The sequence below is a fragment of the Saccopteryx bilineata genome, chromosome 1 (genome assembly GCF_036850765.1).
Source record: "Saccopteryx bilineata isolate mSacBil1 chromosome 1, mSacBil1_pri_phased_curated, whole genome shotgun sequence".
NCBI classification, from domain to species: Eukaryota; Metazoa; Chordata; class Mammalia; order Chiroptera; family Emballonuridae; genus Saccopteryx; species Saccopteryx bilineata.
The window spans coordinates 310,771,810-310,843,898 of NC_089490.1; positions in this window are offsets into that span (position 1 = coordinate 310,771,810).

The window sequence follows — 72,089 nt, forward strand, 5'->3', positions numbered from 1 at the left end:
CATTCCTGCTTTTTTGCACTTGTTTTTGCACTCATTGCTGTAGATGTTTTTACTTATAAGGCATGATGAAATTGTGATGATGATCACCAAGAGATGGTAGTTCATTAAGACCATCACAGTGTTTGATCTAACCACACTGTCAGCATAAACAAGGATAACTGTTGTTCTGTCTCTTCCTCCTAGACTCTCTACTTTGTCTCATGATGCTCAGCAGGAGGTAGTCACCCTGATCAATGAAGACAGTGGTAGAAATTTTAAGGGAACATTGATGCGCTAAAACATGCTCTGCACGTTCTTTCAGAGCTTACAGACTCTCAAGCTGTGAGTATTGAATGGCTCTTTGCAGCAAGAGGAGATGACTTTCCAGAGTGTCCACTGAGGGGGAAGACTTTCCTCATGAAGCCATCCTTGAAAGGTTCTTCTCTGCCTCACACTCTGAACCCTGTGGGTCTGTGTCTTCACAGAAGGGGCTAAATGATTGTCATGGATTGACTAGGCATAACTTATAGAAGGGGATAGGGGTGGAGGTACTGTATCTGCTATTGACTTGCACTCATGTATTCATGGTTTGCACTGGAAAGGCTGGTAAACATTTCTCTTAAGAAATCTTGGCCATTATTGGTCATTAGTAACTTTTAGCTAATTGCTACAGGCAGGTTTGGCTATCATAAACAACTTACATTCTCTTCTCTCTCTCTCTCTCTCTCTTTCACACACACACACACACACACACACACACCAGATACAGACCACACATGTCCAATAGTCACAACTTCCTTGAGCACAAGTGATAGTAAAGTCCTGTACAAAAACCCACCCTAAAAGAACCCTTTGAAGGAGCCATGTGACAGGAATTTAGGCTTATAAAGTACTAAAGCATCAACACTCAACCATCAGCAACTCTCCCAAGAGCGCTAGATTCCTTCATTGTTTGACCCTATTCTTCCTAAGAATAAGAAGAAAGACAATGTCTGACCTGAAAGAGATATCAATCTGGGGATAGGAGATGTGAGGCTCTCATAGAAGTTAGCCAACAATTGCAGAGCTTAGTGCTTTGAAAATAATAGCATAAACTTACACATTTACTGTTACAATTATGTGCCAAACTGTATTAAGTTCTCTGTATATGTTATCTTACTGAATCTTTTGAAAATTACTAATCTGTTTTACAGAAGCGTACACTGAGGCACAGAGAGGTCAAGTAATTTGTCCATAGTTTCACAGCCTGTTCCTAATGGCATATAGGTTTGAAGCTAAGTGATGTGGCGCTATAGCCTGAGCTTCTTACATGTCAGCAGTAATACAGAACAACTACAGGCTGAGAAAGAAGCACATGTATAAGTATACACAGATTAGGAACTCAAAAAAAGTTTCCCCAAGCAATTGTAAAAGATAAGAAAGAATTAGTCATTCAGAAAGGGGAGAAAAGGAATTCAAGAGAGAAACATGCGTGGGCAAGACCTAGAGATATGAGCCAGTGTGGAGCATCTAGGAACTTACTGTTGGAACCATTTTCAAATATGCATGGATCTACACACAAAAGGATGCTCCTGTCCTTGGAAATTTAAGTAGGTAGAATCAAAAACAAAATTTAGGATCAAGCAGTCAACATATGTGTTAGAATTTTCAGGCAAGAGAGAGTCCAAACAAGAGATTCTAACAAAGAGAGGCCTCAGGTACAAATCTAAGAAGTCTCTTTGTGTGTGTAATGCTTTGTATGTGTCTTTATATGAAGTACTACTGGGCATGAATTTACTTCTTCATCCAGAATAGCATCCACTGGTTGCCTTTATTTCCTGGAGCATCAGCCTCCAAAACAAAGCAAACATGTACAGTGACATAATAGACATGTGACTGTGTAAAAATAAAACGGCAAGGGAGTGAACACTAAGCTGAAAGAGGCTTTTAACACCCTGAATTAAGCCACAATCAAAGTATCCCAGGTGCTAGAAAGATCAGTCAAGAACAAACTGCCTGTAACCTCACGGATGAGCACAATTCGAATGCAGATCAAAGGCCATGAAAAGACAGGCTCAGCCCGGGGCTGAGAAAGCTGCTTGGCTGCATTCCTTTCAGTATTCACTTGAAACCATGTCTGACTGTGCTCATTTTCATCCTAATCCCTTTTATAAATTACACTTTGGAGATAAATTTTATGTAGTACAAAAATGACCTCAATCATATTAATATTAACCAAAGAGCTGTGCAGCCTAGTGTTCACTTAAGGACCCAAAATATGAAAGAAACTTTTAAGATCCCCATACATTTTGCCTAAAAGAGTACTAAAGGAATGAGCTGATAACCAGACTCAGCCCTTCAGAGTGCCCCAGGATGTCACTTACACTTTTAAATGATAGTGTTTACACCAAATACCTATAGAAATCCTCCTACTCCATTTTTCTAAAAACCTTCTGCTATAAAACAAACAAAAATGTTAAGTGAATCATTAAAAACATATTGTAATAGGAAATATATATATATTTCCAAATCACCTTAAAAGTGTTGAAGTGAAGACTTCCAGACCCTGTTGGGGAGAAAGCTAGAACCCTGGGGTGACAAGTGAATAACTATGGAGCATTAAAATTCTTTAACCCTGAGGACATGTGCCAATATCAGGAAACTGGTCTTCAAACGGGACTTAACTAGACAAAGATTACAGAAGTAAAGGGCAGGCCCAAATAAAGGTGAGAAATATTATAAGAGTCTGTTCCATTTTAAGTTGGACCCCCTTCCCAGGTGGCCATAATTTCTGGATCATTATGAACTAGAACTAAATCCATAGTACCTTCCTCCAAATCTCACCCCAAAGAACTGTAGGGAAGGCTGCATGAGAGCCAGTCAGAGCTCAGAAAGAAAGAAGAGAGAAAGAGAGGAGAGGAGAAAGGGAAAAAAGGAATGAAGGAGGAGGGAAAGGGGAGGAAAAGGAAAGAGAATGGAAGAAAGACAATGAAGGAAAGGAAGAAAATTGAGGGGAAAATATGCACATAGCTTGACAAAATTTTAAATAAAATATCAGCAAACCAAAGACCTCAAAATATATGAATGATGATACATTATGATCAATTCAGGTTTAAACTAGAAATTTTAGTTCAATGTCAGTATAACATTAGAAAATTAATCAACATAAAACACCATGTTAACAGAGAAAGGGAGATAAATCATGATGCTCTCAATAAAAAAAAAAAAGTCCTAAAAGTTTGATATCCAACTATTCCATGTGAAAGTTATTAGCAAATAAGAAAAAAGAAATTTCACCAATCTAAAAATATTTATAAGCAACAAATGTGAAACAAGTACCTAAATTAGCAAGTAGATATAAAACCTCCATAATATGCCTTTGAGAACAGAAAGTAAACAAGAATGACCACTATCCCCAATTTTATTCAATACTGTAGCTGGGAATTCTCAGCCACATGGTAATACAAGAAAAATAAATAAAATATATAAGACTTATAAAGGATATAAGATCATATTTTCAGAGGATACAATCATGTATCTAGGAAATCTAAATTATAGATATGTTCTTCAAAATTAATGAGAGCTGAGCAAGTTTGGTTAATGCAAAGTCAACATGTAAAAATCAATTATATTTCTATTTTCTAACAACATAAAATTTAAATACACTATTTATAATCCAATAAAAATATGTGGTACATATAATACACTTTTTAAAGAATGTGAAATATCTCTACAGGGAAAATTCTGAAACCTAATATTGACATATATGTCAAATATGTCAATTTTCTCTAAATGAATTAATAAATTTCCTCTAATTACAATTAGAAATCCCACCTTACAATAATATTCCGTTAACAACACCACTTTTCTCTCTCTCTCTCCTGCTTTTGTTTCTTGCTCACTCTCTCACTCACACACACATAGTATACATGCATACACACATAAAATAAGAGTTTAAATTATCTATTTAGTCTCCTTTTACTAAGCATTTTGGATAGGCAAGGCACCTCAAAAGAGTCTGTAATATTACGGACAAAGGCTAATGAAAACATACAAAAATACTATAATTTGAAGAAAGGAGGTGATGCTGCAAGAATTTTTTTTGTAAAAAAGCATTGATCAGAGCTATTTTCATTTTTTAAATTTAAGTAAAACTGACACACACAATATTATTTAGTTTCATATGTACAACATAGTGATTTGACATTTGTATACACTGCAAAATGCAAACCATAGTAAATCTAGTAATCATCTGTCACCACTCAAAATTAATACAATATTATTGACTGCATTCTCCACATTGTACACTACATCCCCATGACTTACTTACTTTATAGTTGGAAGTCTGTACCTCTTTCATTCAATTTGCCTCCTTTGCCCCCCTTCCCTCTGGCCACTATCAATCTGTTCTCTATTATCTATGAGTCTGGGCTTTGTTTTAGTTTTTTTAGATTCCACATATACGTGGAATAATGCATTGTTTTTCTTTCTCTGTCTGACGTATTCCACTTAGCATAATGCCTTCAATGGCCACCAAAGTTGTAAGAAGAATTTTTAAAATAATAATACTATCATTAAATCTGCACAGCAATGAGAAAATGCATCCTCCATGAAGCAAGAACAGGGTATTATAGAAGGGAAAACATTTAAAGACAGGAAACAACATATAGCTGTCAAAAATATATTAGTGTAAATAAAAACAAACAAAAATAATGTTGGAGGATAATCTAATTTTTAAAAAAAGATTAAAAATAGGAGAAGCAAGATGCAAAAATTAGAAAAGTTTAGGTCTCATATCTGATTAATAGTTTCTTCAGAAAGAGTCATCACAGAATAATACAAAAAATTTTCAGGAAAAAAATTATATTTACATGGATCTATCCAACAAGATTTAGCTTTGGATTCAAAGGTTCACAGTTTCTGAAACTGAATGAGGCTCAGTTTGTACATGTATATGGTGAGGGCTGACAGCAACGATTGTTTAAAGATGAAATGAGATTATGAGTGATAAGTAACCAACATACTTCAGACACCAAAAAAAGGTCGGTTACATTCCCTCTCCAGACAGAGTCTTTGCCACCATTTTCTATTAAGCTCCCCAGTTCTGTGATTCTTCCAGGTAACAGTTTTTGTAGTAGAATTTTGAGTTTGGACATTATGTTATTTACTTAAAGGCTATTTTTTACAAATATTATTGCATTTGTCCTTCAAATTTATACTTCAGAAGAAAATAGCAATGCCAATTTGAAAATTGATGTTCAGAGATATGAATTTCATGAACTGATTTTCATGAAAGACAACAACGATTCTGCAAAAGCACTCATTGTAACTATTACATTTTTTATTACCAAAAATACTTTTAAGCCCAGAGAAAATCTCTAATATTATAACATCTAAATGACATCTTATTTGCAATTTGGAATTATAATGTCATTAGACTGATAAAGTCCTAACATCATATAAACAAGCAAAAAAGAACCCCAAGATATACCCAAATTAAAAAGAAAAATATATATATTTGAACATGTTTCAGATATATTCAAACTTTAAGAGGAACAAGAATTCTTTATCTGAAATAATGTAATTTCATCTCCAAGGCCTATTTTATACATATTGCTGGAGATGAGCTGCCATATAATTATTATCAGTCTTATAAATAAAAAAAGAATGTTCTGGACATGCATTATCCCCAGAACTCCAGGCCCCCTAAAGCTTGGAAGGAAACACTGACTTGTGACAAGGAACATTCTTCCTCTCTGACGGCTCTGCCTGATCCTGAACCTAATTAGTTTTGTTCAACTCTTATTTCATGACTTTATCTACATTGAGAATAAGTCATCAACAACCTTAAAGGCTGATTATACAACCACAGGACATCCAGGAACAGTAAAGTGTGCCCAGGAGGCTTTATCTTCTTTACCTTTCATATTGAACATTGTTTTTGAGAGCAAATCCTATAAAAAGCTATGTGTCCCCACTGGCATCATCGTGAACAGCTCCACTCTTGCAAGATTCAAAGGATTCTTTCAGAGAGTTTTATAGAGCCAGGATGACCCATCAGGGAAAGTCCCTTTCCTAACCGGCAGTAAAAAGTGAGGACAATCAAAGCTTACACTGAGGCCATAATGGTGATGACGAGGACTGTGTGACTAGCCATGAAACCTGAGGTATAGTGGTGACCTGGAGTGGCTTTTATTGGCCACTCGCAACCTATCCACATCCACTAACGTATCTCATTTATTCAGGCTACTGTAAGGGATGAGGAAAAGAAAGCTGCCTGTTATCCCTATTATTCTCATTTCTATTTTTATCCCTCGTTGAGGCCTTGGTTGCTCCAAGAAAACCTTTTTCCTGGCTGCCAGACAAGATGTTCTGAGTTTTCATCAGCATAAAAAGCCTCTTAAAAATGTCAGGACTTTCTATCAACTTATAAATGAGGATAAACCAACTTTTGTTGAACCTTGAGTAACCATATACTAAACAAGGCACTTTAACTGTTGTTTCATTAAATCTTCCCAATAACCAATGAGAAATGGACCAAAATTATACACAACTCCTCATATTTACAGAAAAAAACAAATATCATTCTTTGTGTTATTTAAATGTTCTCCCCTTGCTCTTAAGCTTCCCAGCTCCAATGATGGTAAAAAAAAAAAATGCAGGGGAGAAAAAAGCTTTATCTTGACAATTCAATGTAGCTCTGTTTTGAGTAATTACTCAGTTGTTCTGCATTTTACCCCATTCTCAAGTGTTTCCCACTTCTCTTCTTCAAAATGGTAGAATGCTTCCGAGAAAAGCCTGCCCATTCTATTGGCCTTCAGAAGAGGGTCCGCTCTTTCTGAAGTTGGTGGTGGCTAACATAGGCTTCTTTCTATGTACACAGGTAAGGGGCAAGGTGAGAGGAGAACTGCTGGTACAGTGTAAGGGATCCCCAACTATTGGAACCAACAGGTGTTGCTCTGGAAGGCTCCAAGGAGAAATTATAGCATTTCTGAGCTAAATGGAATGTTAACAGTAAATCATAAATGTAGGTTTTCCGGCGGGGGGAAGGGTGAATGGTTTAGCAATAAAGACAAGGAAGCGAATTTCAGGTTAAGAGAAGGGCAATATACAGGGGTTAAAGGTAAGAGAGGAGCAGGCACAAGATAGAGCAAATATGTCTGTTTGACTGTGACAAAGGACTGGGCTCCATGGCATGAGGACAAAGAGAACTGCAGGTTAAGAGGTAGCCCTGATTATGAGTATCTTAAAGTCCATACTGAGTTAAGCCAAAGAGTTAACATTAATACAAGATGGTAAAAAGGTAAAAAATGTAATTAAAGTGGAATATAAGGTAAATGTCTATAGATATGACCAAGCACTGTGTCCTAATAACTGTTCTTGTCAACATAAGGAGAGAGCTCAGAGCCTTCAAACTCAAAGTTTAGAAAGAAAAAGTTTGCTGGAAGTAGATAGAAATTATCAGAGGAAGAACATAAATGGTATGAGTGAGCGTGCATGGAGTAACCAAGGAAACCAACTCTGACTGGAGAAGCCCTGAGCAAGTCAGGCTGAAACCATGGTACCATGATTTCTTTGGTGAAATTTGGTTCAGTTTGTGAGAGGACTGACAGTTGGAACTTTTTCTGTAACAGACAATCACTCACTGTTAGAAATAAGCTTTGGGGTTACTTACCAAAGACTCAAGGAAAAATCCCATGCTTCTCTTCTGATGGGGCTAGTTCATTCAGGGCTTGCCATATCTGGGAGGACAAAAACAAGCAACTTTTAAGATTTCTGCCGTTGGAAAGAGTAAGACCCAGTTTAAAACTAAACGAGAAAACTTGAGCAAATAATTAATGACAGATATGCCTTACATTTAAAAAAAGGGCTTGCTTGAGCTTCGGTGTACATTTCTTTTAACTGGTACTTTTAAGTTAACTATAGCTATTATTGACAGAAATGTGTCTTTGTGATTATCTGTGTTTAAAGATACACATAGAACTAAAGTTTGGTAAGCTTATCTTGTATTTGTAAAGAATTTAATTTTGTACAAAAAAAATAAGGCTTGTGGTCAACGGTTTGGTCTCTGTAGTTTACATAATCTTAGCTCTGAATTTAGTGCCTGTGTAGGTCACAGACACTATCGACACTTCAATTTCTATCATCTACAAAATAGAATCATTTCCACATTATTCTATTAACTGTAATGCTAATGAATTGTTTGTCGTGTCTGCTGACTTTGTCACAACTGTTTTCATACGTGCTTTGCCATTTTTAGCTTAGATCATCTTTAGCAAGTTCTTTCCTGTGGGAATTCCATGCAATCTAAGCTGTGGAGGAAACCCCATGGGGCAGTTTTACATTTGTCTCTTTTCACTAAACCAGTTTTTCCTGGAAAATCATTATCAGGATTAAATAAACTAATATTTGTGAAGAACTTAGTAAGTACATGGCTACTCTTAATAAGATAAATACTCAACAAATGAGTATTTGTAGAAAAAATTTATCTTTCTTCAACTCCCACATCTCCAGAAGAAGCTTGGGATTTCATTTCCTCACAGGTCACTTTTTCTACTCGTTACTCAAGGTACCATTGTGTCTGCTTTGTCCCTGGGCCAATGGACAGAATTGTTCAAGGCCCTAAGTCTGTCCCAGCTTTGAGCATAGGCAGGGGACTCACTTCTGAAACACAAGATCTTTGGCCTTGACATCCACCCACTTTCTCTCCCTCCTTTGTAAACCTCTAGCCCCTGAGGCTTGCATCAAAGCTTTTGGGTTCCACCTGCTCTCATGCTCTGGCTTTGTTTCTTCTTAGTTTCTTGTTTATCAGAATTTATCTCTTGTGTTTTTTGGCAGGACTTTCTAACTTGATTACATTGTAACAACTCCATTAGTTGGGAATGTACTGTACACACTTGCCACAAAGGTTCGGTCTACAATGTTGTTAGACTGAACCAGTGGTAAAACTGGCAGAAATCATCAGCAACAATGGTAAAAATACAGTAGCATACATAATATAAAAACATTCATAAGTCAGGGAATACTCAAAACCCTTTGATGAGCAATAGTGTTTAACACCTACACTCAAATGGTAGTCTAATGCTTACCAGTATCGTCATTTCATGCAAGATATCTGATCATGTTTGTATGATTATCTAAAAAACAAATTTACTCATCTTTGTAACATATTCCCATTGTTATTTTAAAATTTGGGGTTTAACTGTATTCTTAGAATAAAATTACATTTATTTGTAGAAATTTCTGGATTTCCATAATTATCTTCATATAGTTTTGAAAATTAGACTATTGGCTTTCTCACTCATGCTATTATAAGTGAACACCTAATACACATGTTACAAATAATATGTGCAAGAGCTTATTCACCCAATCCATTTTTGAAGTAGCCAGAGATTATATTTCAAACTGGTTCAATCATCCCAATGAGCATGCTATCAATTTTTAAAGTTTTAAATAAACTTAGCAGGTTGAATTTTTAATGTAGTTATTTCACATATTCTGGAAAATTGAGTTAATTTTAAGTATAACAAGAATCAGCCCAAACTTTGCCCAAATCCACAGTACTACTGCAACAGAAAGAGAAATATTAAGGAAATAAATTATTCACCTAGTAATTTACTTCTACTCCTGGAAATAACTATATAGATAGCAGGACTCCAGGACTCATAACTAGAGAATCTAGACAATTGTTCCTTCTAGTAAGAGACCAACAGCATGAATTTAACAAGTATAACATACAAATAGAAAAAAAGGTTTGTTTAGGCTCCATAGCTCAAAAATGGTCATTTAATTATTGTACAATCACATGGCAAAAGACATTATCTTATAAAAATAGAATTATAGGCTATTCAACAGTATGGAAGTATTTTAGAAAATAAAATCTAGTAGAATATGACCCTATTTTTCATAAAATGAAATTTACTCGTAAACAATTAATCTGGAGATAGGGCTGAATTCTGGTTTTGTACAACATAAAGTTTATAAAATATGGGGAAAGACCATTTTAGTAAAAGAATACAAAATGATGACTACAAAATTACTTGGGCCTCTGCAGGACAGGGAAGGGACCTGAGCAAGCTTCATTAGCTCCACAGAATTCTGCCCTTGTGTGAAAGTGCCTACCACAGAATGGTAGCAAGTGAACATCGAGGTCAGCAATTTTCAACCTTTTTCACCTCATGGCACAGAGAAACTAATTACTGACTAAAATTCTCCAGCACACCAAAAAATATATTTTTTGCCACTCTGACAAAAAAAATAGGTATAATTTTGATTTATTCACATAGGACAGCTATTGTTGTATTGGCTGTTGTCATTTTTTTTTAATTTGACAGTCTCAGTGAAAAGAGGTCAAAGCCCCTGACTCAATGTCAATGGTCAGGTATTGCATGTTTTAAACATTATTCCAGTACACCAGTTGAAAATTGCTGATCTAGGTAGTAGAAATACCAATAATCTATTTTATGTCTTCTCTACCATTATTTTCTTAACTTTCTACAATAAAACAATAATTATTCATTGAATAGGAAAGGATACCTTTAAGAAAAACTTCAATAAAGTAATCTTCAGAGAAAGATTTACACAGTCTGAGCAAAAGAATGTAAATTTTATATGTCAGGGCTCACCTAGGTCAAATATATATGTATAACAATATTTGGAAGAATCGATTGACTCAATATTCTTTTAAGGCAAAAAACAGTTAAGAATGACTAAATCTATACTCTGTGATGAGAACTACATAAATTTTACTTTATAGTAACTGTAGGAAATGTGAAAATAATCAATAGATACAATGTTTTTCTGATATAAACTGTTCAGTTATTCTTTATTTCACTTTTTCATCACATCCAACACAAAATCGCTAAGTCCTATTTAGTTCTATCTCTATTTTTAAAAAGACCACACTGTTTTTCCCTCTCCCACTACTCTAGTTGGGCCATCATCAGGTTCTACTGTGTTAGCTTGTTGACGAGTCTCTGCTTCCACTTGGACCCACACTCCACCTCAGTCCAGAAAAATAAACCAGATCATATTGCTCCTGCTTTAAAAAGCTTTCACCGTCTCCCTAATGTACTAGGAATTAAATGCAAATGTGGTCCATGTGGCCTCCAGGGCTCCGCACATTTGGTTTTCTGCCTCCTGCACCAACATCGCTTGCAATCCTCCCCTTGCTCACACATTCCCACCACACTTATTTCCTTCTTGCTCCTTAAGCAACAAGTTTCTTGCTCCACTGCTTTTGCATTTACTTTCTCGATCTGGGAAGTTTAATCGCAGTTTCTCAGTTGCCTGACCACTCCTTATGCTAAGGTTTCTGCTAATGTATCATTGCCTCTAAAAGGTCTTCCCCAAACACTCTCCTAAAGCTGCAACTTTGCCACCCCAAACCTCCTTACTTTCTAATGCTGTTCCCAAAATATCAATTGGAGTTCTCTCTCAGAGGAAGAATTACAGTTTTTTTGTACTCTATACACTTTTTATTTACTGCATTTTTCAATTTACTTTTTATTGATTTGAGAGAGAGAGAGAAGAAGAAGAAGAAGAGAGAGAGGACATTATTCTGTTTTCCACTTATTTCTGCATTTCTTTGATTCTTGTATGTGCCCTGACTGGGAATCAAAGCAGCAACGTTGGTGTATTGGAACAATGGTCTAACCAACAGAGCTACTCAGACAGAGCCAATTTTCTAAAATGAACAAGTATTTCTTTTATAAGAGGACTTGGCAATTTAAAAAAAGAAAATCTCTGGACTAGTAAAGAGAATTAACTTCTTCACCACTGTATAAATTCTCCTGTGTTTACCGAAAACAATCCTCTCAAGAGTCCAGAACTTATAGACCTTCTATGCCCTGAGTATGTGTCAATTCACTCATGGCCCTGTTCAAATGTCACTCCATCATGAAGCCTAACCTTGCTCACTCAGGAAGAGATATATGCCCTTCTTCTATGTTCCCATGTCATCCCATAAGTACTGCTAAAGCTCCCATCACACTGTATTATAATTATCTGTTTCCTCCAGCACTCAAAGCTATATGTCATCCATCATTGTATCCCAGTACCGGACACAGTACAGTACTGAGGACATTTAAAGTCTGACTTATGTTTGAATAAATACATATGGAAAAAAAATCCCTTTCATTTTCACAAGAAAGAGTCTTGGTATTATCGGATATTAAAATAAAATAAAATAAAACCTTAGAAACTAGTTCTATTAAGCAGTGTCAGCCTAAGCATTTGCAGGGACAGGAAACTCACCCTTAGGAAGTCAATACATACTTCCTGGGGACAGCTCTGGTCAAGAAAACGTTGTGCCCTTTTCTGATTTCCCAAAGGCTTTTTGTACCTTCATCTCTTTCTTTAATACATGATATCTATCATCTGAAAGACAGTTATCATGACCCCACCCCATGTGAAATATTTCTAGTTACTTATGTAGGCCATGACTGATTGGTTTCCAGATCCTTCAAAATTCTGGTCCTTCTCTATTTAACATAGTTAAGCCTAAGGAGAAGAGAATTATCACCCTCTTGTTTCTGGAGTCTGTTATTATCAATATATTCATAATCTAAGATCAAGATTGCGTCATCATTTTAATAAGCACATCATTTTTTTCATATTTAACCATCAACCAAAACTCTTAAGTTTTTACTAATCTTCATGCTTCCCATCCTATGCTTGGACAGCTGGTTTTAAGCCCTCTGTGTATAAAGCACATCTTTCTTTCATTTTGTCTTGTTAAATTTGGTTCATTTTTCTTGCCTCTAAGACTTTCTGGAATACAAGGCATTGGCTCTACTCCCAGCTTTATGACATCCACAAATGTAATAAACATGCTTTCTACACACTTCCCCAGAAGAAAATATCCACTGCTAGTTGGAGCTAAGGCTAACAGTATGCAAATATCCAAAATATTATGCCATTATATGTTAAGTAAGGGAGCATCAAAGCAACCTGAAGGAAGATGAAAAAAACACACTAAGTTGAGGAAGTGAAGAAAGAGACCACAAGTAGGATGAAGAGGGAAACAGATTAGGAAACAAAGAAGGTATAATATCTGAATGAGTATTGAAGCATAGAAAGTATTACCATAAGCAGACTTGTACAAATAAGACAGTCCAGGCATGAGAAGTGCATTTACAAAGTTCCGTGGAAGCAAATCACATAGTATATGCATTCATTTAAAATTTACCTGCTGTGTTATGTGCTAGGTGCTATATTAGATAAGAGGATACAACGAATGAAAACAGACACAATGTCTGCCCCTAGAATTTATGGATTTATGAGTAAAACAGACAAGCCAACACTCAAACAAATTAAAAATCGCTCAGTTGATACAGAAATATATTTGGATACAAGATTGTTTTCCAGATAAACAAATACCTTGAAGAATTTCAGGTAGTACCAGGGAATAAGTCTGGTAGGTGTAATGAATAAGAAATGTTTTTTTGTGAATATTTGGCTAACAAGCAAATATACATTCTTGAATAAAGTGGTGGCCTAATTAAAGATATGCTTTAAGACAAATAATTTGGCAGCAAATTGCAGAATGGGCAGGTAGTTGGAAAGTCTGGTTGTTAAACTAGGAACAATGTTGAATGAGAGATAATGAGGATCTACATAATGATGGTCATATAACTGGCAATAAAGTGTAAGAATTATTATAGAAGTAAAAGCAGTAATGTATGAACAGTAGTTTTGGGGAGAAGGTAGTAGTCACAAATAAGAGCTAGGTATAAGTCAACTAACTGAGAAAATGGTGGCCATTCCTTTAACACTAAAGATGCCAGAGAACGGACCTAGATTTTAAGGAAAGATGCATGTAGGGTATCTAGGAGACTGTAGTCAGCAGGAAGCTGGAAATGACAGCATAGGGCTGAGGAAAGAGGTGAAGGTGTAAGGCTGCAGGGGGATGGGAGTCGAAGCTTTCAGAGTATATTCTATTAGTGAGAAAACATCACAGAGAAATAACAGAAATAACAGTCAGCATCCTGACTGAGGTCTTGGACAAAGCCTCTAAAAAAGAACCAGAGGTGAAAGCAGCAGCAAAGGTGGTTGAAGACAAAACTCTGAAAAGGCACCCTCACCCTCTACCAACAAGGAAGGGCAGTCTATCAATGAGAAAGAAAAGCAAGCTCAACATTGGGTTCTTGTATTCATTATCCCCCTCTCCATACAATATTTGAGGAACCTGTCATTATAACACAGCCTTATATGACATCTGGTCTCCATCATCTTGGCAGCAGAAATGGCCGTCATCCTGTAGTCAGTCAACAGAGGGCTGTGCGCAGCATCCCAGTCAGTGCACAGAGGCACAATGGGTTTAATCTGAAGCATTCTGGAAATTGTTTATACCACATTGTATTAGGTATTACTTCAACAAACTCATAGGCGTTACTTTTCATTGTTTTTGTATTTTCCACTGAGACCCAGTTTCAGCCTGAAATATAGACTCCTACTCATTCAAAGAAACATCTAATTTAGTCATGCTGGAACACTATATGTATGGTTTCCATCTTAGTATTTTATGAGGTGGAAGTGAAAGAAAGCAGAGCCCTTTCACTCGTTTTTGTTCACGCGTTCGTTCCACTAGATCAAGAAGAGATAAAAAGAACCATAATGTTAACTACACCAAAAAATGTGTTTCTTTGTGTAACTTCAGTCATATGAATTATGAGCGGAAATAGATTGTCCGACATATATACATCTTCTGTTCATGTGTATACACACACACACAGACACACACACACACACACACACACACACACGTGTTAACAGAAAGAGATCATAAGGGATTGCAGTATCGACAAAGAGCCTTACCAAGAAACTCACAGACCAGCAGACCTTTGTGAAGCAGCAGAGTTACCCTAGATTTGGTTTCCATGGCAATAAGTACTGAATGGAGGTCTGCTACCACCTTCCCTGAAGAGAGGGGTAAGAAATCAGTAAAATATTTCAGTTAGTGATTATAAATAGTTATCAAAAGCAGTTACAAGGACTCCCATCAGTGTAAAAAAAATCACTGTTTTATGAAATTGTGGCTTTCTGCACTGATTAAAAAAAGACAAAAGGGGAATTTAGAAAGTCACCAAATAGTATGGTGATTTTGTGCTGGATCCCAACATATCTGCATAAATAACAAATGATCTAGAGCTGACCTCAAGCCAGTGTGCCGAATTTGGACACTTAAACAGTGCTTAGCATGAAGTCATCTATGGATGTGGTCTTTAGAATGTCAACATTCCCTATAAGGAATGACCCAAAGGCTGTAGGGTTTCTATCAATAAATTCTTTAAATGGGAGGCATTTCTGATTTCTTATTATCTAGACCCAAAATTAAACTATTGTGAAGAGCAAACAACAAAAACATCAAGCACTCATAGCTGGTAGACATTTTCCCCAATAACCTGTCAGCCAGCTTTAACTGCTTATCCTTTTCTATTAAGGATATAGTGAAAAAGACTATAAACATAGCTCTAGAACATCTCAGAAATTTATCCTCCCTACTCTACAAAAAACATTTAACTCTAACATAACCACATGGGCAAAGTCAGCCTGCAGTTTTTCAGAGGCTGGAAGCAAGAAAAGTGGTGTTAATTATTTATTATTAACTGTATCATTCATTCAGCCTTGAATGATTCACTGCACACTGGGTCTGCATCAGACATGCTGCTGGGCAGACAATATACAAATATGAAAAAAGACACAGCCTTTTCCTCAGGAGTGCAGAGTCTATCAGGGAGGAAACACTTATAAATCAATGTATAATACAACAAGACAAGTGCCATAGGGTGGTATTAATACTTTATTGGCTTATTTTTGCCTTAGAATAAAGTCAGAACTTAGTCACGTGTCTGTTCTTCAAGGCCCTCTAACAGAACCTTTAGAATCAAGTCTCTCTGCCTGCTCCTGAGACTCATCTCCTCTAGATCCCCTGACTGCCTATGTTCCAGCTATTAATATTATTGCTCTTGCTTTTAGTTTCCCACTTTTTGTTACCTCTGCCTAGAACAACCTTTTCCTGTCCCTTCATCTGATTGCTCCTGGTGATCCTTCAGGTCTCAACTTCTCAGCATCCCTTCTCAGAATTTTTAGGTCCTCCTATCATATGTTCTTATGGCTCAAAATTTTTCCTCTATCATAATTTCAATGGTCTATCATGCTCCGTGAGGGGTGTGATTAATTCTTACAAGTTGCTTCATCTCTCGAGTTATAAGCACTGAGTATGGTACATAATAAGTCTCAAGTATTTATTGAATGAGTGAAATTTCTGGGAGATAGGTGAGCACTGAAGAGCTATTTCTCATAACATGACCTGATCTTCAGCCTGGAGAAAATGCAATTGCTCATACCAAGTTTATTGTGCTGTAGCTATGTAACTAAATAGATTACAGATTAATCTGAAAGCCTTTGTAGAATGCAGAAATTTCTATAGTTAGTTCTGCATGTGGTTCACTCATTTCCCACCCAGTGAAAGGATGCTTAAAACTTCTGATGGCTTAATAAAGACCCACAGTAAATCACACAAAAGTACACTTCAGACATTTGAAATCCAGGGTAATGCACACAGTGGGCTGAAATTTCCATAATTTTTCTAATTATAAGATTTACAAAGCAGATGGGCGTGGTGGATATAACATGAGGTGAGAGACTTTAGCAGAATGTACTTTGTGTATAGAGGTATAGTAGACAGAACACCCAGCTAAGAGTCAGATGAGCAGGTTCTTTTTACCAACTCTGTCACTAATGACTTCTCATTGACTTCTCTGGGTCCCAAATTCCTTTCCTGTAAGATGAGCAGGTCTGACTGAATGACCTCATAGTTATAGTCAGTCCAATCCTTTGATGAGTCTATGCAAAACACACCCAGTTGTATACAAGTGATTAATAGGTCAATTATTTTAGCAAATCAAATCTTCAAGGTCTTTTAATACAATAAATGTGTTCTGAGATTATAGTTAAAATACTATTTTTAGAAAGTCAAAATTTTAATATCTAAATATTCTCTGATATTTACTAGATCTCCCTAAACTAGATCAGATCAGGAAGTTTTGCTGAATTTCATAACTGGAATAGATCCAGGCATCCTACAGAAGTGGGACATGAGGCAAGAGAGTCATGCTCACAAATATGTATCATCTTACTTCTGCAGGTTTAGGGGACAAGAAGAAGAAATGGACAGGACAGGATCGGTTCAAGCAACAACATCAAATGTGAAGGCTTCTACTATTCACCTCCTAACAATAAATATGTTGACCAGCACAAAACCTTACAGTAAAACAGTCAATAACTTTTATTTATTTTTAAGTGACAGCAGGGAAGATAGAAAGAAAGACTTCCACATGCATCCCAACCAGGATCCACCCAGCAACCCCCATCTGGGGCTGATGCTCAAATCAGTTGAGCTATCTTCAGTGCCCAGGGCCCATGCTCAAATCAATCAAGTCACTGGCTGTGAGAGGGGAAGAAGGAGAGAAGGGGGAAAGGGAGGGGGAGAGAGGCAGATGGTTGCTTCTCATGAGTGCCCTGACTGGAGATCAAATTCAGGATTTCCGCATGCAAGGCCAATGCTCTATCCACTGAGTCAACTGGCCAGGGCCCAGTCAATAACTTTTAAAATCATTTACTATTCAAGAAATAAATTTAATAAAAAGAAAGATAATCTTCACCAAAACAAATGATAAAAATATTAACTATATTATCTCCAAAAATAAATACCAATACTGCTAACATATAATAATTCCATAAAAATATCAAAAGTTCTAAATAAAAAGAATAAATCAACTAGTCAGGTAACTGAGACCATTAAATGTTCACTGATAGCATGACCTGTGGTAGCGCAGTGGTTAAAGCGTTGACCTGGAAATGCTGAGGTCGCCGGTTCAAAACCCTGGGCTTGCCTGGTCAAGGCACATATATGGGAGTTGATGCTTCCTGCTCCTCCCCCTTCTCTCTCTGTCTCTCTCTCCTTTCTAAAATGAATAAATAAAATAAAATAAAATGTTCACTGATGAAGTCACTAACTTTTTGTCTCTATTTTTTTTCTATATCACTAGTATAGAACACACAATTGCACTGATTTTTCCCTCCTAGTCTAATTACTCTCCAACATTTAGCTCCAATCAACATAGAAATTGAAAAGTATAAAATAGAAACAGTATTCTAGAGAGATTATTTCCTTCCTTTCTTCCTTTATTTATTCATTCATAAGAACAGCATTATTTGTACATATTGCATAACTAAAATAGTTTTCATTTCCAAGAGAGATCTTATTCTGGTCTTAAAACACAATCTATTGAAGAGATAAAATGATAAAACAAATACAAGAAACAACTAGAAATCACTTCTAAGGATAAGTAAGAATAGGAAAATTCAATATAATCTGTACATTAATGTGCTGAAAAGTAAAACCATCTTTGGGGCAGAGTTAGTCTTGGAGGTTGCCCTGGAAAAAAATGACATTTGAACTAGATCTTAAGTAAGTTGGGTTTGTTTCACCAAAAAGTAAAGAAGTACTCATAAAAGAGGGTTGAGGGGAGGTAAAAGAGGGTAAAGGGGGAGAAATGGGTTGGAAGGAGACTTAACTTGGAGTGGTGAACACACGGTGCGGTATATAAACGATTTATTATGGAAGGGTGCACCTGAAAACCTATGTAATATTATTATTAACCAATGTCAACCCAATAAATTAAATTTTAAAAATAAACAAACCAGGGGGAGGGATGTGTGGTTATCACAAGGAAATACTAGGATACTGTAGTCACCTTGAAGGGACTTCCATTGGACATACCTGGAATAATTTTAGCCCCAAAAAGTAAGTTCACTAATACATTAAAAACAATTTTTAAAAATAAGAATTCATGAGTCTATACAGATAACAATTAGATAAGTAAATAAATAACAAACACTATTTAGATATTATATAATAACTGCTTATAGCTTAATGGTAAGGAATGCTGGTGCTGGAGCTGAAAAATTATAAATTTACAGTCATTGTGGCAAAGACTAGATCAGGCAAGAATCATCAATGGATACTAAGTCAAGGGGAAACTTCCTAAGAAAACAGCTACTTGCCTGTCTCTACACAAAGTGCTCATTAGTTGCAAAGAGGGGCAGGGAATGAACAAAAATATACAGTGTAAAAATCAAGCAATGCTTGACTGGATGATCAAAATTAACATGACCAATGAGGAACAGATGGATATCGTATGTCTCCAGATGTGATACCCTGAGGACACAAATGACCTGTGCAGTATTCCAACCAAGAAACATAACCTTAAACTAACCATGATTAAAGGAAACACCAGACAAACACAATGGGAGTAATGTTCTTTTTTTCTTTTTTTTCTTTTTTTTGTATTTTTCTGAAGCTGGAAATGGGGAGAGACAGTCAGACAGACTCCCGCATGCGCCCAACCGGGATCCACCCACCAGGGGCGATGCTCTGCCCACCAGGGGGCGATGCTCTGCCCCTCCGGGGCGTCGCTCTGCTGCGACCAGAGCCACTCTAGCGCCTGGGGCAGAGGTCAAGGAGCCATCCCCAGCGCCCGGGCCATCTTTGCTCCAATGGAGCCTTGGCTGCGGGAGGGGAAGAGAGAGACAGAGAGGAAGGAGGGGGTGGGGGTGGAGAAGCAAATGGGCGCTTCTCCTGTGTGCCCTGGCCGGGAATCGAACCCGGGTTCCCCGCACGCCAGGCCGACGCTCTACCGCTGAGCCAACCGGCCAGGGCCAGTGATGTTCTTTTTTAAAGAGAGGGGAAGGACTATATATACTGCTCACAAAAATTAGGGGATGTTTCAAAACAAATATGAAGTGATAAAATATCCCCTAATTTTTGTGAGCAGAATATATCAATGTCACAACAGACAAAGAAAAGCTATGGAGTTGTTTCAGATTAAAAGAGGCCTCTAAAGAAACATGACCACTAAATGTAACCTCTGACCCTAGATTGAATCCTTTACTGGAGGGAAAAATTGCTTTGAAGGACATTATTAGATCAGCTGGTAAAACTGAAATAAGAATGGTAAATTAAAATATTCTATCAGAGCAAATATACAGACTTATATATACATGAATATGTAGACAGTAATAAAGGAGGGGCACATGGAGCAGGGTGGAGGGGACTTCTGCAATCTGGTAATGCTCTATTTCTTGACCTTGCTGGTGGTCGCACATATATATATACTGTATACATTTTTCTCATATCTCATGATTTTAAAAATGAGATGAAAATGTATGCATCACACATACACAAAATGGCAGTGATTTATCTATACAAATACTGAGATTTATCTATGTGTGGGCACTACGTGAAGGATAGAAATGGAAAGCAGGTGGGCTTCTGCTGGGAATTCTGAATGAAGAAAAATTGAAAAATTTCCCCATCTCTATAGTATTCACCTTTGGACACAACAGTGCCCACAACAGGCCTCATTAGCCCCACACAATGGTAGCAATGGTAGAAAGACACCAGGAATGTCAAGCTGCTGTTTCCTACCTTGACCCCTACCCCATGAGCACTAACATTTCCCCCCCTACCTTATTTAGAAAATTGCAGTTTAATAAAAAAAATTTAATGCACACTGAATTTTAATCTTGATCTGATCAATAAAATTATGATATAGCTTAGCCAATACTATTATCTCTTCTGTAGATATGTAGGAACAGGTCAGAGTGCTTTGTTGAGGCTCACAGGATAATAAATGGAGGAGGCAGAATTGAAATCCAGATAATATGATTCTAAGTTCTCTTTTCACCATGTTATGCTCCTTACTCCCTGTCAAAAAGGAGATAGAGTTAGAAAAAGTTTTTATCCAAGGATTTTTCAAGATGCTCAAATTTGCTTTTCTTAAAATAATTATCTGCTATTTTGTACTGTATGCCTTACTAAGGATCAGGAAATATGTTAAGCATTGTAGGTTCATTACATTTTTTTCCCATTAATCCAGAGGGTAGGAATTGTCTTCATTTTACAGGTGAGGACACTGCCACTTCCGGAGGCACAAAAACTTTCCCAAGATCACAAAATTAATACATGGGAAGTTGTGGGCTCCATTTCCCCAGACTTCCTAAACAGAAAAAACACATTGATCTATGTCCTAGAATTATGTTAGAATATGTGACTCTTACTATATTCTGAAGAGTTTGAATTCTCATATTCGATTTTCAAATATTTGAAGGACTGTCAAGAAAAAGAGAAATCAGGCTGAGTATTCATTTTCCGGAAGAGAGAAATAAGACTAGCATGAGGACATTCCAAACAGTCAGATTGTGCTTCAGCATAAGAAATAATCTAATAATCACATCTGTTTGAAAAATGAGGACATAATGTTCTATATTTTGTTTGGCGTGGTGATTACAGAGGCACACACTCTTATAAAAATTCATCAAATTGTAACTTCAGATCTAGTTATTTCTGTACATAAAAATTTAACATAAATATTTTCAAATGAAGAAGCTGCTTTGTGAGATAATAAGCTTCCATCAGAGGCTTAATAATAACCTGCTAGAAATAAAGAACTTTCTTGAATTAAGTGAAAAGTGATACTAGATAGTATCTTACTATTTTTACAAATCTAAAACTTTATATTATTTTCATTGGCATGTATAAAAGTGAATAAGAGGTCATTTCCAGATCTCAACTTCTTAGTTTTTTAAATCAGTTATTTTGTATATTCATATTGTCTCTTCAAATATATAATGAGTTTCCAGGTAAGTCACCTTGTGAGTATGTTTCAAGTAGAAAGAGAAAAGCCAGTGATGAGCTTAGAGTGTCACTTGTCAAACGAGAATGTCACCTCACTAGAGGCTTCCAAGAGTAGACTTACCAAATGACTTGCATTGGCCAACAACCTAGTCTTTAATCTCATACACCCATAAATTTAATTTTGCCTATATATCAAGAGCATAGCTTTTCATCACTTTAAATATTTTTTTAATTTAGAAATTTAATGGGGTGACATTGCTCAATAAGAGTACATAGGTCTCAAGTAAACATTTCTATAGCATTAGAATTACTGATTGTATTGTATGCCCATCACCCAAAGCAAAATTATCTTCTGTCACCATATATTTGACCCTCTTTACTCCCCTTACCCCACCCCTACTTTAAATATTTCATGTCAGTCCCTTCTGACCTGAAATGTTTCTGTTGAAAAATCAGCTGACAGTCTTAGGGGAGCTACCTTTAGATAACTAACTGCTTTTCTCCTGCTACTTTTAAGATTCTGTATTTGTCTTTAACCTTTTCCATTTTAATAATGATGTGTCTTGGTATGGACCTCTTTCAGTCCATCTTGTTTGGGACTCTCTGTGCTTCCTGGACTTCTGTGTCTTTTTCCTTCACTAGATTAGGGAAGTTTTCAGTCATTATTCCTTCAAATAGTTTCTCAATCCCTTGCTCTCTCCTCCATCTGGCACTCCTATGATGTGAATGTTGTTACATTTCATGTTGTCTCAAATGTCCATAAACTATCCTCATTCTTTTAAATTCTTTTTCCTTTTTGCTGCCCTGATTGGGTGTTTACTTCTATTTTGTTTTCCAAATTGCTAATTTGATCCTCTGTTTCATCCCATTTACTTTTTATTCTTTCCAGTGTATTTTTTTTATACAGAGACAGAGAGAGAGAGTCAGAGAGAGGGATAGACAGGGACAGACAGACAGGAACGAAGAGAGATGAGAAGCATCAATCATTAGTTTTTCATTGTGACACTTTAGTTGTTCATTGACTGCTTTCTCATATGTGCCTTGACCATGGGGCTACAGCAGACCGAGTAACCCCTTGCTTAAGCCAGTGACCTTGGGTCCAAGCTGGTGAGCTTTTTGCTCAAACCAGATGAGCCCATGCTCAAGCTGGTGACCTCGGGGTATCGAACCTGGGTCCTTCGCATCCCAGTCTGACACCATTTACTGAGCCACTGCCTGGTCAGGCTCCAGTGTATTTTTGATGTCAGATATTGTATTCTTCATTTCTGTGTGGTCCTTTGTTATGCTTTCTATGTCCTTTTTTATGTTGTTGTAGTTCTCATTAAGAATAAACTCATAATAGATTAGAGACTTAAATGTTAGGCTTGAAATCATAAAAATCCTAGAAGAAATACAGTGGTCCTTCATCTATCACGGGGAGGGGGAGGGTTAGGTTCTAGAACCCGCTGCAATAGGCGAAAATCTGCGAAATAGTGACCTTATATTTATTTTATTATTTATATATGTTTTAAGGCTGTATAAACCCTCCCCACATTTATAAACCTTTCCCACACTGTTATGCACCTTTCCCACACTTATTTTGCTTATTTTACTGAAAAATAATTAAAATAATAAATATATTAAAAATACCTGTATACTGCAAAATCCTGCAATATATCAATAGCAAAAAATCAGCAATACAAAATTAGACATATATACAGTTGAAAAATCCATGATACAGTGAAACTGTGAAAAGTGAACCATGATATGGCAAGGGACAACTATACAGGCAATAAAATCTCAGATATCTCTCATAGCAATATATTTCTGATATATCATCTCAGGCAAGGGAAACAAAATCAAAAAAATAAACAAATGGGACTACATCAAACTAAAATATTGTTGCATACCAAAGGAAACCATCAATAAAATTAAAAGACAGCCCAATGAATCAGAAAACATATTCACCAATACATCAGATAAGGGACTAATATCCAAAATTTATAAGGAATTTATAAAACTCACACCAAAAAAAAACAAAAAAAATCTAATTAAGAAATGGGCAAAGGCCCTAAATAGAAACACTTCCACAGAGGACATATAGATGACCAATATGCATATGAAAAGATCCTCAGCGGCCCTGGCCAGTTGCTCAGTGGATAGAGTGTTGGCCCAGTGTATGGACAACCTGAGTTCAATTCCTGGTAAGGACACACATAAGCAGAGACCATCTGCATCTATCCCTCTCCCTCTCCCCCTTCTCTCTTCCCCTTTTGCAAGCAGTGGTTTGATTGGTTCAAGACCCTGGGCACTAAGAATAGTTCAGTTGGTCTAAGTACCAGCCTCAGGCACTGAGGATAGTTTGGTTGGTTTGAGCATTGGACCCAGATAGGGGTTGCTGGGTGGTGGATCCTGGTGGGTGCATGCAGGAGTCTGTCCCTCTATCTCCCCTCCTTTCACTTAAAAAATTAAAAAAAAAATGTTCAACATCACTAATCATCAGAGAAATGCAAATTAAAGCTGTAGAATGGCGATCATCAATAAAGCCACAAACAAGTGTTGGTAAGGATATGAAGGAAAGGGAACTCTCATGCACTATTGGTGAAAATGCAGGTTGGTACAGCCACTGTGGAAAGCATTATGGAGTTACCTCAAAACATTAAAAAATATAACTGCTGTATGACCCAGTGATTCCACTGCTGGGAATATATTTAAAGAAACTCAAAACACTAATTTGAAAGACTTTGTGCACCCTTATGTTCACTGCAGTGTTATTTACAATAGCCAAGATATGGAAGCAGCCCAAGTGCCCATCAGTAGATGAGTGAATTTAAAAAATAAGTAAATAAAAGCTGTGGTATATTTACACAGTGGAATACTACTAAGCCATAAAAAGAAGGAAACTTACCTTTTGTGAAAGCATAAATATACTTGGAAGGTATGATGCTAAGTGAAATAAGCCAGTCAGAGAAAGTCAAGTACCATATAATTTCAGATATACGTGGAATCTAATGAACAAAATGAACTAGCAAAAAAACAAAAAATAAATAAAACAAAAACAAATTTATAAAAACAGAGAGAAGACTGAGCTGTCAGAGGGGAAGGGGGTTGGGTGCTGGGTGAAAAAGGTAAAGGAATTAAGCACAGGGAAAAAACCTCATAGACACAGGCAGTGTGGTAATTACAGGAGAGAATGGGAGGCGAGGGAAGTAGAAGAGGATCAAGGGAGGATAAGTGGTGTGGAAGGAGACTTTACTTGGGTGGTGAACAGCACAATGCAGTACACAGATAATGTATTATGAAATGGCACACCTGAAACCTATGAAACTTTATTAACCTATGTCACCTTAATAAATTAAATTTATTTTTAAAAAGCATAGTACAATAACAAAGTATACAAGGCTAAGAACAACCTTCATAATTTTTAAATAACAAATAACATTTCTAAGGATATTAGACCCTTTGGAACTTTCAGACAGAGCTTTGTTTTTATAGTATGCCACAGAGAGAAATAAACTATAGTAAAGGCATTGATTCATAATAACATAGTCAAAATAAAATATGCTATATGACTCAAATATTTAATGACATCTTTGAGCAGCTTAGCCTTCAATCAGGTTATGATTCCTAGGAGCAATCTTGACTTTAATAAAGAATTACATATATATGTCCTGATTCATTATAGATCAATATTGTAGTTTACCTGCCAGAGCATTTTTCTTTCCTTCATTTCCAAGCTTCTGAAATGTGGAAGTCCTAATGCACTAAAAAAGATAAACACAAGTGGAAATGGTACTTATAAAATATTCAATGGAAACTTTGTATGTTCTAGAAAATGTGAATCTGTAGATATAATACAGACCTTGTTTTAAGGGTACTTGAAATTTGATAGTGAAAACTGAATGAATAACATGTAAATACACTGTCATAGTTACGCATAGTTATGGGATCATATCCTACTTGTAATTTAAAAATGAAAAATGGAAATAAAGGATAATGTATTGTAACTACTTTTGAGTTACATCTTTTCTTTTATATGGATATGTGCTCACATTTCGTTTGCTCATTTTTCTTCCTTGTATACTCATTATCATCAGAAGTTTTTGAATATCCATTAACTGTTGTCTATGCCAGATCCTCTGTGTCCCACAATATGTTTGCTTGGGAGCAAGTCAAACTATAACATGGACACAAGGGGTAAACATTTTTGGAAATGGAGAACGTTCTTCATTTTCACATGTCAAAAATAGGGGGAAAATAAAATAAATTAATTTTTACTGAGTCCTTAGTTTATGACAAGCTCCATTTTATACAGTTTAATTTCATTCAATCCTTGTGTAATGTAACATTTCAAATAATTATCCCCACTTTATAGAGACAGGAATTGAGCTAAAAGAGATTACCCAACTACTGGTTGTATAACTATTGAGTAGCAGGGCTGATATTTGAACCCAATCTGTCTGATTTGAATGTCTAATTTCTATCTGTATGCTGATCTTTCCTGCCATCCTGACACTCTTATTATCTTATAAGAGTTGTCATTTGTGACAAGGGAAAACCCCGTGGCTCCTTTCTCTAGCACACTGAAGTTATACATACACAAAACCCGACTAGAATCATCCACAACCATTCATCCCCCAACCACCCAAATTGCTAGATAATGAGATGGAAAAACCCTAAATTGCAATTACACAATATTGAACAAAATTCTAAAATATAATTAGACCACATTGGGTAAAATTCTGTGAACATTCTCAACTGTACCAGAAAACTTTATGAAGTAGAAGAAGAAATAGATCTGAAGGACAGTCTGCTGTCTTTTGAAGAAGCTGCCTGCATGGCCCCTTCTTCATAGAGCTTTGTAAGCAAGGACACCAACCTCATAGGGGGCACATCAAAGCTGGGTCAGTTCAAGAAACAACACATCTGAGAAGCCTCCCAGTGTCTGGAAACATGTCATCCAAGAAATGTGTCTATTCATTCTCCAGATATTACTATACATCTACCCAAAGCTAGCATTCGTTCTGGGTCCTAACCCAAGACAAGGAGAGAAATCCCCTCAAGCATAGATGCAGTAAGCTTTAATTCTCTTTTACTATAGGCAAGCATATTGAACCTAGCAGACTGTCTGCTAGACGATATGGACTGCATGAAATGGACACAAATTCCTGATCTTGTGAAGCTGACATTTTAGAAGGGCAGAAGAGCAGGTGAATAAATAAAAAAGCAAGATGTGTTTTATGTCACATGGAGATTAGGGATTTCACATCTCACTTTCAGCAAATGATAGAACTACTAGATAGAAAATGAGCAAGGCTATAAAATTGAATAGCACAATTAATCAACAGGCTCTAAGGACATATATAGAACACTTCACTCAATACATATTTTTTTCCAAGTACTTATGGAACATTCACCAAGACAGACCATGTCCTCATCCATAAAACAAACCTCAATGAATTTAAAAATATTGAATTCATATAAGGTCTCTGACCTAATAGAATCAAACTAGAAATCAATAGTAGAAAGACATTAGAAAAATCTCTAAATGCTTGCAAATTAAACAACCTATAAGAAATCTCAGAGAAAAAAATTTTAAATGTATAAAACTGAAGAAAAATAAAAATATGTAAGATGCAGCTGAAATACTACTGAATGAGAAACTTATAACACTAAATACTTACATTATTAGAAATGAAGAAAGTTCACAAATCAATAACATAAATTCCTAAGTCAAGAAACTAGGAAAAGAAGAGCAAAGTAAACCCAAACCAAGCAGAAGAAAGAAAGAAAGAAAGAGAGAGAGAGAGAGAGAGAGAGAGAAGGAGGGAGGGAGAGAGGGAGGGAGGGAGGGAGGGAGGGAGGGAGGGAGGGAGGGAGAGAGAGAGGAAGGAAGGAAGGAAGGAAGGAAGGAAGGAAGGAAGGAAGGAAGGAAGGAAGGAAGGAAGGAAGGAAGGAAAGAAGGAAGGAAGGAAGAGGCAGGTATCAGTGAAACCAAAAACGGAAAAAGTATAGAAAATCAGTTATATAAAAAGCAAGTAGATACACATCACCAATTATCCCTATCTGAATGGTTAAAATAGAAAATAGAAACAACACCAAAACTGACAAAATGCAGAAAAACTGGATCACTCACATATTACTGGTGGAAATGACAAATGGTACAACCACTCTGGCAAATACTTTGGCAATTTCTTATAAAGCTAAACGTTCAATTACCACACAACTCAACAATTGCACTCTTGGGATTTATCACTGGGAAAATTATGTTTACATAAAACCTGCACACAAATGCTCACAGTAGTTTTTTTTTGTAATAGTCCAAAATTGGAAACAACTTTGGTCTTTTTTAATAAATGAATGGGTGAACAATCTGTGGTACATTCTACAATGAACAGCATTCAACAATAGAAAGGAATGAACTATGGGATGAGCAATATGGATGAGCCTCCAGGGAACTGGGATGAGTAAAATAAAGCCAGTTACATATTACTATATGATTTTATTTATATAAAATTTTGGAATTCACAAAATGTTCAAAATGATAGTAGATTACTGGTTACTAGGTATTAGAGATTGAGGGCATGGGATACAAAAGAGAAAGATGTCACTATAAGAGGACACAGAAAGGATCTCTGTGGTGACAGAAGTGGTTTGCATCTCAACTGGGGTGCCAGGTTAGGAACCAGCACATGAGATAAAACTGTAGAACTGAAAACATACTCACACACACCACAAATGAATACATGTAAAACCAGGAAAATCTGAGTAAGATTTGTGGATTAAATCAATGTCAATACCCTGGTTGTGATATTGTACTATAATTTATCATTTTTGGGGTGATGTTATCGTTGAAGGGAAATAGATTAAATGTTGTCAGAATCTTTCTGCATTACTTCTGACAACTGCATGTAAGTCAGTAATGATCTAAAAATAAAAAGTTTTTAAGGTAATGTACCTACAAAAAAATGGAGAAATGACATTGAAAATGGAAGAAAAAAAAAGGTAAGTTTGCTTGAATGCTACTGTCTAGTATAAAAACAGCTCCATAGACATCTTTAGCCATGTAGTGTCGTTTATATATCTTGATATTCTTTTTTCTGGTATATGCTCACTTCCCTACACATTAGCCTAAGAATGCTGGGAGTTTCAAAGAAAATAAAAGAGTAGACAGATGGTGTTATTTAAAAAAAAATCATAGACTTAAATATGAAAAACCTGGCAAGAAAAAAATGTCACCAACCAAAATCAGAATTGTGTTTTAGTAAAATTGAAGATTTATTTTGCCTAGCACACAAGAAGGATTACCTAGGAATTATGAAACTGTGCTATGAAAAGTAAACATTTAGTTTGAGGAATCTTACACTTGGCAAAATAATTAAATTAAGAAATGTTATTCTAGTACATAATTCAATAAATCTCTAAACTCAAGACCTGTAGGAGATAAATGTATAAAATTCTAAATGAAATTACAAGTATTTTAATAAATTCATGTAGTTCCAAAATAGATAAAACACATACAATTATGTTTAAAAACAAACACTAATAGAAAACAACATTCCACATATTTTTTAACATGAGATTTATTAAAAACAAAACAAAAATGTCTTATTGCTATCTAAGTGTCATGAACATGAGAATGTTTATCTGCTATAATTTTAGCACTATAAATTGCTTTTAATATTTCAGTTACCATATTTTGAGTTAATGTGAAGCAAATGTGAATGTTTAAGGATAAAAAAGGGTCAGAAATAGAAAGTGTATGAGAAGAAATTTATTCTTCCTTATCCTTGTATGTATGCTTTTTGAGTCTAATGATAAGCAAATAGATTTAAAAATCTCAAACTATTTATCTATGAGTCAAATTCAGAGACCCTTTACATGCAAGTTTCCCTATAGCTAAAAAACTTGCTTCTAAAAAACTTTATACTAAATTATTATTCAGACATATGTCCTAATTTCCTTTGACAGGTACCTTCCTGAAATGTCAATTACTGTTATGCTGAGCTGATAGAGGTATGATTCATAACTACTAATTTTCTATAAGAATGATAACAGCTGTAGTACAAAGTGTGAAAAGACATTAATAGAAAAGAGAAAACATTTTACATGAGCAAGGCTGACACCTGTTTTAAATTCTAAAGAAAGCTGTGAATATACTATCCACTTAGAAATCATGCTTATTCAATTCTCCTTGAAAGGGAACAGCACCAATCTTTGTGAACAGAAGCATGAAGCTCATGAAAGTAAGATATTACTATAACTTAAAAACATGTATTTAAATAAATAAACAAGTTGAACCTATTATTTTTATCTCAATTTTGTGTAAAGGGCAAGAGAAAAGACACAAAAAAATAGAAATTGACTATTTATGGAAAAAAAAAAAAGCCCAATACTAACTAACTAGAGATGTCATCGGGCACTTTCCCTTAAATTTTAGATATACAACCAATCTAACTGATGGATACTGACAAAGTTAAAATGTTTTCAATCCCGTAGATTAGAATGTGGACAAAACCTGCTGCTATTTCCTGTGCAAGTGGATAGCATCCCTGTCCATCCAAACTAAGAACCTGACACTCTCTTCCAACCCCTTCTTTCTTTTATGCTTCACATCTGACCTAGTAACAAAGGTTTAATGACCTACCTCGTTAATAGTCTTTCCTCTCAACCCCACCCTTTTACTCTCAGCCTCTCTTTCCAGGACACTCACTAACAGGTCATCCAGTTTCCTGTCCAGCATCAGTCTGGTCTATTCTCTGGATCTCTATTAGAGTAACTTGATTAACACCACACACCTGAAAATATAACATTGTTGTTACACTCAACCCCCTAGCCTGGCCTTGCACCATTTGGTTTTTTGCCCATGTCACCAGCTTCATTTCTCAACACACCAGCCCATCACTATCTCACACCATTTACATTCTGATCACACCAATCTACATGCTCTCTCTCAAATGTCGCCTCCAGTTTACACTCCTGGGCTTTAATCATGCTATTTTTTTTCTGCCTAGATTTTCCCTCTCTTCACATCATGGTTCTTCAATCCCAATATAAGCTTCAAGAGAGCTGGGAGCTGGTCTTTAAGGGCTGCCTATCCCAAGTCCCCAGGACAGTGCCTGGTTCACAGAAAGCGAGTGGAGAGTTTTCAAAAGGTAGGTCTAATATTGGTGCAAATGAGTTCCATTTATATTCCTTTGTCTAGAACTAAGCCAGCTTCATGGTCACACTGAACTTCCAGGCAGGCTGGGAAATGCAGGAGAGTGTGCACCCAAGAAGGAACAGTCTTAGATAAGCAGCCAGCAGTCTGTCATATAATATCAACAACATCCCCCCCAAAAAAATCCAAATGAGCACAAGTCAAAGAATAAAAGCTACTTATTCTTGAAATGAAAACCTATTAATGTAAGAAGCTGAATGTAAGCCAACTAGGAGATAAATGCAAAAATAAATTGATAATGAACATTAAATTAGAGAGCCATTAGGTGCCTAGATTTTTCAGGAGTGATTGTATCAATCTTTTATAGATGTAATTACAATACTCTTTAAACCATTTCAGAACATTCTTTTTAAGAAGCTACTACAATATTAATACCAAAAGATAGCACACACGAAAATCTATAGGTTGATGTTACTTATGAAACATCATGCAATAATCCTAAATAAAATATCAATAAATAGAATACACAAAACATTTAAAGAATTCGTCACCATTTCTAAGTGGCATTAGCTCAAAGAATGTAAGAATGTTTAAAATTAGAAATTTCTTGATATAAACCACCATAATAAGTCAAAAAAGAAAAATCACATTATTGTCTGCATTGATAAAAAAAAAAACATTGCATACAATCCCAAATCCATTCTTGATAAAAAAATAAAGTAAAAATCTCTTTATACACAAATACTTCCTGCTCTGCTAATCCTTCCATGTGATTATATGATTATATAACCTTAAAAGTTAGGAAACTCTATTGAAAATTTATAATAAATAATAGCATAATTTAGCTAACTTAATATAAAGTTAATATATAAAAATTGTCGCCTGACCTGTGGTGGCACAGTGGATAAAGTGTCGACCTGGAAATGCTGAGGTCTCTGGTTCGAAACCCTGGGCTTCCCTGGTCAAGGCACATATGGGAGTTGATGCTTCCTGCGCCTCCCCCTCCTCTCTCTCTGTCTCTATCTCTCTCTCTCTCTCTTTGTCTCTCCCTCTCCTCTCTAAAATGAATTAAAAAATAATAATAAAATAAATAAATAATTTTTTTAAAAAATTGTCATTCTGTATTCAAAAAAAAGATTCTAAACAGCAGTTAAGAGAAATAAAAATCTAATAAACTTAACAAAAAATGTGCAAGATTATATTATTTGAAGTTGTTATATTATGTAAGGTACCAGAAAGATGTGAATGAATTAAAGATAATAACATTATTATTCTGAAAGGCTCAATATCAAAATAAAATTAATTCACTGGCAAATAATTATAGATCTCATAAAATTTTTAAAAAATCAGTAGATCTTAAAAAATGACGAAACAAGGTGTTTCTATAGTTCATCTGGAACAATAAATATGTAAAAACAAAAGAAGTATTGAATGAGGAATAGCTCTACCTGATAGTAAAGCATATGATCAAGTTACAGTAACTAGAAGAGTATGGCATTAGTGCATAACTAAGCAGACAGATAATAAGTAGGATAGTGAATACAGAAGCAGACACAAATACACACAAAATTTAGTGCGACCATATCTGGTGGTACAACCACTCAATTGGCAGTTCAGTTTATAAAGAATTTCATTTAATATTTCTGCTTTGGCTTAAAAGACTTTACTTGTATTTAAGAAGATCAATCAAGATTCCCTTTGAGCAGCAGAGTGCTATGAAATTGGAACAGCAGGAAGATTCTTCAGAGTTTATAGTTGGTGCATGTTCTGTTGGGTTTCCTCTAAAATGCTCTACTACAGAGTCTAGTGATAAAGTCTTCATTTATATTGACTTCATTGACTTTTTTTACCCTAAAAATTCTGTTACTTAAATATTGAGAATCATATGAATGCTTTATGAAGATTATTTTAAGGTTGTAAAAATATCTAACGGCTATGAAAGAGATAACTGAATACAGGTATATAGCCATATTGTAGAGAAATTGATAAAACTTGCACTTACTTTGTCATAATAGCTAAATAGTAATTATTTAGGTTATTATATAGAAAATGATAAAATTATCTCTTTATTTCATTCCTTACTAACCAAAATTAATTCCAGATGAATTAATGATTTAAATGTAAAAATGCAATGAGAGAACACCAGAGAGAAAATTTTGTTATAATCTCAGAGAATAGATGCTGTCTATCTTCTTCACAGTCACTATCCTAGCAATCCAGCCTTTTAACAAGTATCTGTCAAATTAGAATAAATTGAATTGACTACCAGATCTTAAAGGAGGAAGAGCCACATTCTGTCAAGTGTTCATGAAAGGTATAAATAAAAACCTTCCACCAAAGAAACTGTGGAGAAACATGGCAGTGCATCTAGTAGTAACTGCTTAAATAAATCTGGGAAAGAGACACACTGAGAGTCCCACCTGAGAGAAGTCAAGGGTTTCCCAACAGTGGAATGAGCCCTCAGTCAAAATCCACAGGATAGTGCCTGCCAGCTCCTTCAACAGGGAGCTCCCCGACTCAGCCCATCTGTCATCCTCAGCACCTGCCCAGCTGAGTTATAGCCAAGGTACTTCTCATTCTGGCTCCCTGGCAGGCCTCCAAAAGGGTTGCTTTTGGTGACCCCAATCTGCCAGTAAGTGTAGAGTATGTCACACAGGCAGGCTTGCCCATGACTGTGCAAGGGAGAGCTGGCAATTGTTTTAAGGATGACCTGGAACGAAGCTTCAAATGATGTGGCAAAGCTGTGCACTGCTGAGAAACAGCGGCAGCAGTCAGACCAGCTCAGCAGGAAGACATTAGGGTTGAGGTAGCTTGTTTTGAGCAAAGGAGTCTGTCCAACTGAGGCCAAGGCAGCTTTAATGACAGTGGCTGGCTTTGTCTCAGAGACGCTACATCCAATAAGCAAAGATAAGCTTCAAGTGATTTTAAGAGAGAAAGATCACAGGTTCCAAACTGATCTTTTCCAACCATCCCCCCCAGGCAAAATATTAGCATCAATCAACCTGAAAATAATAAACTGTTCAGAGCAACTGTGGCAGATTTCATATTCACAGCAAAGGTCTTATGCTTGTTTTGAAACTTGAATCTTCTCTAAGAGGAAATTGTTGGAATTGTTGGGAATTTCCCCACAACACCAACAGCCTTTGCTCAATGTTCACCTTTTCTAACACTGGCACCATAGAAAAATCAACCTGCAAGAATTTTATAGGGACCCACTATGAGCCCAATAAAGTATGAGTTCCTGAAGAGGATCTAACAATTTTAAAAGCACAACCTCAATCTTCTGTGAGCTTAGAAAATGTCATCATAAAAATAACTTTATCCTAAGAATACCAAATCACTAATTCAAAAGAAGATATGTACCCCATGTTTATTGCAGCATTGTTTACAATAGCCAAGATCTGGAAACAGCCCAAGTGTCTGTCAGTGGACGAGTGGATTAAAAAGCTTTGGTACATATACACAATGGAATACTACACAGCCATGAAAAAGAAGGAAATCTTACCTTTTGCAATGGCATGAGTGGACCTGGAGTTTATTATGCTAAGTGGAGTAAGCCAGGCAGAGAAAGAAAAATATCATATGATATTTTTCTCACTTATATTTGGAATCTAATGAACAAAGTGAACTAAGGAATGGAATAGAGGCAGAGGTGGGGTCAGAGGGACCAGAGGGAAAGCTGTCAGAGGGAAGGGAGAAGAGGGGATGGGATCAGAGAAGGTGAAGAGATTAGTGAAATTATATATACATAACACAGAGATACAGATAACAGGACAGCAAATCCCAGAGAGAAAGGGGGAGGGAGTTAAGGGGAGAGGGCAAAGGGGTTGTAATGGGGGTCATGGGGGTGGGGGTGAGGGAGTTATAGTGAATGGGACACTTGAATCCATGTTAACACAATAAATTAAAATTAATAAAAAAAATTTTTAAGTAACTTTAAGTCACATTAAATGTTTGGGGAACAATTAAACATGAAAGTGTAGTAATGACCGTAATTCTAGTGAACAGAAGCAGAGAAAGGAGGAACACAAATAGGGAAGTAGGATGTATGTGATCTGGGCCTTGGAGGGAAGGAGGGTGGGAAGAGTAGGCAGAGGGAAAAAGAAGAGCATTGTGATTGGGAGGAACAGAATGAGAGCGGGCTCAATAGTGGAGGAGTGCTGGCATGAAGCAGAAGTCATAGCATCTGGTAGAAACTCATGAAGCTAGGTTTAAAGGATGCTAGTGATTTTATCTCAGATTTTTTTTTAAGTTGTCAGTTCATTGCACCAGGTTAACTCCAAACTATTGCATGTTATTTGAAATAGTTTCTTGAAAATAACAAGCTGGACTATTACTATGAATCAAAGATCAGAACAATGAGGAATCACAGTACTTAGCTAGGCTATCACTTTATTTCACAGATTCAGGAATTTTGTCCTACAAGGTTATAACTAGTTAGTGAGAGCTACCAGGTCTCGAAATAATCTATTTATGGACCTTTTTCTCTAAGCTGCATTTCTTCACATTTTAAGCCTGGGAGTTTTTCCTTCTGGTATTACTAGTTCACAAATGTTGGGCTTCTTAAGAGCAAGAACATCCATCAACTTTATCTAGCACAAAATAATTCTGTGGGTTTTTTTCTGTTTTTTTCTTCTTTTTTTCTTTTCGTTTTTTTTTCTAAAGCTGGAAACGGGGAGAGACAGTCAGACAGACTCCCGCATGCGCCCAACCGGGATCCACCCGGCACGCCCACCAGGGGTGACGCTCTGCCCACCAGGGGCGACGCTCTGCCCACCAGGGGGTGATGCTCTGCCCCTCCGGGGCATCGCTCTGCCACAACCAGAGCCACTCTAGCGCCTGGGGCAGAGGCCAAGGAGCCATCCCCAGCGCCCGGGCCATCTTTGCTCCAATGGAGCCTTGGCTGCGGGAGGGGAAGAGAGAGACAGAGAGGAGGGGGGGGGTGGAGAAGCAAATGGGTGCTTCTCCTGTGTGCCCTGGCCGGAATCGAACCCGGGTCCCCCGCACACCAGGCCGACGCTCTACCACTGAGCCAACCGGCCAGGGCCTAGCACAAAATAATTCTTAAGCACAAACTCTATGCAAGGCATTTGGGCTAATATAATAAATGATATAAAAATGGGAAGGGGGGTAATAACAACCATGTTCTTGCTTGCATCCATAGCACTAAATCCAACTGGGTAGTTTTATTTTATAGCATACATATTTTAAGTGACTTTTATGTGGACTATGGAAATCTAAAGGAAGAGGGAGGAGGCGACAAAAACACATAGAGTTTATTACAATATAGTCTGTTACATGAAACGGCATCAGTGAGCGGCACTGAGAAGCACTGAGGAGGGTTAATTAGTCCAACTTAGGTTTGGAGAAACAGGTGGCCAGACATCAGGGAGTCTGCAGGAAAGAGTTAATATCTGAATTTGGTCTTAAAGAATAAATAGAAACCACCCAAGTGAAGAAAAGCAGATGAAAGAAACAGCAAGCGCAAAGGCATGGAAAAGCAAGACAACACAGTATGTTCAGAGAGCTATAGCAGGTTAGTACTGGTGAAACACTGTTATTCTAGAAGTGGGAAAGGAAAAAATTGTAGAGAAATCCACAGGCCAGACCATAAGGGTCTTTTCATATCAGGTCACAGAACTTGATTTTTACCACAAAAGCTACAGGGTCCCTTAGAAAATTTAAGTAGAACAGTGACATGATTAGATTAGTCACATGGGTGCAGTAATTGAGAGAGACAATACTGGAAGCAAAGAGCCCAGTTGGTATCACATCAGTCAAGAGATAACAATGGAATAACAGGAGAATTTTTTTTAAAAAAAGTTAATTTTAGGAATCTGAAGTTAAGGTTCATAGGATTTGGTATATGAATAACTGGAAATAATTGAAAAAAAAGATAATCAAGGATGATTCCTAGGTTTCTAATTTGTGTAACTGCTACCACCAAGATAGAGAATTCTAGAAAAGGAAGACAAGTTCACTTTGAGGTATACTGAGTTTGAGATGTCTTTGAAACATTCTGCTTGGGGATGCCAAGCCCACAGATAAATTAACAAATTTGAAGTTCATAGAAGAGAACTTGGCAGGAGATATTGCTTAAAAAGTCACCAGTCTATGAGTAGTAGTTAAAGTTTTGAAAGTTGATAAGAATGAAGAAATCTAGAATGAGCCTGACCGGAATGGTGGCACAGTGGATAGAGCATCAGACTGGGATGCAGAGGACCCAGGTTCAAAACCCCGAGGTCATTGGCTTGAGCATGGGCTCATCTCATTTGAGCAAGGCTCACCAGCTTGAGCCCAAGGTCACTGGCTTGAGCAAGGGGGTCATACAATCTGCTGTAGCCCCTCAGTGAAGGCACATATGAGAAAGCAATTAATGAATAATAAGGTGCCACAATGAAGAATTGATGCTTCTAATCTCTCTCCCTTTCTGTCTGTCTGTCCCTATCTGTCCCTCTCTCTATCTCTTGCTCTGTCTCTGTCACAAAAAAAAAAGAAAGAAAGAAAGAAATCTAGAATGAGAAAAAAAGTTGAGCTTGGAATGGAGCCCTAGGAAGCAGAAACATTAAGTTGCAGGGAAGGAAAGAAGAACCAATGAAAAAAATGAAGAAATACTCAGATTTACAGGAACCCATGATCAACAGTTTCAATATAACAGTGAGGTCAGATAAGATAAATAGAGAGGTTCCCATTGGCATAGAAACCTATCAGTGACTATAACAAGATCTATTTCAAAAAAGTGGTGGAAATGGAAGGCAGTTTGTAATGAGTTACAGTGATTGGGAGGTGAGGAAGACTAGGAATCATTAATTTTCAGGTAAAAACAGGAGGAAAATTGGATGGTATCTTGAAGGGGACAGAGTGTCAAAGAAGGATTTATTTTTTAAGATGGTAGTGTTTCTGAGATAGTAAGAAGGATTCAGGAACAGAATCTAAAGATAAAGGAGAGAGTGGGGGAACAGCTGAAAGAACTAGTTCCCAGAAGTAGTAAGAGGAGAGAGAACCAAAGCCACAGGTAAAGTTGTCAAGACTGCTCCTTGGTTATACTTAGAACATTTTTTTAAGTTTGAAAAAAAAAAAAAAAAGATGATAAGGATAGATCTGGATACAGATACTTTTGTCGATAGGGCAAGCAGGCAGAAAGTTTACAAACAAAATGATTTAAATTTCCTTATTGAAATAGGAAGCACGTTCATCTAATAAGGAGCAAGAAGGACAACATGATATAGTGACATTGTAGTTCCTGAGAGTCCCCATTTGCTACAAAGCAGATAAAAAAGGAAGCGTAAATGGAAAGTCAAATGAGATTATTATTGTATAGGAATTGACTGGTATATGTGTATGTGTGTTTTGAAGCTGGCAAATCAGTAGTAAAAGCTAGGTATGTTTAAAACTATAAAATCATAACATTAATATAATACTAATATCTAAAACTGAACCACAGAGTAGAGATAGTGGGAAAAAGAAGAAATTGTTACTAGTTAACTTCAGTACTGGTCATGTAAAAACCAATAGGTTAATCTAAAGAAGAGGTAACTAAAAAGTACTCATCATCTTGAAATGTGTCTGTTTTAACAAAAATTACAACTTTCAAAGAACAAAAAATAAACCACTAATAAGAAGCAAAAAAACACATGAGTTTAAAGTAAAAACAACATGAAACAACACAACACCAAATATCCTCATCCTGTCAATAAATGCAAGTGGACATGACTCACCTAATAAAAAGAAATTATTATCATGTTGTTTTTCTTTAGACCCAGATAGATGGAATGAATACAGAAGACCTAAACAACCGGTCAGGAAGATTTTACTGATATGTAGTGAACTGTGTTTTCCAATAATAGAGAGGACATCTTCAAGAAATTACATGAATTTTACAAAACATTAGGCCACAAAGAAAGATACAGGCTTTTTTTAAAAAATACAAATCATATTTTATGACAAAGGGCAATACAACTAAAAATGAATAGGATCTTTTAAAAGCCCTTCCACTTGAAAATATAAACAAACACACAAAAAATCTCATTCAAATTTTGTGTCAAGAAGGAAATATAAAAATAATTGCAGAATTTCCAGAGGGCAACAATAAGTAAAATACAATATATTATATCTAGAGAATATAGGTAAAGAAAATGCTCAAATAAAAATATATAATGCGATCAATTTATCCATAAAAATGAAAAATGTGGTTTTAACACTCAACTCAAAAAGCGAGGAAAAGTATATCAAAAGAAAGCAGAATAAAAACAATTACTAAAGCTAGAAGCACAAAAACTTGAGAAAAAAATAACAAAAAAAATATAACATTAATAAATAACCTTGTCCCTTGAAAAACATGAATAAAATATTTTTTAATTTATTTTAATTTTTTTTAGCAAGAGTGAGAGAGGTAGGAGGGACAAACAGGAAGGGAGAGAGATGAGAAGCATCAACTCACAATTGCAGCACTTTTTAGTTGTTCATTTATTGCTTCCTCATATGTGCCTAGACTGGGGGGCTCCAGTCGAGCCAGTGACCCCTTGCTCAAGCCAGCGACCTTGGGCTCAAGCCAATGACCTTGGGCTTCAAGCCAGCAACCATAGGATCATGTCTGTGATCCCATACTCAAGCCAGCGACTTTGAGGTTTCAAATATGGGTCCTCAGCATCCCAAGCTGATGCTCCATCCACTGCACCACAGCCTAGTCAAGCTAAGGCATTTTTTTTAATTGATGTAATTATATTGGCACAATTCTTTACAAATATAGGGTGAACAAAAGTAGATTTACAGTTGTGAATACAAGAAACAGTTTATTATTATATTATTATTTATTATTGTATTATTTATTTGTACAGCTGTAAGCCTACTTTTGACCACACTTATATTTGAAAGTGTGGGTACCTAGATGGGTAACTTGAGTCAAAATAAAAAATTGAGGTAGAACGTCCAGATGAACTGATGATCATACAGGTAATTGAGAGGGTTTTCAAAAAGCTTCTCTTTAAACCAGAACCAGCATCTGATGGTTTTCCAGCAGAATACTACCAAACAATTAAAAGCCAGGTAGTCTGGTTGCTATTTAAATTGTTCTGTATCATAGAAAAAGAAGAAATATTATTCAAAGTTTTTATCAAATATAAAATATTCATTGACATAAAAGCCATATGAAGATGATATTTTTAAAAGCTATATATTATTCCTACTTATAAAAATTAACATAAAAGTTATAAGTAAAATGTTAGAAATAAAATATTATGCCATATTGAAATAAAATACATCATGATCAAAGAGAGTTTATTCTGGGAATTCAAGATGACTCCATATGAAGAAATCTTTTAATATAATTAATCACAGCAATAGGTCAAGGGAGAAATTGTATGACTATCTTTAACAATGCCAAAAAAGGCATTTTAAAAACTTCAGTCTTTATTTTTGATCAGACATACACACTCATACGTATACACTTATTCACTAAAATAAGAATCGATTAAAAACACATCATGAGGAAACACTTAAGGCATTCCCATTAATGTAAGAAACAATGCAAAGTTGCTCACCATATCCATTTCTATTTAACATGATACTGGAGGAAATTGGTCAATGAAATTAGGCAAGATAAAGCAATTGGGAGGTAAAACTAAATCTATACTTAGATAATAAGTAAGTATATTAAGAAGACTCAAGAAAATCAATGAAAAAAAACTACTACAAAAATCAGACAATCTGGTAAATTAACAGGATATAAAATTAATATATGGAAAGCAATAGCTTCCAAATAGTATACAAACACTAAAATGTTATGCCATATAAAGGAGTAGAGGGTTCCAGCTTAAAAAGATGAACTACTTAGGCATACTGTCAGTGAGAAATATGCAAAATCCACATAGGGAAAAAGAGTTTTTTATTTTATTTTAGTGAGGGGAGAGGAGGCAGAGACAGACTCCTGCATGTGCCCCAACCAGGATCCACCTGGCAAGCCCACTAGGGGGCAATGCTTTGCTCACCTGGGGCCGCTACTCCATTGCTCAGCAACCAAGTCCTTCTTAGAGCCTGAGGCCAAGGCCATGAAGCCATCCTCAGAGCCTGAGGCCAACTCACTGTAACTGAGCCTGGCTGCAGGAGGGAAAGAGAAGAAAGAAAGAGAAGCGAGAGGGATAATGGAGAAGCAGATGGGTGCTTCTCTTGTATGCCCTGACCAGGAATTGAACCTAGGACTTCCACACATCAGGCTGACACTCTATCACTGAGCCAACCAGCCAGGTCAGGAAAAATTTTAAATAATACTGAAAGATGAAAATATTACAAGTAAATGAAAAAACACTCTCTGCTCTTATATAAAGACTCAAAATTAATGAAGAGGTCAAGCTTTCACATAGAAGCAAAGATATAAATTCAAAATATAAGTGCCTTCTTCTCTTCAGTAAATCAATGCATGAGTTGGAAGGAAGGAAGGAAGGAAGGAAGGAAGGAAGGAAGGAAGGAAGGAAGGAAGGAAGGAAGGAAGGAAGGAAGGAAGGAAGGAAGGAGGGAGGGAGGGAGGGAGGGAGGGAGGGAGGGAGGGAGGGAGGGAGGGAGGGAGGGAGGGAGGAAGGAAGGAACTGATGCCAAAAGTGGTGAGAAGTACGTTCCAGGACAAACTGCAATCATTCCTTGGCTTCAGAACTCAAAGCCAAATGCTCATTTGAAACTATTGCATTCCTCTGTGTGTCATTTGCCTAATGCACTGAAAACTATCCTGCTCTTCATTTCTTCCAAAGTTCTCCATTTATGTTGTTACCTGGGCCATACAGATAGGCCCAGGCTATAGGGGAAATGTGGGGGAAGGGAGAAAGAAATGAAGATCATCACCACCATTGATTGAGAGCATTTGAAGGGCACAAGTTTTCTGTCAAAAGATTTGAAGATGCTGGTAACTCAAACCCAGAAGTCACCAATAAACAATTTAAACCAACAACCTAAATCCTGCAACTAATAAGCCAACTGTCAAAACACTCATCTATAGCTGGTCCAAAAGAGAAAAGACACATTAGAAGAGGCATACAATGAGTCTCACAAATGATCCAGCAGACAAGGGGTTTTATATCATTAGTGCCCTTGCCAACATGCCAGAAGCTCCTGAAATTCTTTCCAGATGGTCTCTGAGTCTATATGTTTCATCCACACATCCTATCAAACAGCTAAAATATACAATATGAATCAAGAGGACCTTTTCAGTCTAAATAAGGTTAAGAGGATTGGTTGACCCATATCCATCAAAAGAGACTGCATTCAGTAAAATTTTGTTAACCCTACAATTTACATTTTAAGGGCCACTGAGCAATTCTTAGGGGTACATGTTTGAAAGTTAAAGAAAGCAAGATTCAGAACTGCATTATTCTACTTTGAAGTTATTACATTTTAGTGGAAGTGTGTGTGTGTGTGTGTGTTCACCTCTAGTACTTGAAGCAAGCCCATATACAACATAGTAATATTCTCAAATCACACAGCAGAGATTCAAGCAAATGTCCCTTATGCTGAAATAGAGCCATCACCGTACTCTAACGTAATATAACAATACACAATACACTCATGCACATGAAATTACAACAAACTGGGTCATTGCAATCATTCACCCAATTCTCAGATGAAACAACCATTATATGAAGAGCTAGGGAAGAGATGAATTGATTCCCCAGTACCCAGTCCATGAGTAGAATATATATATATATTGAACAGAGAACAAAAGTGTCCAGTACTTGGAGAATGGGTTAATATCCAGTTTAGGTGATTTTTTCCCCTCTCTTCTACCTGAAAGGTGGGAGACATAGTAATGAACATTGTGGGACCTCACTATGCACTGTGCCCAGAAATGTTCTAAGTGCCTGCTTTTGGTTTGATTTTGGGAATATGAGCACTGCTTTTGCTCCACTGATTGCCCACAAACTGGTTACCTGTACATTGAGTGACATATGATTTCAAAGGAGAACTCAGTTTCATAACATAAACAGAACAGTTAATTCTGCTTTCCAAAAAAAGAATGGCCTATATCAATGATATGTTAAATGTGACAACAAAAGCACAGGCAACAAAATAAAAAAGTGAAATTTTATCAAACAAAAAGCTTGTGCACAGCCAAGGAAACAACTAAGAGAGTGAAAAGGCAACCTATGGAATGGAAAAGAATATTTGCAAACTAGATAACTAATAAGAGGTGAATATGCAAAATATATAAAGAATTTATACAACATTTTAGCAAGAAAAACTAATTTAAAAAAAAAAAACACAATTTATAAATGGGCAAATGACCTGAATAGACATTTCTCAAAAGAAAATATACTAATGTCCAACAGGTATGTGAAACAGCACTCTACTTCACTAATCATCATGGAAATATAAACCAAAACCACAGTGAAAAACATAAAATAACAAGCATCGGTCAGAATGTAGAGAAAAGAAAACCCTAGTACAATGTTGTGGGTTTAAAAAAAAAATGAAGGTTCCTCAAAAAATTAAAAATAGAATTCCCTTAAAAAAGAGAGGAAAAGCTCATGAACATGGACAACAGTGTGGTGACTGCCGGGGAAGCAGGGAAGGTGGAGAAGAACAGAAGGGGGTGAACAGTGTTGGACAAAGGCTTGGCTTGAGAGAGTGAACACACAATACAGTGTACAGAAGATGTGATGTAGACTCGGGAACCTGGAACCTATATAATTTCGTTAACCAGTGTCACTCCAATAAATTAAATATAAAAAAGACACCAAAAAAATAAAAATAGAACCACCTTATGATCCAGCAATTCTACTTCTAGGTATCTATCCAAAGTAAATAAAATCAGGATCTCAAATCAGATATATCTAACCCTCAAGAACCTCTACCAGGACAACTTTGGCAGATGGATGTTACTCAAATACCTTCATTTGGCAAACAGTCATATGTCCACATTACAGTGGATACATATTCCAGATTTATAGTAACCTCTGTCAGAACAGGAGAGGCTGCTAAGCATGTTATAGCTCATTGTCTGTATGCATTGTTCTATTATTGGATTTCCTAAACTGGCTAAACTGAAAATGCTCCTGCATATGGAGCAAAAGCATTTACTGTATTTTGTCACGCTTACAATCTTTAAAGTTAAGGTATTATTAAAGTGTACCCAGCAAATATTTTAAGGTCAATTAAAAAAAATTAAAAGGGGGGAGTCATATCCTGGAACTCCTACAGGTCTACCATATCATGCTTTTTACTTAGAAAAAAATTTACATTTCTTTTGAATGCTGATGAACAGGAGACACCAAATCTTTTTCACCTGCAAACTACTACCTTCTTTATTAGATCCAGCTAATAACACTGTTTTGTCTTTTTCCAAATAGCTCCAGATATATGGAAAAGATTTATATAGGCGGATGGGGATCCTCAAATCCCTCAGCGAGATCTTCTGAGCATGGCTTTTAAGATACCTAGAGGCAGAAAAAGCCCAATAGAGATCAGGGGAACTATCAGCTTTAGGATACACCCTTAAAGGCTCCAATGCCCCAAAGGGGTCTCATAGGACGCCATCTGGGTCCTGCTTCAATAGTGGAAAGGAAGGTCATTGAGCTAAAGCCTGCCAGACTTACATGCCTCTGCTGTGAGGAAACAGGGACACTGGAAGGTAGGCTTCTCCCTCGCTCCTCTAAGGGAGGGTTCAGTCTCTTCCAGCCCTGCTCCAGCCACCTATGACCTAACCTTGCCCAGAAAGCTGGGGTTTGCCACTGAAGGCTGAAGGTGCCCAGGGCTGTCGGCCCCATCTACAACACTGTGGATGAGCTTAGGGTATTTCTTCCAAGAAGCAGGTAAACTGATCTCATTTCCACAAGGGCCACTTAACTATGTTTTGCCTGAATAGTCAGGTTTTTTATTCTTCCCTCGAAGATCTCTGTTGTGGGTGTTGATATTTCTATTTTCTTCTGCTTTGTTTAATATATAGTGTTTCCTTTATTCCTCCTACCTCAATGCCCCACTCATATTTCAGGCTGGGACCTACTCTTACTCTAGAGCTCTCTTTCCCCCTTTTGCCAATTTCTAGTATGAATCTACCTTTGCCACCCAGCTTAGTGTATCCCAAGGTTCTCTTTACCATGCCACAGTCGCAGAGCTCCAGGGAAAAGCAACCTGGTCTCATCTCTCCAGGCAGAGGAGAACAGAAGCTCCATATCCACACATGCTACAGATGGCTTTTCCAGTCTACCTGAATCATTACCAGCTAGAAGCAGCGGTCATTGGGACTTAGACATGAGCTGCAAAATATAGAATGGTGACAACAATTTCAGTGCCATGCGGACTTTTCCTGGATGTGGACTTTTCCTGGACTCCTGTTTGCTCCCTGTGACAGCTCCTAACAGATTGAACTGTGGTTGGGTTGCATTTTTCAGGGATTTGGCATGGTGATGGGGCCAACTTGGACTTGGTGAACATGTTAAGGACACTACTCTTTTATGGATTCTTGCTGTATTGGCCAAGAGTTTGCTTAAAGGCTTTAACCACTGTAAAAAAAAAAAATAGAAGACTAGATAAAGAAGATGAGGCACATATACACCATGGTATACTATTCAGCTAGAAGAAATGATGACATCTGATCACTTACAACAAAATGGTGGTATCTTGATAACATTATACAGAGTGAAATAAGTAAATCAGAAAAAAAACAAGAACTGCAGGATTCCATACATTGGTGGGACATAAAAACGAGACTAAGAGACATGGACAAGAGTGTGGTGGTTATTGGGGGTGGGGGGAGGCAAGGTGGGAGAGGGGGAGGGGGAGGGGTACAAAGAAAACTAGATAGAAGGTGACGGAGGACAATCTCTCTTTGGGTGATGGGTATGCAACAGAACTAAATGACAAGATAACCTGGACATGTTTTCTTTGAATATATGTACCCTGATTTATTGATGTCACCCCATTAAAATAAAATTTTATTTATTTAAAAAAAAGAGATATATTTACTCCCATGCCCATTTCACAAGTATTCATAACACCAAGATACAAAAAAAACCTAAGTGTCCATCTACAGATGAATAAGAAAAATGTGATTGTGTGTGTGTCCATGTGTGTGTGTGTGTGTGTGTGTTATACACTTGAAATTTGCTAAGAAAGTAGATCTTAAGTATATGGTAATTATGTGAAGTAATGAATGTGTTAATTAGCTTGATTGTGGTGATTGTTTCACAATGAATATGTATATCAAAATCATCAAGTTGTACACCTTAAATATATACAATTTTAATTGTTAATTATACTTCAATAAAGCTGGAAAAATCAGCCCATGTATTATGCCTCTCTTGCTTACTTTCATTTCAGTTTTCTGAAAATGTTTTCTACAAATAGATAAAGATAGAACAAGTTTGGGCACTACAATAAGAATAAAAGAAGGTGGTAGGAACTATAAAATTGGGGTTCAAATACAACCTTCACAAACACGTGATTTTTAAACATTTCTTATTTTTATTCATTAAGGATTTCCTTATCAATAATTCCAATTAATATAGATGCAAATCATCCCACTCTCTCAAACAGGTATGTCCTGATCAAACCAGGAGAGACTGAGAGATGGGAGGTAGCATTGGCAGGATGTGAACAGAACCATAAAAGGTTCTAACCAGGCCCTGACCGGTTGGCTCAGCGGTAGAGCGTCGGCCTGGCATGCGGGAGACCCGGGTTCGATTCCCAGCCAGGGCACATAGGAGAAGCACCCATTTGCTTCTCCACCCCCACCCCCTCCTTCCTCTCTGTCTCTCTCTTCCCCTCCCGCAGCCAAGGCTCCATTGGAGCAAAGATGGCCCGGGCGCTGGGGATGGCTCCTTGGCCTCTGCCCCAGGCACTAGAGAGGCTCTGGTTGCAGCAGAGTGATGCCCCGGAGGGACAGAGCATTGCCCCCTGGTGGGCAGAGCGTCGCCCCTGGTGGGTGTGCCGGGTGGATCCCGGTCGGGTGCATGCGGGAGTCTGTCTGACTGTCTCTCCCCATTTCCAGCTTCAGAAAAATACAAAAAAAAAAAAAAAAAAAGGTTTCTAACCACAACTGAGTCGCCATGTTCTAGGTCCTACTCAGGCCTGTAAAACTCTCATTAACTAAAACACACATGAGACTGAGTTGTATGCCCAAATGCCAGTTTATCAATTTACAATTAGAAATTAGCCAATGCACCAGGACATCCATGATTGCTGTAACTGCTTATGAATTAACTTACCATGTTTACCGTGTACTGACAAGAATTCTTCACCTTAAGGAGAGGAACTTAGTCCTTACCACCTGCTTCTTTTTTTCTCTTTTCTCTTTATGTAGGGTTATTCTTAAAATACAACTGTAGGGACACTAAACACTACACCTAAGTATATAAAAGGGCTGAATAATTGTTGCAGGAGCAGTTTTCAAATCAGAAGTGTTGCAATTGGTTACCTAACTCCCCAAATCTACTAATTTTCTTTTACCAGAAAACAAAGGTTGGTGACAAATACTTCTTTCTTTTTTTAAAATTTTTATTAATTTTAATTTATTGTGTTAACATAAATTCAAGTGTCCCACTCAATATAACACCCTCTCCCCCTGCCCCCATGTCCCCCATTACACCCCCTTTGCCCTCCTCCCCTTAAATCCCTCCCCCTTTTCCTCTGGGATTTGCTGTCCTATTATCTGTATCTGTGTGTTATGTGTTTATAATTTCACTAATCCCTTCACCTTCTCTGATCCCATTCCCTCATCCCCCTTCCCTCTGACTGCTGTCCCACTGGTTCCTGTGACCCTGCTTCTGCCTCTATTCCATTCCCCAGTTCACTTTGTTCATTAGATTCCACATATAAGTGAGATCATATGATATTTTTCTTTCTCTGCCTGGCTTATTTCACTTAGCATAATAATCTCCAGGTCCATCCATGCCATCGCAAAAGGTAAGATTTCCTTCTTTTTCACAGCCACATAGTATTCCGTTGTGCTTATGTACCACAGCTTTTTAATCCACTTGTCTACTGATGGATGGACACTTGGGCTGTTTCCAGATCTTGAATATTGTAAACAATTCTGCAATAAACATGGGGGTGCATATCTTCTTTTGAATCAGTGATTTGGTATTCTTAGGATATATTCCTAAAAGTGGGATAGCTGAGTCAAAAGGCAGTTCCATTTTTAATTTTTTAAGAAAACACCATACTGTTCTCCACAGTGGCTGCACAAGTCTGCATTCCCACCAGCAGTGCAGGAGGGTTCCCTTTTCTCCACATCCTCACCAGCACTTATTATGTTGTTTTGTTAATGAACACCGTTCTGACAGGTGTGAGGTGGTATCTCATTGTGGTTTTATTTTGCATTTCTCTGATGATCAGTGATTTTGAGCATTTTCTCATATGCCTGTTAGCCATCTGTATGTCCTCTTTTGAGAGTGTCTATTCAGGTCTTTGGCCTTTTTAAAATTGGATTGTTTACCTTACTGGTGCTGAGTTTTAGAAGTTCTTTTTAAATTTTTCTTATTAATCCCTTATCAGACGTTTGGTGAATATGTTCTCCCATTGTGTGGGTTGTCCTTTTATTTTGTTAATTTTGTCTTTTGCTGTACAAAAGCTTTTTAGTTTGATATAGTCCCATTTGTATAAAGTGTCCTTTATTACACTTGCCCATGGAGATAAATTGGCAAAAATATTGCTACGAGAGATACTGGAGAGTTATTGCCTATGTTTTATTCAAGATGTTTGTGATTTCATGACTTACATTTAAGTTTTTTATCCATTTTGAGTTTATTTTTGTGAATGGTGTAAGTTGGTGGTCTAGTTTCATTTTTTTTTCAAGTACCTGTCCAATTTCCCCAACACTGTTTATTAAAGAGACTATCTTTACTCCATTGTATGTTCTTACCTCCTTTGTCAAATATCAATTGACCATAAAGGTGTGGGTTCATTTCTGGGTTCTCTATACTGTTCCATTGAGCTGTATGCTTGTCCTTATGCCAGTACCAAGGTGCTTTGAGTACAATGGCCTTGTAGTATAACTTGATATCAGGAAGTGTGATACCTCCCACTGTATTCCTCATTTTCAAGATTGCTCAGGCTATTTGTGTTCTTTTTGGTTCCATATTAATTTTTGGAATATTTGTTCTATATCTTTGAAGTATGTCATTGATATTTGCATAGGAATTGCATTGAATTTATAGATTGCTTTGGGTAATACAGACATTTTAGTGATGTTTATTCTTCCTAGCCATGAACACGGTATATGTTTCCAATTGTTTGTATCTTCCTTGATTTCTTTTATCAATGTTTTATAATTTTCCAAGTACAAGTCCTTTACCTCCTTGGTTAAATTTACTCCTAGGTACTTTATTTTTTTGTTGCAATAGTGAAGGGGATTGTTTCCTTAATTTCTCTTTCTGACAGTTTATTGTTGTGTATAAAAATGCCTCTGATTTCTGAATATTAATTTTATACCCTGCTACTTTGCCAAATTCATTCATCAGGTCTAGTAGTTTTTTGACTAAGACTTAAAGGTTTTCTATGTACAGTATCAAATCATTAGCAAATAATGATAGTTTTACTTCTTTTTTTCCAATTTGGATGCCTTTTATTTCTTCTTTTTATCGACTTCTCTGGCCAGGACTTCCAGAACTATGCTGAATAAGAGTGGTGAAAGGGGGCACTCCTTCCTTGTTCCTGATCTTAAGGAGATTGCTTTTCACTTTTGCCCATTGTATATGATGTTGGCTGTGGGTTTGTTATAGATGGCCTTTATTATGTTGAGGTATGTTCCCTGCATTCCCACTTTGCTGAGAGTTTTGATTATAAATGGGTGCTAGATTTTATCAAAAGCTTTTTCTGCATCTATTGATATTATCATGTGGTTTTTCTCCTTCCTTTTGTTTATGTGATGAATCACATTGATTGTTTTGTAAATATTGTACCAGCCTTGCCTCCCCAGAATAAATCCCATTTGATCATGATGTATTACCATGTATTGCTGGATCCGGTTTGCTACTATTTTGTTGAAAATTTTAGCATCTAAGTTCATCAGGGATATTGGTCTATAGTTTTCTTTGTAGTGTCTTTACCTGGTTTTGAAATAAGGTTAATGCTTGTCTCATAAAAGGAGCTTGGAAATCTTCCTGCCTCTTAAATTTTTTGAAATAGCATGAGAAGTCCTTCTTTGAATGTTTGGTAAAATTTGCTTGTGAAACCATCCAGTCCAGGACTTCTGTTTGCTGGGAGTTTTTTGATAACTGTTTCCATTTCATTTGTTGTAATCGGTCTGTTTAGGTTTTCTGATTCTTCCAGATTGAGTTTTGGAAAATTGTATGTTTCTAAAAATTTATCCATTTCACCTAGGTTGTCCAACTTTTTGGCATATAGATCCTCATAATATTTTCTTACAATCCTTTGTATTTCTGTGGTGTCAGTTGTCACTTCTCCATTTTCATTTCTAACTTTATTTATTTGAGTCCTCTCTTTTTTTTCATTTCTAACTTTATATATTTGAGTCCTCTCTTTTTTTCTTGATGAGTCTGGTTAAAGGTTCATCAATCTTGTTTACCTTTTCAAAAAATCAGCTCTTGGTTTCATTAATATTTGTAATTTTTTTTAACCTCTATGTCATTTATTTCCATTCAGATCTTTATTATTTCCTTTCTTCTACTTCCTCTGGGCTTTATTTGTTGTTCTTTTTCTAGTTCTTTTAGGTGAAGTGTTAAGTTGTTTATTTGAGATTTTCCTTGCTTCTGAAGGTGTGCCTGTAATGTTATTAACTTCCCTCTCAGTACTGCTTTTGCTGTGTCCTATAAATTTTGAGTCATTGTATGTTCATTTCCACTTGTTTCAAGGAAATTATTTATTTCTTCCTTGATTTTGTAGTTAACCCATTTGTTATTTAATAACATGCTATTTAGCCTCCAACTATTTGAATGTTTTTCAGTTTTTCTATTGTAGTTGACTTCTAGTTTTATTCCACTGTTATCAGAGAAGATACTTGATATGATTTCAATCTTCATAAATTTATTGAGACTTGTTTTGTGTCCTAACATGTGGTGTATCCTAGAGAATGTACCATGAACACTTGTAAAAAAAACGTATATTCTGCTGTTTTAGGGTGAAAGGTTTTAAAGATAGCCATTAAATCCAGTTGATTTAGTGTGTCATTTAAGGCTGCTGTTTCTTTGTTAATGTTCTGACTGGAGGGTCTATCCATTGACATTAGGGGGGATTATAATACCCTACTATTATTATAGTATTACTGTATATCTCACCCTTTATGTTCATCAAAATCTGCATTATAGCTCTGGCTGTGGTTGGCTCAGTGGTAGAGCATTGGCCTGGCGTGCAGGAGTCCCAGGTTCAATTCCCGGCCAGGGCACACAGGAGAGGTGCCCATCTGCTTCTCCACCCCTCCCCCTCTCCTTCTTCTCTGTCTCTCTCTTCCCCTCCCGCAGCCAAGGCTCCATTGGAGCAAAGTTGGCCCGGGCGCTGAGGATGGCTCTGTGGCCTCTGCCTCAGGCACTAGAATGGCTCTGGTTGCAACAGAGCAACGCACCAGATGGGCAGAGCATCGCCCCCTGGTGGGCGTGCCAGGTGGATCCCGGTCGGGCGCATGCGGGAGTCTGTCTGACTGTCTCTCCATTTCCTAACTTCAGAAAAATACAAAAAAAAAATCTGCTTTATATATTTACGTGCTCCTATATTAGGTGCATAAATATTTACAATGGTTATATCCTCCTGTTGGATTGTTCCCCTTATCATTATGTAGGGATCTTCTTGTTCCCTTATTATAGCTTTAGTTTTCAGGGCTATTTTGTCAGATATAAGTATTGTTACCCCAGCTTTTTTTTCATTTTCATTTGCATGAAATAGTTTTTTCCATCCCTTCACTTTCAGTCTATGTGTATCTTTTGTTCTGAGACAGGTCCCTTGTAGACTGCATATGAATGGGTTCTGTTTTCTTATCCATGCAGCTACCCTATGTCTTTTGATAGGAGCATTTAATCCATTTACATTTAAGGTTATTATTGATATGTACTTATTTATTACCATTTTATTCTTTAAATCTAGAATCCTCTTTTTCTCTATTTCATTTTTTCCTTTGCTCTTTTTACAGCAGGCCCCTTAACATTTCTTGCAATACTGGTTTGGCTATAATGAATTCCTTGAGTTGTTTGTGTTGTTTGTTTGTTTGTTGTTTTGTCTAGGAAGCTTTCTTTTTCTCCTTCAATTTTAAACAATAGCCTTGCCAAATAAAATAGTCTTGATTGTAGGCTCCTGTTCTGCATTACACTGAATATTTTTTGCCAATCCCTTCTATCCTCAAGTGTTTCTGTTGAGAAGTTGGATGTCATCCTTATGGGGGTTCCTCTGTTGGTAATTGACTGCTTTTCTCTTGCAGCTCTTAGTATTCTTTGTCTCTTAACTTTGGCATTTTAATTATGATATGTTTTGGTGTAGACCTCCTTGGGTTCCTCTTTAATGGAACTCTCTGTGCTTCTTGAACTTGTGTGATGTTTTCCTCATCCATTTAGGGAGATTTTCAGATATAATTTCTTCAAACAGGTTCTCTATCCTTTGTTTTTTCTCTTCTCCTTCAGTAACTTCTATAATGCAGATGCTGTTTCTCTTAATGTTGTCTTAGACTTTCCTCAGTCTTTTTGAACCTCTTTTTGTTTTGCTGCTCTACTTTTGTGCTTATGTTTATCTTGTCTTCTAAATCACTAATTCAATCCTCTGCTTCATTCCTCCTGCTGTTGATTTCTTCTAGTGCCACCTTCACTTATGATTTGTATTTGTCATTTCTAACTGGTTCTTTTCTATGATTTTAATGTGTTTTTTTTTTATTCTTGCTATCTCTTTATTTGTGCTCATTATGTTTCTGTAAGATCCTTGAGCATCCCAAAAATCATTATTTTAAACTCTGCATCTAGTAGTATGGTTAGTTCCATTATATTTAGTTCTTTATTCTTAGTATTTTCTTGCTGATTCATTTAGGCAACATTTCTTTGTCTGCCCATTTGTCTGTGTATTAAGTAGTGCTGTCTGACTTTGAATTTTTTGTGAGTTTTTCTGAGGAAGATGGACTCCAGGCCACCTGTTTTTCTTGTTCTAGGAATGTTTCTTAAAGGTACAATTTTCCCTCCTGCTGTATGTATTTTTTTTAATAAATTTTTATTACTTTTAATGGGTGACATCAATAAATCAGGGTACATATATTCAAAGAAAACATGTCCAGGTTATCTTGTCATTCAATTATCTTGCATACCCATCACCCAAAGAGAGATTGTCCTCCATCACCTTCTATCTAGTTTTTTTGTGCCCCTCCCCTCCCCCTCTCCCTCCTTGCCTCCCCCCCCCTAACAACCACACTCCCATCCATGTCTCTTGTCTCATCCTTATGTTCCACCAATGTATGGAATCCTGCAGTTCCCGGTTTTTTCCAACCCACCCACCTCACTCCGTACAATGTTATCAAGATCCCACCATTTTGTTGTAAATGATTCGATGTCATCATTTCTTATGGCTGAACAGTACACCACGGTGAACATGTGCCACATCCTCTCCATCCAGTCTTCTATTTTTTTTTACACTGATTAAAGCCTTTAAGCAAACTCTTGGCCAATACAGCAAGAATCCATAAAAGAGTAGTGTCCTTAACATGTTCACCAAGTCCAGGTTGGCCCCATTACCATGCCAAATACCTGAAAATGCAACACAACCCTAGTTCAGTCTGTTAGGAGCTGTCACAAGGAACAGGAGTCCAGGAAAAGTCCACATGGCACTGGAATTGTTGTCACAATTCTATACTTTGCAGCTCATGTCCAAGTCCCAGTGACTGCTGCTTCTAGCTGGTAATGATTCAGGTAGACTGGAAAAGCCATCTGCAGCATGTGTGGATATGGAGCTTCTGTTCTCCTCTGCCTGGAGAGATGAGACCAGGTTGCTTTTCTCTGGAGCTCTGCGACTATGACATGGTAAAGAGAACCTTGGGATACACTAAGCTGGGTGGCAAAGGTAGATTCATAATAAAAGTTGGCAAAAGGGAGAAAGAGAGCTCTAAAGTAGAAGTAGGTCCCAGCCTGAAATATGAGTGGGGCATTGAGGTAGGAGGAATAAAGGAAACACTATATATTAAACAAAGCAGCAGAAAATAGAAATATCAACACCCACAACAGAGATCTTCGAGGGAAGAATAAAGAACCTGACTATTCAGGCAAGACATAGTTAAGTAGCCCTTGTGCAAATGAGATCAGTTTACCTGCTTCTTGGAAGAAATACCCTAGGTCCATCCACAGTGTCGTAGATGGGGCCAATGGCCCTGGGCACCTTCAGCCTTCAGTGGCAAACCCCAGCTTTCTGGGCAAGGTTAGGTCATAGGTGGCTGGAGCAGGGCTGGAAGACACTGAACCCTCCCTGAGAGGAGCGAAGGGAAAGCCTACCTTCCTGTGTTCCATTTTCCTCACAGCAAAGGCATGTAAGCCTGGCAGGCTTTAGCTTAATGACCTTCCTTTCCACCATTGAAGCAGGACCCAGATGGCATCCTATGAGACCCCTTTGGGGTGTTGGAGCCTTTAAGGGTGTATTCTAAAAGATGTTAGTTCCCCTGACCTCTATTGGGCTTTTTCTGCCTCTTGGTATCTTAAAAGCCATGCTCAGAAGATCTCGCTAGGGTTTGAGGATCCCCATACGCCTATATAAACCTTTTCCGTATATCTGGAGCTATTTGGAAAAAGACAAAACAGTGTTATTAGCTGGATCAAATAAAAGAAGGTAGAAGTTTGCAGGAGAAAAGGATTTGGCATCTCCTGTTCATCAGCATTCAAAAGAAATTTTAAATTTTTTAAGTAAAAAGCATGATGTGGTAGACCCATATGAGTTCCAGGATATGACTCCCCCTTTTTAAGTTTTTTTAAATTGACCTTAAAATATTTTCTGGGTACACTTTAATAATACCTTGACTATAACAATTGTAATAAATACCCATAATTTAAAGGTTTGACAAAATATAGTAAATGCTTTTGCTACATATGCAGGAGCATTGTCAGTTTAACCTGTTTAGGAAATCCAATAATAGAAAAACGCATACAGACAATGATCTATAACATGCTTAGCAGCCTCTCCTGTTCTGACAAAGGTTACTATAAATCCAGAATAGGTATCCACTGTAATGTGGACATAAGACTGTTTGCCAAATGAAGGTATATGAGTAACATCCATTTGCCAAAATTGTCCTGGTAGGGGTCCTTGAGGGTTAACTCCCAATGAAGGGACAGATTGTAGTATAGGACCCCTTGGACAGGGTTTCCCAATCTGCCATGCTGCTTCCCGAGAAAGTTGGAAATGTTTACACAGGGCTGCAGCGTTCTGGTGATGAATAGTATGAGACTGAATTGCTCAATCTGTCATGGTTGCTCCAAATAATTTTCTTTTGGGTAGCTTGATCAACAAGGGCATTCCCTTGTGCTAAAGCTCCAGGGAGCATGGAGTGAGCTTGAGTATGTCCTATAAAACATGGAGCTCTATGTTGACATATAAGTCTTTGAAATCCCCGATCAAGCATCTGAGTACTGACTAAACCATTAGGACTGACAAGCAACGCTCCCGTATTTTTCAAAACATCTCTACCCCACAAATTAACTGGCCATCCAGGGAGCGCATAAGGCCTGACCTGTGGTGGTGCAGTGAGATAAAGAGTCGACCTGGAAATGCTGAGGTCGCCGGTTCGAAACCCTGGCTTGCCTGGTCAAGGCACATATGGGAGTTGATGCTTCCAGCTCCTCCCCCCTTCTCTCTCTCTGTCTCTCCCCTCTCTCTCTCTCTCTCTCTCCCTCTCCTCTCTAAAATGAATAAATTAAAAAAATATATTAAAAAAAAAAGGCTTAAAAAATCCAAAATGACCTTCTTAATCTTCCCAATGTAGAAAACTAGAACTTTGTTGAGGTGATTTACTCTGCCCTATACCTTGTATTCTGTGGCTGCTGCATGAGTGGGCCAGAAAGGAGGCCAATGTAGCTTAGCAATAACAGATACATCAGCTCCAGTATCTAAAAGTCCTTTAAATTTATGCCCATGTATTGTTAGTTCCATTTCAGGGCGTACCTGATCTATTTTTTTTTAATCCAATTGGCAAAATCAGAGGAGCCAAATCACCTATTTTCTTGGGGCCCCTTTTGCAGGATGTGGCCTGAGAAGCAGAATTAGCATCCTTATACTATTCTTCTAACTGCCTGTATTAGCCGTGAGACACATTCTTTTTTATTATTATTATTATTATTTTAATGGAGGGACATTGATAAAATTGTCTTCCGTCATCTTCTAACAGGTTTTCTTTGTGCCCCTCCCCTCCACCAACCCCTCCCTCCCCTGCATCCCACCCTGTAACCCCAACACTGTTGTCCATGTCTCTGAGTCTCATTTTTATGTCCCACCTATGTATGGAATCATATATTTCTTAGTTTTTTCTGATTTACTTATTTTGCTCAGTATAATGTTATCAAGGTCCATCCATGTTGTTGTAAAGATCCGATGTCATCAGTTCTTATGGCTGAGTAGTATTCCATAGTATATATGTACCAAGACTTTTTAATCCACTCGTCTTCTGATGGACACCTGGGCTGTTTCCAGATCTTTGCTATTGTGAACAATGCTGCCATAAACATGGGGGTGCATTTTTTCTTTTCAAACAGTGCTATGGTGTTCTTGGGGTACATTCCTAAAATTGGGATAGCTGGGTCAAAAGGCAGTTCGATTTTAATTTCTTGAGGAATCTCCATACTATTCTCCACAGTGGCTGCACCAGTCTGCATTCCCACTAGCAGTGCAAGAGGGTTCCCTTTTCTCCACATCCTCGCCAGCACTTATTCTGTGTTGTTTTATTGATGAGTGCCATTCTGACTGGTGTGAGGTGATATCTCATAGTGGTTTTCATTTGCATTTCTCTAATGATGAGTGATGTTGAGCATTTTTTCATATGCCTATTGGCCATCTGTATATCCTCTTTGAAGAAGTGTCTATTCATTTCTTTTGCCCATTTTTTGATTGGAATGTTTGTCTTTCTGGTGTTGAGATTTACAAGTTCTTTGTAAACTTTGGTTATTAACCCCTTATCAGACATACTGTAAAATATATTCTCCCATTGTGTAGTTTGTCTTTTTATTCTGTTCTTATTGTCTTTGGCTGAGCAAAAGCTTTTTAGTTTGATACAGTCCCATTTGTTTATCCTGTCTTTTATTTCTCTTGCCTGTGGAGATAAATCAGCAAATATATCGCTGCGAGAGATGTCGGAGAGATTACTGCCTATGTTTTCTTCTAAGATGCTTATGGTTCTACGGCTTACATTTAAGTCTTTTATCCATTTTGAGTTTATTTTTGTGAATGGAGTAAGTTGGTGGTTTAGTTTCACTTTTTTGCAGGTAGCTGTCCAATTTTCCCAACACCATTTTTTGAAGAGGCTGTCTTTACTCCAATGTATGCTCTTACCTCCTCTGTCAAATATGAATTGTCCATAAAAGAGTGGGTTTATTTCTGGGTTCTCAGTTCTGTTTCATTGGTCTATATGCCTGTTCTTATGCCAGTACCAGGCTTTGAGTACAATGGCCTTATAATATAACTTGATATCCGGAAGTGTGATACCTCCCATTTTATTCTTCCTTTTCAAGATTGCAGAGGCTATTCGTGTTCTCTTTTTGTTCCATATATATTTTTGGAATATGTGTTCTATATCTTTGAAGTATATCATTGGTATTTTAATTGGTATTGCATTGAATTATAAATTGCTTTAGGTAATATAGACATTTTAATGATGTTTATTCTTCCAAACCATGAGCATGGTATATGCCTCCACTTGTTTGTATCTTCCCTGATTTCTTTTATCAATGTTTTATAATTTTCTGAGTACAAGTCTTTAATATCCCTGGTTAAATTTATTCCTAGGTACTTTATTTTTTTAGTTGCAATGGTAAAGGGGATTGCTCCCTTAATTTCTCTTTCTGACAGTTCATTGTTAGTGTATAAAAATGCCTGTGATTTCTGAGTATTAATTTTATATCCTGCCACCTTGCTGAATTCATTTATCAGGTCTAGTAGTTTTTTACTGTGACTTTAGGGTTTTCTATATACAATATTATATCATCTGCAAATAATGATAGTTTTACTTCTTTTTTTCCAATTTGGATGCCTTTTATTTCTTTCTCTTGTCTGATTGCTGTGGCTAGGACTTCCAGAATTACATTAAATAAGAGTGGTGAAAGGGGGCACCCCTGCCTTGTTCCTGATCCTAAGGAGATTGCTTTTAATTTTTTCCCATTGAGAATGATGTTGGCTGTAGGTTTGTCATAGATGGCCTTTATCATGTTGAGGTATGTTCCCTATATTTCCACTTTGCTGAGAGTTTTGATCATGAATGGGTGCTGGATTTTATCAAATGCTTTTTCTGCATCTATTGAAATTATCATGTGGTTTTTCTCCTTTCTTTTGTTTATGTGATGAATCACATTGATTAATTTGCGAATATTGTACCAGCCTTGCCTCCCAAGAATAAATCCCACTTGATCGTGGTGTATGATTTTTTTCCATATATTGCTGGATCCGGTTTGCTAATATTTTGTTGAGAATTTTAGCATCTAAGTTCATCAGGGATATTGGCCTATAGTTTTTTTTTCTTTGTGTTGTCTTTGCCTGGTTTTAGAATCAGAATTATGTTCGCCTCATAAAAGGAGCTTGGAAGTCTTCCTTCCTCTTGAATTTTTTGAAATAGCTTGAGAAGGATAGAAATTAGTTCTTCTTTGAATATTTGGTAGAATTCACTTGTGAAGCCATCAGGCCCAGGACTATTCTTTTTTGGGAGTTTTTTTTGTTTTGTTTTGTTTTTTTGTTTTGTTTTGGGGTTTTTTTGTATTTTTCTGAAGCTGGAAACGGGGAGAGACAGTCAGACAGACTCCCGCATGTGCCCAACCGGGATCCACCCGGCACGCCCACCAGGGGCGACGCTCTGCCCACCAGGGGGTGATGCTCTGCCCCTCCAGGGCGTCGCTCTGTTGTGACCAGAGCCACTCTAGCACCTGGGGCAGAGGCCAAGGAGCCATTCCCAGTGCCCGGGCCATCTTTGCTCCAATGGAGCCTCGTTGCGGGAGGGGAAGAGAGAGATAGAGAGGAAGGAGAGGGGGAGGGGTGGAGAAGCAATGGGTGCTTCTCCTGTGTGCCTTGGCTGGGAATCGAACCCGGGACTTCTGCACGCCAGGCCAATGCTCTACCACTGAGCCAAAAGGCCAGGGCACTTTGTGAGTTTTTTGATGACTGTTTCAATCTCATTTGTTGTAATTGGTCTGTTTAGGTTTTCTGATTCTTCCATATTAATTTTTGGAAGATTATATGTTTCAAGGAATTTGTCTATTTCATCTAGGTTGTCTAGTTTTTTGGCGTACAGTTCTTCATAGTATTTTCTTATAATATTTTGTATTTCTGTTATATCAGTGGTTATTTCTCCACTCTCATTTCTAATTTTATTTATTTGAGTCCTCTCTCTTTTTTTCTTGGTGAGTCTGGTTAAAGGTTCATTGATCTTGTTTACCTTTTTAAAAAACCAGCGTCTAGTTTCATTGACCCTCTGTATTGTTTCTTTAGCCTCTATGTCATTTATTTCTGCTCTGATCTTTATTATTTCCTTCCTTCTACTAGCTCTGGGCTTTACTTGCTGTTCTTTTTCTAGTTCTTTTAGATGTAGGATCAAGTTTTTTATTTGAGCTTTTTCTAGCTTTTTGATGTATGCCTGTAATGCTATAAACTTCCCTCTCAGGACTGCTTTTGCTGTGTCCCATAAATTTTGAGTTGATGTATGCTCATTATCATTTGTTTCTAGAAATTTTTAAATTTCCTTTTTGATCTCATTGTTTACCCATTCGTTATTTAATAATATGCTATTTAGTTTCCAAGTGTTTGAGTATTTTTTAGTTTTTCTGTTGTGGTTGATTTTTAGTTTAATGCCACTGTGATCAGAGAAAGTGCTCGATATGATTTCAATCTTCTTAAATTTGTTGAGACCGCTTTTGTGCCTTAACATGTGGTCTATTCTAGGGAATGTACCGTGAGCACTTGAAAAGAATGTATATTCTGTTGTTTTAGGGTGAAAGGTTCTGAAGATATCTATTAAATCGAGTTGATCTAGTATGTCCTTTAAGTCTGCTGTTTCTTTGTTAATCTTCTTTCTTGAGGATCTATCTAGTGATGTTAGTGGGGTATTGAAATCCCCTACTATTATAGTGTTGCTGTTGATCTCGCCCTTTAAATCCATCGAAGTCTGCTTTATATATTTAGCTGTTCCTATATTAGATGCGTGATATTTATAATGGTTATATCTTCCTGTTGGATTGCTCCCTTTATCGTTATGTAGTGACTTTCTTTATCTCAAACTATAGTCTTTGTTTTAAAGTCCATTTTGTCTGATATAATTATTGCTACCTCAGCTTTTTTTTCATTTCCATTTGCATGAAATATTTTTTTTCCATCCTTTTATCTTCAGTCTATGTGCATCTTTTGATTTAAGGTGTGTCTCTTGTAGACAGCATATGTATGGGTCCTGTTTTCTTATCTACACACCTACCCTATGTCTTTTGATCGGATCATTTAACCATTTACATTTAAGGTTGTTATTGATATGTAATTGTTTATTGCTATTTTATTCTTTAAAACTGTATTCTTCTTTTGCTATATTCTTTTTCTTCTTTGATCTGTTTACAACAGGCCCCTTAGCATTTCTTGCAGCCTTGGTTTGGTTGTAGTGAATTCCTTGAGTTTTTTTTGTCTGGAAAGCTTTTTATTTCTCCTTCAATTTTAAATGATAGCCTTGCTGGATAAAGATGTCTTGGTTGTGGGCTCTTGTTCTTCCTTATTTTGAATATTTCTTGCCATTCCCTTCTGGCCTCAAGTGTTTCTGTTGAGAAGTCAGAAGTCATCCTTATGGGGGCTCCTTTGTAGGTGATAGTCTTTTTTTGTCTAGCAGCTTTTAATATTTTCTCCTTATCACTTAGCTTTGGTATTTTAATTATGATGTGTCTTGGTTTTGGTTTCTTTGGGTTTCTCTTTAATGGAGTTCTCCGTGCTTCTTGAATATGTGAGATGTTTTTCTGCCTTAATTGAGAAAAATTTTCAGCTATGATATTCTTGAACAAAGTCTCTATCCCTTGTTCTTTCTCTTCTTCTTCAGGATCCTCTATGATGTGGATGTTTTTTCTCTTCATGTTGTCACAGAGCTCTCTTAGAGTTTCCTCAGATTTTTTTGAGTCTCTTTTCTTTTTTATGCTCTGCTTCCATGCCTTTATTTATCGTGTCCTCTAACTCGCTGATTTGATTCTCTGCTTCATCCATCCTGCTTTTAATTCCTTCCATTGTGTTCTTTATTTCAGATATTGTATTTGTCATTTCTGACTGATTCTTTTTTATTATTTCAATGTCCTTTTTTATATTTGCTATCTCTTTATTTAGGTGTTTGTAATGACCATCTATTGTTGTTCTAATATCTTTGAGCATCCTAACAATCGTTATTTTAAGCTCTGCATCTAGTAATTTGATTATATCTGATTCATTCAGGTCCTTTTCTGGGGATTTCTCTTGGTTCATTTGTGTTGCATTTCTCTGTCTTCGCATTTTCTCTGTGTAAAGCGAGGTTTTGGCCTCTGGAGTCAACTGGGTATGACCTCTGTTCCCTAGATATGGTCTATCTGCAGGCCCACCACCCCCTCTTCTGCTGCTGCCTAGGGCTTTTGGGTTTGGGCATTGCCAGTGCCTGCCCACTGAGGTTGTTGCTGTGGTTCCCACCTCTCCTTCACGGGGAGTGGCTTTGATCACGTGTTCAGGTGTACAAGCCTTGGTGGCCTTGGCCTTTTTCCCGCCCCATGGGTAGCATTATGCTCGGCCCTGAGGGCAGTGCCGAGCACCTTTGATCAACTGTGGGTCTCTGTCTGTTTCCGGGCTTTTGCCCCACCCTTGCAGGAGGAGTCCGCTCATGGAACGGCTGCTAGCCTTGGCTCCACAGGCCAGGTGGGACTGTGTGCCCACTCTCAGTAGTGGGACTCTGCCTGTTCTGGGTTTTGGCTCCACCCTCCACCCCCCGAGAGGAACTGGCTCCCAAGTCAGGCCACAAGCCTCAGTTCTGCGGGCGGAGCAAGGCTATGCTCCTGTGCCCTTGCTCAAGGGCTGGTCTCCACACCTTCTGGGATTCCCACCCTTCTCTCACAGGCTGGATTGCAGGCTGCAGGCAGTTGGACTTGACTGCTTTTGCATGCCCCCTCCTCCCCAGCCAGGCAAGATTGAACTCACACCTAAACCCAGTGGCAGCCAGCCGGCTTCCGCCCCTGCTGACAGAACTGTGCCTCTGCGTCCTGCTGCCATCCACCTTCTGGCAACCCACAGCCGTGTGGGGTGTGGAGGCTGCAGTTCTGACCCTAAGACTCTCTACTGTAGACCTGAAAGCTCCCTCCTTCTAAGCAACTTTGCTCTGAGTGCCACGGGAGAGCTTGTTTGGCTGGTGTCCTGTTTCCCTTTGCTGGTATTTCTGTTTCCAGGGGAAATATTCACTTCAGATTTGGGGAGGGACTCAGCCCAGGGGTTAGGGTGGCTGTCTCCCAAAATGATTCTTCCTGTGCCTACTCTCTCCTTGTCCCCCGGAGCCCTGGGTGAGTGGTTGTGAGAGAGGTGTTCTGTGCAGTCCCTTTAAGAAGAATCCTGGGTCTGAGAAATCAGTCTCTTTCTTACAAACAGTATCCTGATTTGTTTCCAGCTAAATACTGTCCATACACCTCTTCTAGGCTCTGGGGTTGCAGGCTGGGGCTTTGTTCCTGGGATTCGGGACCCTCCCCTCTCTGTTAAACTCACTTCCTGCCACACGAGTCTCTCCCAGCTGCCATTCGCTCTGGGGAGCTGGGCAGCCCTCTCCACGTTTCCACTTTTCCTACCAGTCTCGGTGTGGTTTCTTCAGTGTTCCTTGGTTGAAGAGTCCTCTTAGTTTAGTCCAAAGTTGGTTTTTCCAGATGATAGTTCTTAAAATTAGTTTCTAATCCCCTTTGGTTCTGGGAGGTGGTTGTTGGTACGTTTGCCTACTCTGGCGCCATCTTGTCTTCTCTGTATGTGAGTATTGACTGCAGTTGGTCCTTTTGTGGGTATGGCTATTCCTTAAGGCTAGCTGGTTCTAAGGGTTAACCTAGATCATGAGTAATACACACTGTGCAATGTCTGTCCTGTTGGGCATATTTATTCTCCACAGTGTCTGGTGCCTGCTAGACTCCTTTTTTGGGTGTGCTGCTTCTAGAGTTAGCTGAGTCTAGGGTTGTTGCTGTCTGCCATCTACTACCAATTGTGTTGGTTCTAGATCTTCTTGAGTCAGTGTCAGCCATTGTTTGCAACCCACTGTGGACTACCTGTCTGCAGCTACTTCTCTGTTTCCTATTTGTGTTTGTTTTTTGTACCTGGGTAGTGTGGGAGGGGCCAACCTATGTATAAGGGTCAGCTTCTTCCTGCTTAGAGATAACAACAGCTCTATAAGCCCCAAGCTCTGTAAGATTTTTCACCACTTTCAAGCTGTTCCATCTCTTCTTAAAGCTACCTGGTCTTTCCACATAGTCTTCTGTACAAAGACTGTAGTATAAGCTCAGACTAGCCTCACCCAACCAACTCCTCTACAGGTTGAAAGCTTGTTGGGTTAGGGCAGCTGAGGTTGGGAGTAAAACGTTACTGGGACCCCTACTTCAGGGTTCTCTTGGTCAGGAGCTCAGTACAGGGAATGTGGCTCCTACTCCAGAGCCTAATTCTTCAGCCACTGCTGGATACCCAAATTTTATTTCTCCCCAACAAGGCGAGCAGCAGGTTCAGATCAATTGGGGATGACAGTGCCCTCTGCAGAAGTTCTTACAGCTGGTGAGACCTTGGTCTCAGAGAGGAAAACTGAGGGAGTCCTCTCCTGGGGCTGACTATGCTCACAAGAAAGTGGCTAAGCCCCTTGATCAGATCCATCAGTAGACTCATAGGGCCCCACACTTTAAATGTCCATGCTCTAAACCTCTCTCCTTTCCCCCTGTGGAATCTAGCCCAGCATGGCAGGATATTCAGCACCCAGGCAGGCTTACTGTGAAGCTCCACCCTATCCAATGCACATGAGCCACTGTGCCAGTGCTGATCACAGATATCAGAATTCGCCTCAGCTGGGCCAGGTGTGAAGAGCCCTTCCTTAGGATAGCACTCTAGCAAGGTTTGTTAGATCCTGAACCAATGCTCTCTGAAGCTGGCCACTGGATGCCAGCCCTGGGTCTTCCTAGCAGAAACGTGGCACAAACCAGTGGGAAACACTGCCCAAGACTGGCCCTCAGCAACCTTCTTAGAGCTACAAGCAATCCAGAGGTTGTGGCTGACTCTGATGGGCTCAGGTGCTCATGGAAATACCAAGATACACACCTTGCTGGCTTTTACCCACACTGAGCCTGGGGGAAGGTCTACTTAAAAGGCCAATATTCCCTGAGTCCCATCTCCTGTAGCCTCTGTCTTCTGGCTGCTTGTTTGGCTTGGCCACTAAAAAATCCTTTGATAGAGTCTAAAGCCTGGGGCAATTCATGGACTATGAAGGATGGTGGGTATGGCTCTGTCCCTTGTCCCCAGGTGTCAGTCTATCCAGACTTTTTTCACAGACCTCAGTAGGATGTGACCCCAGGAGTCTAGTGGGTGTGGCTGCCCATAGTGTAGTCTTTGAGACCCACAGGTATAGTCTGCCCACAGTCTGGACAGTTTCTACTGAGTCTCCCATGAGGCAGAATTACCAGTCTTAGACTCAGGAGCATGTGGGGAAAAGCTCCAGCCTCAACACCAGAAAACTGAGTCACTGACATGCCCCCTACTTCCTGGCTCCTTAGAACGACCCTATTTTCATGATTGGGCCAGGAGAGACTCCCAAGAGCAGAGCAGTTGCTTTTCCCCAGGCTGATGCCACTCAGAAGGGACTGCTCCACCCAAGAGAGATGGCAACTGCAATATTGGAGAATGACTCGGCACAGGAGTTCTAGTGGCCGTACCCCATAGTATTTCTCCCTGGGCCTCACACTTCACACTCTCCTCATATAACTCTAGTCCTCTCAGCTATCCCTCCACCAGAGCCCCAGGTAAGTGGCTGTGAATGAGATTTTCTGTACTGGCCCCTTAAGACAGAACCTGCATCTCTCTGAGAGCTCTGTCTCTTTTTTGCAGACAGAAACCCCGGCTCTTTTTACTGCCAAATGGTGTGTGGGCACCTCTTCTAGGCTCTGGGGCTGAGCACCCACACCTCTCAGGATGACCCTCCCTGCAGTAAAGTCCCTGTGGACCCTCAGCCACCACTCGTTCCTGGAAGCAGGGCAGCGCTTTCTGCATCTCCACCCTTCCTACAAGTCTTGAGGTGGCTTCTTCTGTGATGCTTGGTTATACACTCTTCTATGTTTAGTCCAAAGTTGGTTTTTCAAGGATTTTTCTTAAATTAATTTGTAATCCAATTGGTAGTTGGAACAACAGCCTACTTCATTGCCATCTTGGAATCTTTCGCTTCTTACTCTTATCACAGAATCACACTGTGTTAAAGTAGAACAGAGACTAAAGGAATCTTGACTAACTTCCCTACTCATTCATTCATTTAAAAATTTGTTATTGAGCACCTAATTGAGCCAGGCACGAGTGTAGGCACTTTGGATATAGTAATGAGCCAAACTGACTTCCTGTCATGAGCTTACATTCTTTCAGAGAAAGATACAAAATAAACATAACAAGTAAGTGTACCATACAGGTCACTAAAATATGTTTGAGAAAAAGAAAATGTAGAACCAAGTAAAGAGGAGTAGCAAGTGTGTATATTAGGGATAGGAACAATTTTAGATATAGTAGTCAGGGAAGACTTCATTGAGGAAATATCATCTGAACAAAAGCCTGAAGGAGATGAATAAATCAGCCCTGTGGACATCTGTGGGAAGAACATTTCAAGCAGGAGGAACAGATGGTGCAAAGACCCAAAACAGGTATGAATTCTGAATGTTAAAGATACAGTAAGGAGGCTATTGTATATGAAGGGAATAGGAGATGAGTTCAGAGAAATTATGAAAGATCCAGATCAAGTCGAGGACTCTATAGGCCATTAGGAAAACATTGGCTTTTACTATAGCTAAAATGGGACTTTAAGCAGAGATGTACACTGACCCACATTCCTCCCATTTTTTTAAGCCTTTATTCACTTTTAGAGAGGGGCAAGAGAGAAGAAGGTAGGAGAAGAAAGCATCAACTCCCACATGTGCCTTGACCAGACTAGCCCAGGGTTTTTTGAACTGGCGACCTCAGCGATTCCAGGTTGATGCTTTATCCACTGCACCACCACAGGTCAGGCATTCCTCCCATTTTAATAGTATCACTCTGGTTTCTCCACTAAGAATAGATGATAGAAGTGGGATGTGAATTAGGAAACTATTGCAGGAATCCAGAGGAAATGAAAATTGAGACCAGAATGTATCAGGGGAGAGGTGAGTCATGATGAAATTCTGAATCCATATGGCCAATAAAACTAACCAATGGACTGGATGTAAGACGTGAGAGTCAAGGAAGATTTCAAGGTTTATAGCCTGAGCAACTGAGAATGGAGCTGATCTCAATCTCTCTTCTTCAAGAGCTCCATCAGCCCACAAGTGTATGAGGCAATGGAAAAACATGCTCTATTACATAGGAATTGGAAATGTGGGGAATTACAGGATTGGACGGTAGGAAGGAAGATCAGGATATATAGTTCCCATGCTCTTAAGTACATTTACTTCTGAATCATTGGTTATAGGTTTCTTAAACTTGTTCTAGAAAATGTCTATCTTTTGTCTAACAATAACATAATGGTGAATTTTCTGCTTCAGAAGTCACAGGCCCTTATTTTGGAAACAGTAACACTTCAGAGTTAGATGATGCTCTCTCTACAGTCTTGGTGACATTTGCAATTTACGTAGACAATGGTCTGAAATGTGAAGTCACTGATTATATTGTCTCCTCAACCCTGGCAAGGGTCTCACTGGTTATCACAATTGATTAGGAGTTCCTCTTCTCTTGAAGCCCATGAGAAAACCAGAGAACTAGATGGCTACTCATGTCACTGCAGCTTAAGGCCTGTGTAGGGAAAATGGTTGTGATAGGCCTTCTTGTAGGTTTATGCATTGCAAGCCCTTTGTGCAAATAGTACAGGAGCACGTGACAGCACTATTGTAAGGATGGAAATACTCTGGGGGGGGGGGAGATCAAGCCCTGCCAGTGAAAGGTGCGGTTGGGTTGGAGGTTTATTTCCTGTTCCCTTGCCCTCCACCACAGAAAGCAGGTTTTTCCTTTTCCCTTTGTCTTCTTTTGGCTTGCCTGTCTTGGTGAGGCTCCAATAAACTGGAATGGCCTACCATCCTCCAGCTCCACTGTTCCTTTACTGTCTGCCCAAATTCAATGTGAATCCTCATGGCCATGGCAGGGGCCACTGGCCTTACAGCCTGCATTAAGGTTTTCTAGCAATGAGTTTTTGAGGCACTTGTGAACTAACTACTTCCTTCTAGCCACAGCCTCTGTCACAATGGTCATGGCTCAGCCAAGGAGTGCTGTATGTAAACAAAGCCATAAGCAGTGGTCCAATACTCAAAGCAGAACTGCTCTAGTTGAAGTGTAGGTAGGAGAGCAGCAATCCCGTCCCCTTGGCCTCTCTCCTCTACCACCACTTTTCCTACTCTCTCGTTCCACTGGGGTGTCCTCTAAGTGGGCACTAAAGAAACTTTAAGGTTCTGTGGAACACAATTTTTAAACTAATGGACTATGGCTTTCTGCAAGAACAATGATGTATATAAAAACAGTATTCATTTCTTACAATTAGGCCAGGCTTAAGAAACTTATCCTGCACAGTTCTAGATTTTTTCATATTTCTGAGTAACTGTTAAATATACCCAAGCTCTCCATCACAGCAATGCCAGCACTGCCAGACCAGATAAAGTCACTTCAGTGAAAATCCATGTATAATGTCAACATCCTTTTTCATTTCCTCCCAGAACATGCCTCTCAAGAGGCATGTTTCAGCCAACAAAAGTTCAAAGGTTTTCGTTAAAGCTGAACTAGAACTCTCCAAGAAAACCTTTTGTCTTCTGATCTCATTCCTTTTTAGGAAGCTGATCAAATTTTTTCACCATATTTCCCACTATAAAAAATGTATTTTTCTGATGGCTTGCCAAGGCTCAGGACTGTAGAAGTGATACCTTACAGCGAAGGAGTTTAGCCAGGGCTGATATGGTCTAATCTTTCTCCTTAGAAACAGTGCCTGTTTGGACACTCAGTGCCCCAACAGAGCTAGAGATCCCTACCTGGCACCACTCTTCCTGGTAATACTCTTAAAGAGCAGTCAACCTCACCCCCCCCCCAAAAAAAGGCTTTTGTTAGTATTCTCCACTGTTACGTGTGATTAATGGAATGGCATAGCCCCTTTCCAATCTGAGCTGTATTGTGCCAACTGAGCCTTAAGGGGCTTTTCCTGTGCTTGAAAGCGCACCAAGACTCTCCTGAAAATAATCTGTTCAGCTTCTGATTCTCTCTTCTTTCTATAGAGACTCAAAATGAATCCAAATTATTTGCCCCTTTACTGTCTTATTCTCTTTTTGTACCACCTTGTACATTCACAGAACTGTCCTTCCTTTCTCTCATGACTGAGAGGTGGGAGAGGTTCTCATAAATGTCATTTCATGAGACTAGAACGAGTGAAAAGTGGCCGTGGGTTACCAGGACCACCAGCCCAATCTATGCTTAGTTGAGGCTCAGCCAAGGGCCACCCAGCAGCTACATAAAATGAGGAAACTGACCCCCACTTATCACTAGGGAGGTCAAGGTAACAAAGATCATTAGTGACAAAGCTGGCATTCGAACTGATGCCCCTTAAATCCCTATCTAAAGAGTATCAACTTTCTGGTAAAATGTAACAGAGATTTTTCAAAGATCAAAATACTTTATTATTTTTAAAATTTATGTAAAATTAATGAGAAGTGATGTATTTATCAAATGAAGAGGTAGAGGGAAAGGAAGAGGAAGAATAAGGAGGAGAGGAGGAAGAGAAAGAAAAGAAGGAGGAGGAAGAAAAGGAGGAGGAGGAGGAGGAGGAGGAGGAGGAGGAGGAGGAGGAGGAGGAGGAGGGAAGGAAGAAGGAAGAAGAAGGAAGGAGAAGAAACTTTCTCTGGTAAGATTCTTTTTCAGCCAGCTAGTGACTAACTTACAAACTTTATTATGAATTAGCTCAATGACATGTTTCCATACCTAAAATGCATTAGCCATAAAAGTAGGAGGGGACTGGGCTCTCTGACAGGATCTCTCCTAAATAGTAAACTGAACAGGCAAAGGAAGGATGGGCCTGTGTACCTGTACAGCAAGAAGAAAAACAATGTAAAATAGCACATCGATAAGGCTTTTGTAACAGTTTCTCAAAGGTTAAAAGCTGCCTTCAGTGGCATTTTCTGAACTCAGCAGCTATGGCTTTCATGCAAGCAGTCCTCAAGAAAGGACTTGAGAGCAATGGTTATCTGGGGGAGGAAAATGTGGGGGAGAGGGTTGTGGAAGAGTATAAAGAAGGACAAAATATAAGGTGACAGAGGATGATTTGACTTGTGGTAATGAATATACAACATAACCGACTGTTCAAATGATGTGATGTTTACCTGAAATCTATGTACTCTTATTGATCAATGTCACTCCGTTAAATTTAATTTTCTAAATAAAAAGAAAGCCAGCTGACATATATTTTGAAACAAAAATTAAAGCAGAAATGATTTTACTGTCAAAAACAAAAAAAGGATTTGGTTATTATTGCCTGTACTTCAGAGCTAAGGTATCTTGCAGTGCATATAAGTCAGCAAGGCTATTTTTCACCAAGCTGTGAACAATCACTTTCCACAGTAATTGTTCTGTGAATTCCCCTGTCTGCATAGACAATGAGCTCCAGCTTCAACTCTTCAACATAAATATGGCAGCCACTGTTACAACAGAACAGCTCTCGGCCTGAAAGTCAGGAAGGAACTTATATTTAAGGTGTTGTGCTGGTCAAATTCAGGAAAATGACAGCTTGAAGTTATAGCAGAATAAAGTGTGGAGAATCTGAATAGGTACAGGCCTTTTATTAGAGAGCATTTTATAGGTCTCTGTATTTTAATTTATTGCTTAGAATAGAATGGAGGAGGAGGGGCCCGAAGTCAAAGGCAAGTGGAATAAGACTAGGATAGGAGTGGATGCTTTTGTTTTGTTTTTCTTTCCTATGTGTGGTCTGAATCCAAGGAAGAAAAAATATCTCTGGAAAAAAAAAATTATTTGCCTTCATATAATGAAATTACTTGCTTACTTAGTGAGACATGTTTTCTGCAAGGCCAGTGTTAGGCTTGCTTTTAAAACAATAATAATAATATAGGGCCATATTACTGACTTGTCAGCTACTCCACTCTAATCCAGGGCCTTCTCTCTGTCCAAAAGCACCAACCACTCTCTTCCCACTTTTTCCTGTTTCTAGGAGGTTCAATCTTTGAGCCCTTCATTATCTAGAACTTAAATAAGAGACTTAGATATGTACAGAACACCAAAATGTAGGGCTCCTTCCAATACCTCTGGCAGGATGAAGTATCTGCTCCTGTTCACCACTGTATCTCCTGCACCTAGTAGATGCATAACAAAAAATTGTGGAAGGAATAAACAAACCACACCCTCTCTTTTTGTCTACCTTTGTAAAGGAATGGGCACTACCTTCCTGGACTCTGGTTTGTCAATTTCTGACCTTTTCTCTAACCCACCTTGTCCATTTTGAATTCCACACTTGTTCAAAGCGTGACAAACACAGTAGTCATTCCCAGAGTCACCTTAATATTCAAACGGAACTTCAGATCCACCCAGCTGAGGGATTCAGCTGGTTCGCACCGGTTGGGCAGAACCGATACCTAATTTTTTGTTGAGTTTGGTGAACTGGTTGTTAAAATGGCACTTGTAATCATGGTTCTCTCTAAGGTGGGTGCCTGGGCAGCTGCTCAATGTGGAAATCACACATTTACATTCCTTATTCTTTTTTAATGCTCATCTGTGCAACAGCGTATTCTAAGTGTCTGTAATAATGTTCATTCCATCCACGGGTGAAATAATCTGATGGAGTTACGTTTATAATATTTATTTATTCATTTCATAAAACTCATTATACCTTTGATGAAATACTACATTTCAATTCCCTTGCGTTTGCTACCTCAGTAAACAAACATACAGTAAACATAAAGAGAAAAAGTGCCAAACAACCAGGGGGGGACAGGTTGTCATTGGAATACCTTAAATAACAGTTTTATTGTTTTTTGCTAGGTATTATTTAATATTTTTTCATTAATATTTTAAATCTCTTTCTTATAACATAACCTAATTTGTGTACCTTTTTTATTATTCTTATTTAAGTATTAAATGCATGAAATAATAAACTACCTTTCAGTATATCCTTTTGTAATACTTAACACAGTCATTAGGGCAGAGAACCAGTTGTTAAACTATTTGAATCCCAACACTGGATCGAGCTTATATTCTGCCTGGTTCATGAATCCTTAACTGCCACCACCCAAGCTCAAAGTGACCTTCTCCTGTGATCTTAATACACACACTACTCATTTGTCATATATTTGGTCTCATTTTATTGTGTAGATTGTCAGACAAATTTGCCAATTATATTATAAATACATTGCAGGGAAGGACTGAATTTTGTATTTCCCTTGCTTCCTAATCAACTCACAACTGTAGCAGGAAGTCAGTAACTATGTGTTGATATGAATCAATGAGAATGCCTCCTATTTCAGTATTTCTGTTAGACTTTTTAATGGCTGAACTGGGTAACAGGACTCGATAGAGCCTTAAAAACAGAAAGAAAAGACTCCTCCTGTCCATCCTAACAGTTGTGCGGTCTAGTTAAAATGATATTTGTGAAAATATCCCTAGTCAATACATATCAAGAAAAACTCAGGGTCTAAAAGAAATCAGGTTACAAGCCAAGAAAAAAATCATTAACAAATATTAGATATGTGGTTTGTATTTTTACCCAACTATATGACCTATCGGGTATCAGGCAATGATTTATAGAGCAAGGAGTTGTTTCTCCTTGCTCTATGTATTGTCTGGAGAATGCATTTGTATGTCTTTCATCAACAGCTCCTAAAGTAGATCATCATCATAATCATTATCAATAACAGTAACATGAAGCTCCTCATTGTTCCTGGGACGTACTTGGGGGCCGTGAAGAGAAAACACAGCGGACCTGATTCCTGTCTCCTCCAGAGGTCACCAAAGCAGGCA